This window comes from Augochlora pura, chromosome 10 (genome assembly GCF_028453695.1).
Source record: "Augochlora pura isolate Apur16 chromosome 10, APUR_v2.2.1, whole genome shotgun sequence".
In the NCBI taxonomy this organism is placed as follows: Eukaryota; Metazoa; Arthropoda; class Insecta; order Hymenoptera; family Halictidae; genus Augochlora; species Augochlora pura.
The window spans coordinates 9,902,439-9,972,930 of NC_135781.1; the positions used below are offsets into that span (position 1 = coordinate 9,902,439).

Consider the following 70,492-nt stretch of genomic DNA (forward strand, 5'->3'; position numbering starts at 1 on the left):
ATGATTATTAAAAATCATTGAAAATCACTGAAAAAATCTATACTATTTGCAATTCTTAACATATCAAGTCAGTTTCTGCTAATAATTTTGGATGTTGTTTTCATATATTATAAAAGCATCCGAGTTTTGCATGTCACAGTACTTGCGACGTCCGCGAAAATTATCCATTGCATGAAAGTGTAAATGTCAACTGCTTTCATGTAATTTCGAGTAACGCGCATGTCTATTCAAATAACATGGTAAATTTCAATAATTATAGGGACTCAATCTATTTATTATTTCGAAATGATTACGACGGGTCTTTCGCCAACATTAATCTCCACGGTGTAAAGAAGTTTCGATGCTCGTTCCGCTGTGGCAGAAACAACACTAGCAATTCAATATTTTCTGAACCTCGGAGACATTATAATTTCATACAGCTCGCAGTAGGAATTCTTATTTCCAGATACTTTTTTCTCACGCTTTACGTTAAATCGCCGTGTCTACATTTCTTATTCAAGTCTAAACTGCGATAAGAGCGCACCTACCCACGACTCCCGACAAACCTATAATCAGCGCAGCATTATTTGGAATAGTTATGTAGATCATGCGTGTGCACATGAAATAGTTCGCAGACTGTCTGCAGCGTTTTTTCCGTTCATATAATTTTTGAGAAAGTTTTTATAGTCTATCATAGGGAAACCATGAGACACTACCGAGTGCGAAGGTGACGACCGCGAAGCGTTAAAGATAATGGAATTTTGCGGTCCATAGACAGCGATCATTTCGACGAACAAAATAAATATCGTGCAAAATGACATCGTCCAGTACGGTCAACAAGACCATGAAATTCTGCCTTCATTTTATTGGCATTTGGCCTGGCACACCTCTCCCAGATGTGCACAAATTTATTTGGGTAGTCACCATGATGTTTTTACAAACTTATCAATACAAGTACATAATCTCGCACTATAAAACTGAAAATTTTGCGACGCTCATCGACAGGGTGGCTGTCGCTATACCGTTCACATTAGTGTGCATTGAATTAATTGTGGCTTGGGCGTACCAAGGGTAAGATATACCATAGAGATTACTTCTATTTCGCACAACGTTGCTTTCCTCTACAAGAAATTTTATTTTTTAGAATAATCAAAGATAATCTGTATAGGATCAAGTTTGTTTACAAAGTTCCAACAAAATACGATGTTTCAGATGCGACGCTTATTACCAATTTCTTTATTCTAAATTTAAAATAATTTCTAAATCAATCATCTCTCGCAATAAATAGCTTAATACTTTTATCTAGAACATAATTTATGTGGTTACATTTAAAAAAATGAAATTGCCTTTCATATCTTCTCTTCATATTGAAGTAGAAAAATCTTACCAAGATCAGATTATGTACCTCCTAAAATTATTCAACTTTCATTTGAAACATTTTGCAGTATCATCAACGGTTTGCTAGATATTTTGACTGAATTGTTTAAAATGCTTCATTCCATATTATATACATTTTTGAACATAATACTGACAAAGGAACAGACTCCCACAGCCGAGTGTCAATTAAAGTAACAAATCATATTTATTGCTTGTTATTACTAATAATAAAAAGTCTTTTAATATGATTCAAAGATCTCTTACAATCTGGCAATAAAATTATGGAACTATGCTTAGTTTCTTTTTGCTGACATATGGTTTTCTATACAGTGGCGTTGCAAATGTTTTTAGTGTAGTACAAAAGGTGTTTTCTTTGAGAAAAAATGTTACGTTGCACTCAACATTTTCTTCACGTCAGCCCAACGTTTTAACTCTTAATACCTCGCAGTGTGCTCAACGAAATTTTGACAACCATGGAGAAGGACTGCGAGAAATACGCTGTTATCGATACGGATAATTTGATAAGGAAATCGTCGGTGCTTTCGTTTCGACTATCTACCGCGATCATTGCTGCTCACCTTCTTTGCTCGACTCTTTATGTAACTGGTGTGATTGGGTACCAACCACACGGTAACGATACGACTCGAGTACTGCTTTTTAAAGTGGACTTACCCTTCGACACGACCGCGTCTCCCGCTTACGAGCTGGTGGTAACCGAGCAAATCCTTCATCTGCTATCAACCTCCCTTACATTTGGTTCCTTCGGTTCTCTCCTTTTGATGACGGTAAGTGCAAACTGCTGCACCTATTCACATAGGACCTTTTCCCGTGATATCCTGCAAATAACCTGTTAATTGTCCACATACAAGTTTAATTTCTCTGCGATAGAATCAAATAGTCCGGTGACAAAGTTCACTGAATGGACACTCGAGCTGCATGTTTGTTAAAATAGTTGTTGTTTAATCCTGCAAATGATGTTTTTAAAAGTGAATACATTTCACAATACAACTCCAGTATTTCGTGTTAGTTATACAATTTTTTAAATGTGAAATGTTTAGTGAAAAATTCATAGATATATTAAAATTACGGTGTAAATTTTAATGTTAACAGTTTGCAATTACTTTTACTTTTTCTACGATATAGAAAATGTTCATTCATTGGACAGATCACCGAATGTAAAGTTCTGCAATATTAATCTTTTATGTTTCCTTTACACATACGCAACATTCTTGTGCATTCATACGTTCAGTAGTGTTATTTTTAATATTTACGTTTAGATATAAATGTTTGGATCCTAAAATTGAAAAAAAATACTGTGAAAGTTACGTCAAATGAGATTTTGGTTGATAGAAACGTTTCTCATACTACCTAAGCTAGATAAAATAAATAAGTGGCCTGTTTGCTCATTTCAGCGAAACATTAACCGAAATAATTATTTGTTAGACTCTTCATGTAGGATGTCACGTGGATGTACTATGCAACAGATTCTCGGATCCATTTGTGATAGACAAAGAGTATATACGATTCCTCATTATCAGGCAGCAAGAGATCACCATATTTGTAAAGAAACTTGAGCAATACTTCACGTACATAGCTCTCGCCCAACTTCTATCGAACACATTTGTTACGTGTTGCACGAGCTACCTTATCGTAAGCGTAAGTAATTTAATTTTGTTTCTCTGTGGACAGCGCAATTGAACAAGAAACGCAATTACGAGTATGATAAATAAATGCAGGAAGTATTCAGGAAAGATTCGAACAGTTTCCTTCGTGGCACCAAAAAAAAAACTCGTTTTGGTGAAATTCCAGATTGCTCCAGTTGGATTTCCAAACTACACTTTTTCAAAACCGTGATTCCTTCAAAATAGTTAGAAGACGGTAGTAATTACTGCGATTGTGTTTGCAGAATCATTTACCTCGTTTTCGTTAACAATTAGTGCAACAGTTTGCAGAGATTATTAGATTGCTATTCGATGTCGCTAATGAACTGGCCAAATCTTCTGCCAGGAACTCTAATAATATTAACTGCGATGATCAATTACGTCAAACATACATCTGAATCTCTATGTCAAACGAGCTTTTAGAACATCTCTGAGACAAAACGCTGAGATACTTCAAGGTACATCTGAATTTCAACTGGCTAACATGATAATTTCCAATTAATGGAGGGACGCGACAGTCTTTCCAATAACAAAACGAAATAAAGAGGAAAGAATGCCAAGAGACTACTGACCTTTCTCTTTCATACCTTGAGAAAATAATCAACAGAAGACTAACGTGGTATCTTGAAAACTCAGGATTCTTCTAGAATGAACAAAACAACTTTCTTCGATTCAGATCAATGATGGACCATCTAATGAAATTCGACTCCGATATATTCGACACCTTCGTGAATAAACATTAACACATTCGAGATCGGCAAATGTTTTTCGTTCTTAATACTGAGTACCATTGAAAATAATGAAATTCTGTAGCTGGTTGTCGCAAACTTGTATCATTAAAGCCACGATGAAAATGATAAAATTTGTTTTGAAGTATCAATGTTGCTATTATGCTTGAAATAAAAAGATTTTTATAATTTGTTTACTTGTTATACTTGCTTTAATAGAATCTAAAATGACGCGAATTCGCGTCAGCGGTCGCGAATGTGTTAACAGCTTCCGCGTTAGATATAGAAAAGACATATGGCATGGTTTAGTGACCGAGAATAATAAAAATCCTCTTAGAATATCAAGTAACAACGAGAATGTTAGCTTCCATACACAATTTTTTACATAATAGTTCTATAAAAATACGCTGTTCTCTGTGTATTATTCTTTCTAGTAGCGATTAATGAGTTTCCTAAGAAAGACTAATAGCCGGCAGGCAATGGCAAAACCACGGGTTAAGGGTAAAGCTGCGGGCAAACGTCTTAGCGGAGTGGGGCATATGGTTAGTGCCTATGTCACTAGGATCTATGACGGCCGTCCAATGCTCATTCTATTTCACTGAATCTCGGAGAAATATACAGTCGATCGTTGTCACTGTTTACACCACTAACTAAAGGAAGGGACACCGTAGCTTTCAGAAGTGGGGATGGATCTCGATACATGTCCTATGTCATCTATTATTGATATTAATATAATTAATATTAACGTTATGTACTATGTTACTCGATTCTGCCTATGGATTACGAATAAATTTAAATGAAAATAATACATGTAAATCAATTACTGACTTTATTAATACAAAAATGGTTGAAAATGTTGAGTATTAAAAATCGATTTTCACAACAAAATTTCAACTGAAAATATTTTGTTCTTTATATTTTTCTTTTTATGTAGTATCACCCCTTCTCGGTTGTACCACCGATGCTGGGACATGCTATATAACAGACGAGATTGATCGAAGAATACAAATCTAATGGTTTTTTTGTCTCTGTTTAAAGATGAATTAATATCCCAGGTCATGAACTTTCTATCTATCGATTTTTCTTTCTTTTTTTTTTAATTTTTGCGGGTACATTGATATCTTTGAAAAGTAAAATTAGATTCTTCATGTCATCATTTGAGCTCATCGTGTTATTCATATTATTCTTAACTTTGTGTTTGTTTCTGCTATAGTAATGCGTGCGATTGAGAAAGGAAGAATGGCATGAACCCACTCCGCCATGACGAGTGCCGATAGCTTTGCCATGCTTGCCGCGAGGCTTGTTTAACAGCTCTGATGAAAGTCATAGTTACTTGTATGCGTACTTGCTTATGCGAAGCAACGAACAAAAGAATTGTATTTCTTACCCCTGATTTGTTTTTTCATGTAGAATGAATCCCTTTTCGGTTGCACCACCGATACTGGAACATCCTGTGCATATTTGTAGAAATACTTTCTTGTTACAGGCATTGGGTCTCGAAGATGCAGTTCCCGTCTTACTGAAATGTATAATGTTCTATTATGTAATTTGTCTAGATTTGTACATCTACTGTTTTGTTGGGGAATTTCTCAATACTAAGGTAATTGCATGAAACTACTTATGCGTGCATAACATAAATTAACAATAAATAACGCACACTTAGTACGCTTTGTTTTAGTCGATATCATTCAAATGATAGATAGAGAAATGTTGCATTCGGCAACAGTTTTAAGAATAGTAAATAGTGATGTAATTAAATGTTCAGTCTTAAAAGAATTTGTCTACTTTAGAATTTTGAATATGTTTAAAGACGGGTCAGAGTGAAATTACTTTTTTTCTACCATAATATCCTTTCTTAATAACAACACTCGAATAAAACAGAGATCGAGTATCATTCGATAATATATTTTCAGTTCTGCTAAAACAATTTTCACTTTGTTAAAGTGACGACTATTTCCGCTGCTCGCCAGCAGATAGATTCCTTTTTCGAAAGCTACATCGCACCGTTCCTATATGTACCGAATATATATATACCACCGAAACCATTCTACCAATATCCATAATGATATATCCATAATTTATTGATATTACATATATATATATATCAATAAATAAAGCAGGACCCGTTAGATAGCCGTACTAACGAGTCCTCTAGCGGGCCTTAGGACGAAACGATCCCTTCCCTTTTCTCCCTACTTATCGCACGAGGTCTTGAAAGCCGCCACAAGTTAAAGGCTCTGCAAAGTTATTGCACTTTGTATTTGCGACAGAACTGAAACAATTGTAGTTATTTGGGTATTGTTATTTGCATATGAAAATATTGTTTGAAATTAACTTTAAAAGCACGCGAAGTTGATTATTCTTACGAATTGGCAACATCAAGTCAAATGCATATTTTCTAAGTACATCATGATTGAGTATATAATGCGCACACGTTGTTATTAACATTTTCTGTACTTTTAGAGTGAAATGATCGCTGAGGTAGCATATGGAATGCCATGGTACGACTTAGATCCTAAGGTTACGCGACAATTAGTGCTGTTGATATTAACTGCTCAGGAAGGACTACCTCTAACATTCGGAAAGTTTTCGAAACTCAATCTGGAAAGCTTCACTAGCGTAAGAAATCCTCTATTTTTCACGATGCCATCAACGAATGTATGCGTTGAGAGCATTAGTAATTGAATATTCTTACATTTGTAGATCATGAAAGCTTCAGCATCTTACATGTCGGTGCTTCTAGCAATGTCTTGAAAAAAAAAAGATACTTAGCACCTGTTGTACACATAACACATCCGAAATGAAATATTTAATTGAAATCACGATGTTATTTGAACTGAAATAGATGTATAATTCTGTAATATGCATTTGTTTTCAGTGCATCGATTTCGTTGTCAATTGCTCAGATAGTAAAAACGAAGTATCGTATCGTCGCTTTCATTTCGAAATTTGTCCTGTACCGATTAACCATTTGCATTCGAGTGGTGACTGAGACACCACTATAATTGTTCTGTTACACTCCAAAATAATGTTTATACTAACAAAGTTTAGGTTTCGAAAATTGTCAAAAGTGAAACAGTTGGTACGAGTCACAAAAATTAATTTCATGTGCATAAAAATGCACTTTGTCATGTAAAATGGAAATACTGCAAGCCGGAAAAATTATCTTAAATTTACAATTAGATGGCATCGAGTGCAGAGGGTTAAAATAAAAAATATAAACTACAGTAAGATTTAACTTTAACAATGAACATTGTTAATATCAGTTAAAACTGAGCATTGAAATAATCTCTGCTCTTTCATGCTCGATTGCCTGCGACAGAAATTATATCCATATTTCTGGAAACTCAATGAAATTACGATTTCATTAGTTTTGAAGAAAATATTTTCACTGTGACAAGATATTTTTCTCTACGAAACGAAAATTGCATAGCAACGTCTGATCAGTTTAATTTAATGCTATGTTGCTATTTGAGATATATACGCGGATCATGCTAAATGCGCAACAAATTCTTGCGCACCGCTTTTATTATTATATCATTTCCAAATATATATGTATTTTTCTACATAACCATGGAGGATAGCGAGAAATACGCTGTTATCGATACGGATAGTTTGATAAGGAAATCGTCGATGCTTCGATCTTTACACATTCGGCACTATTGGCTAAAAAACGGCAGTAAGTTATTCTTAAAACGGATTAGCCTTCGACACGACAAGTCCCCCACAAATAAGCTAATGATAACTATGAAATTCCTTCATCCGGTTACATCCTCCCACAACTTTCTTAGTTTCAGTGCTTTCATTTTGATGGCGGTAAGCTCAAATTGCTGTGTCTATCCGCATAGAACTTTTTAGTGCGATCTATTTATTACTTTACCAGGACACTTACTACTTTGTTCTGATTTGCTTTCGTACAATAGAAATACAACGTTTGTTCGCTTAGACGGCTTGTCTGGAACTGATGAGCCTCCGTGGAAAATGTTTTTACTTTTTGGACTGTTTTTGGTGACGACCGATCAAATCAATTTGATATGCTATTGCCACTCGTGCATGTTTCTGCATTATTTACGAAAATCGTTCGTCGCTGGAACGAAATTGCAAATAACAACTCCAACAAATCCTCTCCCGTCCCTTTTCGTTCTCGAAGTACCCGTAATCAGCGAGGTATTGTTTGAAATATTTATGCGTATCATGCGAAAGCGCAACAAATGCTCGTGTATCGCTTTCATTATTATTTCACTTTCTATAGTTCTTGTGGAAGTTCTTGCTCTATCGTAGAAAATTGATGCGAGTTTCTGTCGACCGCAAGAGAAAGAACGAAAGAGAGAGAGAGAGAGAGAGAGAGAGAGAGAGAGAGAGAGAGAGAGAGAGAGAGAGAGAGAGAGAGAGAGATAGAGGGAGAGAGAGATTTACGCAACATGTATTGTAATCATAATGGACGTAGGAGAATCAACAAAGATAGAGTCCTAGCTACCAAACGTGCGGACGTTAGTTTCTGAAAAGATGCTTCGGAGTACAGTGAGTCGGTCCGTAAAGTATGGGCTTCACTTTGTTGGCATCTGGCCGGGTACACCGTTTCCGGGATTACGCAAAATTTTTTGGGTGTTGTCTACCGCTCTGTGCCAGATTTATCAGTATAAGTACGTGATCACACATTTTCAAACTGACGACTTCGCGGATATGGTTGACTGTTTGTGTTTTGCTCTGCCCTATACAATGACGATGGTCAAATTAATTATTGTTTGGACGAATTATGGGTAAGTTAAAAAGTATTGTTCCCTACAGATGAAGCTTTTTGCACAGAATAATGAAGCATCGGTGTGATTTTTATACATCTCTAAATAAACAGCGAATGTAACGAGAAATTGTCTTTATTTAATGCAATCCTACATTCTTAATTTAGGTGACCGATACTATATAACATAACGCAATGGTGCAATGACTTCGTTAATTTAATAGTGCAGACGTATAGATTCGCAAATATGTTTTTGAAACAGTTCTCGCTTTTTTTAAAAGTTCACGCTATATTATTCATTTAAATGGTATTTGAAGCGATCGTGTATGATAGAACCATTATACCAATGGGTTATATTCGCTTCCGGCTTTCTATATCTGTTAATGTAATCGTCAGTTGAAGGCTTAATAACGATGTCTCGTAGTGTGCTTTGTGAAATGTTATCGACCATGGAGGAAGATTGCGCGAAATATGCTGTTGTCGATGCAAATAACTTCATATCGAAAACAGCCGAACTTTCGTACCGATTAACGAGCTCACTCGGTTTACTGTATCTGGGCGCTGTATGTTGCAACTCGGCTACTTCCCTACTATTCTCACAAACCGACGATACGATGCCTCGACAGCTCCTTTTGAATATGGATTTGCCATTTAACACCAACGAATCTCCGGCTTATGAAATCGTGGTCACTGTACAAGTTATCCTTCTGACATCGGGAGCATACACTTTCGGATTATTTAGTGCGCTGCTCTTGATGCTGGTAAGATTGCAAGAAGATGCTCCGATCTATAGAGAATTTATCACATAAGCAAAAGAGTCGAAAGCTGGTAAAACATTTTATTTTGCTGCCATAACTTTCAGATACTCCATGTAGGATGTGTCATTGACATATTGTGCGATGTATTGGCGCAAGTATCTGACAAGGAGTCAGGATCATTACGATTCGTTGCTATGGAGCATCAACAAGTTATCCTGTTTACGGAAAAAATTGAACAACTCTTTACGTACATATCTTTTAGCCAGCTTTTGTCGAACACTGTTGTTACGTGCTGTTTAGGATTTCTTGTTATAACCGTGAGTGGCAATGGTTTTGTAATTTATGCGTTCATTATACTCGAAAGATGTTGCTATGCTTCGAAAAATAATACTGAAGCAGAGAAAAGTTCTCTGATATTGTGTTTGGTTTGCTTGTTCTTTTCAGTATCAGTATCGACGCTTCAAAATAAAAAGTAGTCGTAACTATTAGAGGCCACAAAAGAATGCCGAGGTTTAATGGGTTTTTCTTTTTTTATAAAATATAGAATTTTAATTACGGAAAGACTCGGCTTTTCAAGAAGTTTGGGTAAATGGAAATATTTGGAATTAAAGCTGCTAATTCTATCGAAACGAAGACTCTATCTGTTTGTCGAATTGTAGTCTCTCGTTGCGCGCACTGTTCAGTAGTTTTAGCGTTCAACCGCAAAAAATTTTTCCAGAACCTAATAGGATCTAATAGTTAGACTTTGGCGACACTGCGAGGAAACTCATTTTATAGGATTGTCCTAAAACAGTTCCGGTAGAACTGACAATGAGCTCTCAGTTAATCTTTCAGTATGTACGTACACACGTATATACTAACCCCCTGAAGTATTTCAACGAGTATCTGGAACGGCTAGCACATATGTACTATGTACGCAATACCTGTCTAAATGAAAACCATTTTGTGTTTCAGACATTGGGGACAGAAAATGGACTTCCACAACTGCTAAAATTTTTCTCTGCCTATGCCGCAATTTGTTTAGAGATTTTCATTTACTGCTTCGCTGGAGAGTACCTCAACATTAAAGTAATTAAGTCTCATGAATTACGCGTGTTAAGTTTGGCGCAGAAATCCGAATTCTTTCACTTTGTATTTTACAAATGATCTACCGAATAAATCTTCTATATTATAATGTATCCGATTATACACGTTTTGTGACACAAAATATTGTGGAAATTCAGGAATACATATACATTGTTCTAAACATAGACAAAACTTCTTTACGAAATTTGTTCAGTTCGTATCTTTATGTTAAATTATCAATTATTTGTTAGAGTCAGATGATCGTCGATGCAGCATATCAAATATCCTGGTACGAATTGCATCCTAATATCAGTCGACAGTTAATACTTTTAATTCTAAGATCTCAGAAGGGATTGTCGTTGACTTTCGGGAAGTTTTCAGCCCTTAGTTTGGATAGTTTTACCGAGGTAAAGTTTTCACATATTAATTATAACAATGTTATATGTGCAATATTTGCGGACAAAGTCTGTAATATTTATGAAGTAATCACCAACTGCTTTTAATAATATCATTCTGATTTCTATGTTCGTAGATCATGAAAGCATCAGCGTCATACATGTCAGTCTTGCTTGCGATGTCTTAAAAGTTGCTACATTTTCCATTCGTAGTATACCGTAATTGAGCAATTAGAAGCAAATTACCGAGTTTACAGCGAATATTTAGAACACTGTGTTCAATCCACGTGGTGTGCTCTTCTAAAATATAATTTATAAATATTTTTGATCGAAGTAAATGCCATCTAAGGAAAACCAACCTGGTGATTTTTACACGTCATACACGCCACACTTAGTGCCTCTTTAGTAATAATCTGGTTCCCCGTATTCGTTGCTCACGCAATAATTTTTCGTCTTTAGTCACGCATTAATGTACCAAAACCAACTGTAAGAGTATAATAATCTTTAAAAATTCAACTCGCATTGTGCTCCTTCTAAGCGACGCCATCTGCTTTCTCGCCACATTCATCTTTTTTGCATATAATCATTCTTGTGCACGGCATCCTGCAACAGAAAATAAACTAACGTTTCAGGTTCCCTTTAACCTCCGTGACATTGCAGGTTCATAGACCTTGGAAGCACAGATTTTTATTTTCCGAAGTTCTTCTCTTCGCAAGCGAAACTTCAATTCGATACGACAATTCTGACTACATTAATTCAATATGATGCTGTCTGTCAGCTGTCGGTACCCTGCATTTTTTATGGTAATCGCGTCAGCGCAACGAAACTGAAAAAAAAGGAACTTTAACATATCCTCCCTCGTCCGGGACAAACCCATAATCATCGCGGTATTATTTCGATTTTCAATATTTATGACGATCGTGCGTGTGAGCTTCAGTCTGCTACTCTTACGTTGTTTTCAACAATGTTACCAGTCTATCGTTCGACGTTCGGGAAGCATTACCGAGTGTGCGCCACTGACAATCGTAAAGGCTCCTATCATAATGGACTTTGCTGTCACAGAAAGAAGTGAAATCTAAAAGAACAGAGTCAGACATACAAATTTTACGCGAGATGCTTCGGAGTACGGTTAGTAAATCGATTAAGTACGGACTTCATGTCGTTGCTTTTTGGCCCGGCACACCGTTCGCGGTTGTTCGTCGACTCTGTTTGCTGCTGTCTACGATTCTTTGGCTAATTTGCCAGTGTATGTATGTGGTTACACACTTTTACACCGCCGGCCTATCGAAACTGTTCGATTGTTTGAGCCTTACTGTCACCTACAACTTGCTGGTCATCAAATTAGCTGTCACGTGGATATATCGTGGGTGAGTTGTTTCGTAGCAAGTGCTGTTTTCTATTGATCTGAATCGATGTGTACTATTGACATTAGAGTATAAAGTAGCAAATTTCTCTAGCTCATGGTGACATAGATATTCATTAAGATTTATCACTTCATCTGCATCGAAAGCCTATTATTACTAGACTGCAAACAGCCATTTTTACACGTTATTTCGAGAAATATCCCTTCCTTTAACTAAAATTATTCATCGTAAAAATAAAATAAGAAAGCTTATTTCATTTTATACTACATATTTTAATAATAACTATATCCTACATATTTAAATAATAATTATACACTACATATTTTAAAAACAGAGTTCAGAAGTTTAATTGTACGATGTTGTAACCGTGTTTGCATCTAAAAGAATTGCTTGGAATTTTTCTTATCGACTGTATTATTTATAAACAATGTAATAATTCTCTGTTAAATAACATCGCTGCTTCTATTGAAAAATTTCTGAAAGCCACTGTTGCTCTACCACTTCCAAAAGACTGTTAACTTGCCGTAGGTAGGTAGCGTTAACTTGCTACTTTCGCATTCGTGTATATTCGCAATTTGTACTGCCACTTGTTGTGTTTAACTTCTACGCAGAGTTCAGAATGCAATCATTGGCTTTTGAAGTCAAAATTGCGTTACGTAGCAACATATCAGTTTTCGCCAATAGCGTTCACGTTATTCTGCGCAATTGTTTCTTCGTCGAACTAAAAATTTGACCTGTTCCAATTTCGAGATTCACTCCGTGCATTATCATCCATAGAAGAAACGAAGAACTCGCATCATTGTCACTGTCTCTGGGAAGAAATGCAGAATTCGATGCAGAACAGGGCAATGCATTCCGGTATTGCTAATATCTACTTATATGTTTAATTTCTTCAGATATTTCGTACATATCCAACGCAGTCATTTATGAATGAAACCAGTGAGCCAATTGGTTTCATCTTGGAAGACTGGTGGCATTAATAACGATATCTCGCAGTGTTCTATATGACATTCTAACAACTATGGAGGAAGATTGTGTAAAGTATTCCGGTCTCGATACGCAAAAGATCATACCGAAAGCGGCGGAGAATTCGGAACGTTTGGCGAGCACAATTCTTACATTCTACGTGGTTACAACGTTTCTTTATACGATTGCTACACTATTCGGGCCACGATTCAACGAAACTCGATATTTTGTCTTGAATATGGACCTGCCTTTCGACGCCACCGAATCGCCAAAATACGAGCTCGTGGTAATTGCGCAAATTATTCATTTGATGCTAACTGGATACGCGTATGGTGTTTTCACTGCTCTCCTTTTGGTGGTGGTATGTATACTAGCATTGTGGATTTTTCGTCATTGTTTACACAATGTATTCCTTCTTTACGTTTGAAAGAAGTAATAAAAAATTAGACGTTCCTTAATTTTTCTGTTAAATCAAGATGATTAATATACGAAATGATCTAAATACGATTTTTTGGATATTGTTAAAATTGCAAAGAAACAAATAATATTATATATATATAACCAGACATATATTTTATATATAACCAACGTCTTTTGGCACATTAAAAATAGCTTATTTTAGACATTACTTAGGGATTAAAGATATTTTTCATTTTAGACATTAGTTATACAAAGGAACTGCTTCCTTATTAATAAGCACGCATTATGATAATCAGCACCAGTGTATTCTAACAATGGTTCGATTGTTTTAGATAATACACACCGGATGTCACGTCGATGTGTTGTGCAATATAATAAGGAATATAGCATCTTCTAAAGACGAGGAACAATTCCGATTCGTTGCTGTGAGACATCAAGAAATCATTGACTTCTCAGAACAAATTGAGAAGATTTTCACCTACATATCATTCGCTCAGCTTCTGACGAACACTGCAGTTTCATGCTGTTTAGGATACATCGCTTTAACAGTGAGCAATGCCGATTGATTCTGATCTAAACACACGAAATAACTTTAACATGGGCATAGGACATTATGAACTTATTTTATCTAAGAATAATTTGTTCTTATAGTCATTCCATGAAGAAAATGCATTACCGCAATTGTTTAAGGCTGTTTTCGGCTATGCTGCAATCTGCATAGAAATATTTACATATTGCTTTGCTGGAGAATATCTGAACGTTAAGGTACGTAACTTTTTATCGAGTTTTTTTATTATTAGATAATATTTATTACTATCAGATACGTACTATTAGGAAACAAAATTTTGTATGCAGTGAAATATATCGGACGCCGCTGACATGTCAATTTGGCCTAGAAAATTTTTTATTATAACCCAGATATCTCAAAAACGTATTATACATGTTTTAAAGACATCTTGAATTTCCTATAATGGGCAGAAAATCTTCATTGACCTAAAATGGACGCCTTTAAGACGTCGTGTGCTGTCTGAGAATGTATTTCTTTCGATATAGATGAATTTTTGGATCTGATTGTTGCACACTAATTTTTATAAATTTAGATTGAACCCAGATTTTTTTTTCTTAAAGAGATTTATTCAATAAAGAACAAGTCTCATCATAGTTTGTTATTAAAGTTTTCTTCTTTCTTTAGAGTGACATGATCGTCGATGCAACGTACCAAATGACTTGGTACAACCTGCAGCCTTCTACGAGTCGACAAGTTGTACTTTTACTCATAAGATCTCAGAAAGGTTTGCGGCTGACTTTTGGAAAATTTTCAACCCTCAGTTTAGAGACCTTTACCGGGGTAAGGTTTTTTAATTTCGTCCATAGTGGGTAGAAAGAGTATTCAGGCCCCTTCTAAAACCTGTGTAACATTTTTAAAACTGGTTTAAATCGCATGAGCTTTTTAAAGAGTTAGAGGGACTAGTTTATTGTACAATGGCAGAAATACATTTTCTTTGCTATTACTTCGAATTAAATGATTTTGACATCTTTCAACGCCTGTAGTTTGACTCTGCATTAGTCGATAAAATTTGCAAAATGCACACAAGTCACCGAGAAAAGCATTTGTTAAATTTTCGTTACAAGTTCAGATAAAAAGGTCGAAAAAATGTTGTTTTTTTTACAGTAAACTAGTCTCTGTATGTTCAAAAAATTCAAATTGTCTAATACTTTTTTTATGTCAATATTGTTTGTTGATTTTCTTCGAATATTTTTTAAGCATAAAAAGTTCGTGGTATTTGTAATTAAACAAGTAATGCTGTGATTTGTGATCGTAGATTATGAAGGCGTCGGCGTCGTATATGTCAGTATTTCTTGCGATGTCTTAAATGGCAAAAGTCAAATTGAGAAATTACAAGTTAATCAAGAACGCGGACCACATAAATAGGTGAATAACGCTAACACTACGACAAGGTATATTAGTAAAATACGATATATTTGTACGAACTTATATAATTGTTTGCAGGATATCTGTTCGCTACAGGCGCTTACTTCACATATTACGGTGCTTTATCTTTAGCCAAATGTTAACGCATAAAAATGAAGAACTTAAATATAGCAATATTTGAAAATTCAACTTACATGTTGCTCTGTAGCGACGCAAGCTGTATCCTCGCCAACGCCTCTTTCCACGGAATAAAAGTATCTGCTATGTCAGCACTCGAAGAGGGAAATGAAATCGATATCTAAATTTTTCTCGACTTGCGATATTGTTACAATTTCATGAGACTTCCAAGAAAAAGGAAATGTTTACATTTAGAAGTTTCTTTTCTTGCAATCCAAAACTTCAATTCGAGACAAATTTCTACTAAATCGATTTAACACGATATTGCTCGTAGTCTGTCTGCTGTTGCATTTTTCATGCAAAACTATCGTGCAACCAAGCAGACGCTGCAACCTCAACAAATTGTCCCTCGTCTCTTCCTATTCTCGACAAACCCGTAATCATCCCGGCATTATTTCGAATATTTATGAAGATCGTGCGTGTGCCCTTCAGGTAGCGGTTTTTATATGTTTTCAACAAAGTTACCAGTCCATCGTTCGAACTCCAGGAAGCATTACAGAGTGTGGCACTGACAAAGGCGCACGTTCGGTCATAATGGACTTTACGGAGTCGAAGAAAAGTGGCAATTGAGAAATAGAAACGTGATTGTTTTCGTGCGGGATGACGTTTCGGAGTACGGTTAATCAGTCGATTAAGTATGGACTTCGTATCGTGGGCGCTTTACCTAGTACATCGTTTCTGAATTTACAAAAGTCCTTCTATATCATGTTCACGGCTGTGTCCCTGTTTTACCAATCCATGTACGTGATTACACACTTCCTTTCTGAAGGGCTCCCACAATTGTTCGACTGTTTCACTTTAATTTTTACGTATAATTTGTTGTTTGTTAAATTAACCGTTGCGTCGCTGAATAGTGGGTAAGTTGTTTCGTCGTTGGTATTACTTTCTGCAGACGACGGAAAAGGGTGCAGACATTCGACTGTTAACATAAGCTAGTTGTTGAATCACCACGCAGATTTCTCGTAGAAACGATTTCAAAATTGATCGTATAAAACAGTGAAGCTATTTAAGAAACGAGCATTCGATGGTATCCAAATTGGAAACGTTGTCTGCTCAAATTGCGAGATTCACCCTGTTTATTATCGCCATTGGAAGGAACAAAGAAGTCGCACCATTTTCATTGTCTCGGAAAGAAATATCGAATTCGATGTAGAATGGAGCAATGTATACTGGGATTGCTAGTGCCTGCCTATTTAGGTAGTGCCTTAAGATACTTCGTATCCAAAAGTAGTCATTTATGATTGACGACTGGTGGCTTTAATCACAATATCTCGCAGCGTGATATACAACATTCTAACGTCAATGGAGGAAGATTGTGTAAAATATTCTGTTGCCGATTCAGAGAATCTCATACCAAAAACTGCGGACCTTTCGCAAAATATAACGAAAGCAGTTATTACAATGTACGTGGGATCGACGGCTTTCTACGCAGCCACGACTCTCGCGACCCCGCAGGTGAACGATACGCTACCACGACGTCTTCTTTTGAACATGGATTTGCCATTCAACACCATCGATTCGCCGAATTACGAACTTGTGCTGATTGTACAAATCATGAGCATAGTTATGACAGGATACGCGTACAGTGTTTTCAGCGCTCTTCTTTTGATCACAGTAAGTGTAAATAATCAATTTATTATTTTCAACCGTGTATGATTTCAATTATTTTTTTTTATCTTTCCCATGATTACGACAGAATTTGTCTAAAAACGTGTATTTTTGCGCGCTCACTGTCAGAATTAGAAATGAGAAAATTTCATTATTTATTCGGGATATACCTTAATTCTAAAATGATTTTTGTTTCATTTTTAAAAATATATTTTTGTGTAATGTAACTTACTTTAGGTACTTCACATGGGATGTCAGATAGACATATTGTGCAATGCAATGATGAGCATCGTGTCTTCTAAAGACGAGAAACAATTTCGGATGGTAACCGAGAGGCATAAAGAGCTCATTGCGTTCTCGGAGCAAATTGAACAGATGTTTACGTACATATCTTTCGCCCAACTTATATCGAACACTATATGTTTATGCTGTCTAGGATATCTTATTATAATAGTAAGTAATACTGTTGTATTCTTGTTTTACTTGCATACAAGATGCCCTCGAAGAATATATGTATACAAGCCATGGAAGATATGTCCAGGTGATTTGTCCTGAAAAAATATGAAAAAATGCGAAATAATTTGTTTTCGTCCCGGGCTTAGTTTTCGAGGAAATCGAGTTTGGTTTGTTTTGTACACATATAGATTCTTACAGTCAATGATAAGATACGATTCGTCGTGTGACATATATCGTCTATCATGTTTCTAAACAATGTTTTTAGGACATTACGAGCCGGTGGAATCAAAAAAATACACAGAAAAGTGTTTGATTGTTTTTATTGAATTATTGACATGGTCATAACAGAGAAACTCGAATACACGTGGTTTGCAAACATGATAGGCAATATACAGGGTGTCCCGTTTAGAAGTAAGCGGCGGAACATCTCAGAAATGGTTCAAATTTTGAAGGAAATGTTCATATGCCATGGTGAGGCTATTTTGTTTAATATATCATAAAGTTCGTCTCGAAACTGACTATTATAATATCACAAAAACATATATGATGCTATTTAAAAAAATGAATAGCAGACAATGCGCCCTATTATAGCGAGAAGGTTTTCTAAAAATATTTTTTTCACAACTTGAACACTTTTTGAGATAATCCGACGTTTACACTTAAAAGAGACATCCAATACGTCGCTCGACGAATCGTATCTTGGCTAATTTTCAAAACCGATTTTCACGAAAACCATACCGTAAACAAAAAGAAGTTATTCCGTGTTTTTTTATATTTTTGAACGAGGAGTCACTTGATTCGAGAACACCGTGTATATGTGTACAAACACTTCTAAGAACATTTTTATTTCAGTCGCTAGAAGAAGGAAGTGATTTTGCCCAATTGATTAAGTTTATCGTTTGCTACGTTGCAATTTGTATAGAAATATTCACATATTGCTTCGCTGGGGAATATCTCCGCGTTAAGGTGTATTTCAAATATTTGTTAGATGAACGAAATGTTTAAGCAAAAAAAAAACAAGTGCAGAAATCAACAGAAAACTTTCACGATGCTAAAACATAGTTGTACTTTTTAGAACGAAATGATTACTGACGCAGTGTATCAAATGACTTGGTACAATATGCAGCCTTCTATGAGTCGTCATGTAATACTTCTACTTTTAAGATCTCAGAAAGGACTACAGTTGACGGTCGGCAAATTTTCAAACCTCAGTTTAGAGACCTTCACCTGGGTATGGTGTTTACATTACGTTATGGATATAAAGTTCTGTATGTTTATAAAATAATCTTCAATCAGTTTTGCTTATGATTTTCGATTTTTATGTTCGTAGATTATGAAGTCGTCGGCGTCTTACATGTCAGTATTCCTTGCGATGTCTTGAAAGCAACGTTTCTCAAGTTTTTCATTTTTAACGGTAAATAATTGAGAAAGCACAGGGGAATTCGCAGTTCTGAACGATACCTACAGAATACCGCTGAACACGTAAATAGGTAAGCACTGGTAAAACGCAAAAATAAGTCAACAAGAAGTGTTTCGAAACGAATGTAGAACTTGTTTATATAAACAGATGTAATAATTTTTCGGTCATTTGTTCATTACAGTCACGTACTTCTTTCCTTTAGTCGACCGTTTAATGTATCGAAACGAAATGTTCAAATATAATAATGTTTAAAAGTTCCACTTATGTTATACATTGTAACGAACCGACTGCTTCCTTGCCAACACTACTCTCTTTAGAATAAGACCACTTGCTACGTCGGTTTCTCGGAGAGAAATGAAATCGACATCTCAATTTCCCTTGAAGCATAATAATTCTACAATTTTATGAAACAACGAGAAAAAAAAACATTTATATATCTCATAGCTTTTTCTCTGTACATGAAACTTCCATGCGACAAGGCATCTAACTAAATCAATTTAACATGATCTTCCCCGTATGTGCTGCTGCATTTTTCATGCTAATCGCTAGGTAGAGGCAGGACTGGTAGAAAATCCTCCCTCATCTCTTCTTATTCTCGACAAACTTGTAAACATCACGGAATTATTTGGAATATTTATGAAGATCACGCAGGTAGGCCTCGTGCTGCTCTTTTCGCATTGTTTTCAACAAAGTTTGTAGTCCGTCGTTCGGCGTGCAGAGAGAATTATCGAGTGTGCCGCTGATAAACACGAAACGATCAGTCATAATGCACCTTATGAAACCAAATAAACGTGAAAATTAAGAAATAATAACGTGAATAGAAATCTTATTCGCGATGATATTTCGGAGTACATTTAATCAATGGATCAAGTTGGGACTTCAGGCTGTCGGTGCTTTACCTAACCCGTCATTTATAAATATACAGAAGCCTTTTTGGATCATGTTTACAGCTATATCAATATTTTACCAGACTATGTACGTGATAACTCACTTTCTTACTGAACAGCTCCCAATATTGTTCGATTGTTTCACTTTAGTTTTCACATATGTTCTGCTGTTCGTTAAATTAACTGTTGCGTCGATGAATAGAAGGTAAGTTATTTTGAAAACGGTATTTACCTCTACATATGGCAGGAATGTTGGATGTAGTTGTTTTCATGTTAAAGAAATAAATAAGACAAGTAACACTAAAACTACCAAGTGCTGACTATAGTAGGTTTAGTGTTAAGACGTCATCTATTATAATTGCAAGCTTCATTTCGTTTAATTTTGCTGTTTCAAAGAAATGAACAAGTCGCACCATTTTCATTATCTTAGAAAAATATATCGAATTCAGTACAGAATGTGGCAATGCACATCTTAGCGTTGCTAGTTTCTGCTTGTATACGTACTTTCTTTAGATACCTATTATTCAAAAGCAGTTATTTGTGACTGAAACCAATGATCCAATTGGTTTCATTCTGGACGACTGGTGGCTCTAATTACGATATCTCGCAGTGTGATAAACCGCATTGTAACATCTATGGAAGAAGACTGTGTAAAATATACCGTTGCCGATGCAAAGAATTACATACCGAAAGCTGCGGAACTTTCGCACTCTGTAACGAGAGCAGTTATTGTCTCCTACGTGATAGCCGCAAGTTTAAATGCTGTCTCAACTCTCGCAACCCCACAGCTGAACGATACGCTACCTCGTCAACTTCTCATTAACATGGATTTGCCTTTCAACATGGATGTGTCGCCCACTTATGAACTTGTGATGACTATACAGTTTATGAGCTTAGTGATGACAGGATATGGGTACAGTGTTTTTAGCGCATTTCTATTGGTAACAGTAAGTGTAAATAATTATTTGAAATATCACAGATGTCTGTATTGATCTTGGACCGTCCTCGAGTCAATTCGTTCTCAAATCGTAGATCATTGCTAGAGCATTTTTCCGAACATAAGAATACATTTTTTGAATTAATTGTTGAATGTAAGATTGGAAAGATTTTATTATATTTCGGAGAATATAATTTTGCAAAATACTTCTGTGTGATCCGACTCACTTTAGGTACTTCATATGGGATGCCAGATCGATATACTCTGTCATACAATGACGAGCATGGCAGCTTCTAATGATAAGAAACAGTTTCGCACCATTAGCCAGAGACATCAAGAACTTATCGTATTTTCCGAGCAAATTGAACAGATGTTTACGTTTATTGCGTTTGCTGAACTAATATCAAACACTATATGTTTATGCTGTCTCGGATATCTTATTATAGTAGTAAGTAAAAGTAATACCATTATTTTGTTGTCGTCGTGTATTATGCGTACGAAATACTTCTTCTAAGCACACTTTTCTATTTCAGTCACTAGGGGAAGTAAATCAGGCGGCACAAATGGTTAAGTTCTGTTCTTACTACATTACAATTTGTGTAGAAATATTCACATACTGCTTCGCTGGAGAATACCTCAACATCAAAGTATATTAAAATATTAAATTAGAAATCGTTAATAGTAATGAATCGAAAAATTTTACTATCATAAAATATTTTTTCGCTCTTCCAGAATGACATGATCGTTAATGCTGCGTACGAAATGACTTGGTACAGCATGCAGCCCTCTATGAGTCGACAAGTACTATTCCTACTTTTAAGATCTCAGAAGGGAATGCAGCTGACTGCCGGAAAATTTTCGAGGCTTCGTTTAGAAACCTTTACTTGGGTGTGTGTTCTTTTTACACTTAAGGGATATTCCTATTTCGGACTGTCAATTTTGAAAATAACAGGCAGTTTAAATTTTATGCAATTATTAGTACACACTATCAACGTCCGCGGATTCCACGTTTTCTGACATTTAGTTGTACAAAATAAAACAATAAAATCGAAAGACATTCTGCAGTTAAATCTGCAAATGTCGATTGCATGAAGACGAAATCCGGGAAAAAATTGTACTTTTGTAAACAATAAATAAGAAACATTAGTACACACAGGAGATAATTGTGGTTCACAAGATAAAAGAATGCCTATTTCATACGTGTGATTTTGTTGACGATTGGTTAATTTGTTATTGAAATGTCATTGGCCTTCCTGGTAGGAATACCTCTCTATCAACGTTTTATAAATATAAAATTCTGATTGATAATAAAATGATCTTCACTCAGTTTTGATAAAGGTTACTAATTTTTAATTTGCAGATTATGAAATCATCGGCATCTTATATGTCAGTGTTTCTTGCAATGTCTTGAATGGAACGTATCTCAAGTTTTCCATCTGTAGCGAAAAGTAACTGAAAAAATACAGGGAAACTAGCAGTTCTAAATGACATCTTTAGAATGCCGAATATGTAAGTATATGAGGACGATAAAACTACAAATGTGAAACATGCCTGCAGAAACAGATATAATTTGTTGAGGTCAGCTGTCAATTACAGGTACGTGTATCACAAGCTACTGTGCTTTATCTTAAGACAAACATTAATGTATCAAAATGAAAAGGTCAAATATAATAATGTTTGAAAGTTCAACTTACATTATATTTTGTAACGAATTGAAGTTCTTCCTGGCCAACACTTGTCTCTGTACAGCAAGACCACCTGCCAGCTTGGCTCTCTCAGAGGAAAATGAAACCAATACCTTAACTTAGTTTGAAGTACAGTATTTTCATAATTTCATGAGACTTCGAAAAAAAAACAGGTTTTTATATTTCAAAGCTTTTCCTTCGAATTCGAAACCTCGATGCCACGCGACTCCTGAGTAAATCAGTTTAACGTGACCTTGCCAGTCCCTCTGCTGTTGAATTTTTTATGGAAATCGCTTGTCAATTCAGCCCGGCAGAGACTGCAACCTTAGCAAATCCTCCCCCGTTTCTTCTATTCTCGATAAACCCATAATCATCGCCGTATTATGTAGCATATTTATGAAGAACGTGCGTGTAAGCTTCGCTCTGCACTTTTCACATTGTCTTTTATTCAATCTATTGTCTAACGTGGAGGAAGCATTACCGAGTGGACCGCTGACAAAAGAGGACGTTTGGTCATAATGGACTTTGGAGAATCAAACGAACGCGAAAATTGAAAAACAGTAACGCACATAAAAATCTCGTGCAAAATGACTATTCGGAGTACAGTTAATAAATCGATTAAATATGGACTTTATGTCGTCGGCGCTTTACCTAGTACTTCGTTTCCGAATTTACAAAAGTTCTTTTGGTTCATGGTTACGGCTACATCCCTGTTTTATCAGACCATGTACGTGATTACACACTTTCTTTCTGGCCAGCTGTCACAAATGTTCGACTGTTTCACTTTAGTTTTCACGCATATTTTGCTGCTTGTTAAATTAACTGTTGCATCGCTGAATAGTAGGTAAGTAATTGTGGAAGCGATATTACTGCTATAGATGACAGGGATTTTGCGGGCAGTTGTTTTCATATTAAAGTAACGAATAAGAATTTCTGTAAGTGTGGTCACACATTGGCTGTCAAAATTTTTATAAAATTCGTTTAATGTGAAATTTATAAAAGAAAAGAGTGCATGTTAGTTGTAAAAGGCAATGGTACGATGAGTTTCAAATTTTGGGTGCGGTATTCTTTTCCACCTTAACACCAAAACTAACTAGCTCTAGTAATGTTACATTACAAAAATTACGATCATGAATTTATTTAGATTATTACTATTTCTACTGTAATGCAGGTTCGAATGAAGGAATTCTTGCAATTGTTTCTTGAGTTAGAGCCATCATAATGTCAACAACTTGTGACCGTTCTTTTTGGTCTTCATAGTAGGTTTAGTGTTAAGGCATCATCTATTATAACTGCAAGATTCATTCGGATCAATTTCGTTGTTCCGGAGAAATGAAGAAGTTGCACTGTTTTCATTGTCCCAGAAAAATATATCAAATTCAGTACAGAATGTGGGAATGCACATACTAGCATTGCCAGTTTCTGTTTATATGGGTAATTTCTTCAGATACCTCTCATCCAAAAGCAGTTATTTATGACTGAAACCAATGGTCCAGTTGGTTTCATCCTGGACGACTGGTGGCTTTAATTACGATATCCCGCAGTGTGTTGTATGGCATTGTAACGTCTATGGAGGAAGACTGCATAAAATATACTGCCACTGATTCAAAGAAATTTATACCGAAAGCTGCGGATCTTTCGCAGACTGTAACAAAAGCAGTTATTATCACCTATGTGAGTTCTGCAAGTTTTTATGCTGTCTCAATTGTCGCCGCTCCACAGGCGAACGATACGTTACCACGTCAACTTGTCTTTAACATGGATTTGCCATTCGACACTATCGAATCACCCAATTATGAACTTGTGGTGGCTATGCAATTTGTAAACATAGTGATGACGGGATACGGATACGGTGTTTTTAGTGCTTTTCTTTTGGTAACAGTAAGTGTAAATAATTATTTGACATACCAGATATATTTGTATCGTTTCTGGACCATGGTCGAGTATACTCGTTTTTAATTCGGAGATCATTAAAAGAGTTTTTTTTTTGAACATATGAATATATTTGTGAATTAAATATCTACGTTGGAGTTCTAAAGATTTCATTATATAATATATTGGAGAATAGAATCGTAATGTAAGAAAGATTTTTATGTTATTTTGTAAAATATTTATGTGTGATATGAATCACTTTAGGTAGTTCACATGGGATGTCAGATTGATATTCTATGCCATACAATGACGAGCGTGGCATCTTTTAATGACAGGAAAAAGTTACGTACCATTAACCAGAGACATCAAGAACTTATCGTATTTTCCGAGCAAATTGAACAGATGTTTACGGCCATATCGTTCGCTGAACTTATTGCAAACACTATATGTTTATGCTGTTTAGGATATCTTATTATAATAGTAAATGATACTATTATGTTTTTATCAACAACTTGTATATATGCGTACAAAATATTTCTTCTAAAAACACTTTTCCATTTCAGTCAGTAACGGAAGGAAACCAATTTGTACAACTGATTCGATGTACTTATTATTACATTGCAATTTGCATAGAAATATTCACATATTGCTTTGCTGGAGAATACCTCAATGTCAAAGTATATTTTTTAGATTTGAATTAAATACATGGATGACATAAAATTCGAAATCAGATTAGAAATGAATAGGATAATTTTACCAGTAGGAAACTCTATTTTACTTTTCTAGAACGACATGATTGTTAATGCAGCGTACGAAATGACTTGGTACAGCATGCAGCCCTCTATGAGTCGACAAGTATTATTCCTACTTTTAAGATCTCAGAAGGGAATGCCGCTGACAGCCGGAAAATTTTCGAGGCTTCGTTTAGAAACATTCACTTGGGTGAGTTCTTTACATTAAACGGATATTCCTATATGGGGCTGTCAATTTTGAAAATAGTAGGCACTTTAAATTTGGCGAAATTACTTTTTAACACGGTTAACGTTCACGGATTTCATGTTTTAGAACATTGGTTGGTCGCAATGCACAAAATAAAACAATTAAAATGAAAGAAATTCTGCAGTCACTGAATTAATTAACCAAATTCCGATTGCATGAGGACAAAATTTAAAAAGTACTGAACTTTTATAAACAATAAATAAGAAACATTCGTTTCACACACGAAGATGGTCATAGTTCGCTAGATAAAAGAATAATATTTTATTATTCAAATGTCTTGACTACTCTGATGGGAATGTCTCTGTATCATCGTATTATTAATATAAAATTCTGATTGATAATAAAATAATCTTCACTCAGTTTTTATAAAGCTTTAAAATTTTTAAATCGCAGATTATGAAATCATCGGCATCTTATATGTCAGTGTTTCTTGCGATGTCTTGAATGGAACGTTTCTTAAGTTTTCCATCTGTAGCGAAGAGTAACTAAAAAAAGTACAGGGGAACTGTTCCTTTAGAAATTCCTAAGATTCCTTTAGAATGATGTCAAATGTGTAAGTGTACGAGGACGACAAAAATACAAATGTGAAACATGCCTGTATAAACAGATTTAATTTTTTTTAGGTCAACTGTCAATTACAGGTACGCGTACCACAAGCTGCTGTGCTTTATCTCAAGACAAATATTAATGTATCAAACACAAATGGTCAAATATAATAATGTTTGAAAGTTCAACTTACATTATATTTTGTAACAAATCGAACTACATTCTGGCCAATACTCATCTCTGCGCAATAAGACCACCTGCTACCTGGGATCTGTCAGAGGGAAATGAAACCAATATCTCAACGTCTCTTAAACTATAATAACGTCGTAATTTCATAAGACGACGAAAAAAAAACAGGTTTTTATATTTCAAAGTTTTTTCTTCGGATTCGAAACTTCGGCGCCACGCGACTTCTGAGTAAATCAATTTAACATGACCTTGCCAGTCCGTCTGCTGTTGCATTTTTAATGGAAATCGCTTGTCAATGCAGCCCGGCAGAGACTGCAACCTTAGCAAATCCTCCCTCGTTTCTTCTATTCTCGACAAACCCATAATCATGGCAGAATTATGTGGCATATTTATGAAGATCGTGCATGTAAGCTTCTTTCTGGCCCTTTTCACATTGCTTTCGACGAAGTTTCCAATCTGCCGCCCAACGCGCAGAAAGCATTGCCGAGTGTGCCACTGACGAAAGAGAACGTTCGGTCATAATGGACTTGGCGAATCAAATGAACGTGGAAATTGAGAAAGAATAACGAAAATAAAAACCTTGTGCAAAATGACTTTTCGAAGTACAGTTAATCAATCGATTAAGCATGGGCTTTATATCGTCGGCGCTTTGCCTAGTACGTCGTTTCTGAATTTACAAAAGTCCTGTTGGATCGTAATTACGGTTATATCCCTCTTTTACCAAACCATGTATGTGATTACACACTTCCTTTCCGATCAACTTCCACAACTGTTCGACTGTTTCACTTTAGTTTTCACATATCTTTTGCTGCTCGTTAAATTAACTGTTGCATCGCTGAACAGTAGGTAAGTTATTGTGCAAACGATATTACTGCTACAGATGATAGGGATTTTGGGTGCAGTCGTTTTCGTATTAAAGTAATCAATAAGTATTCCTGTAAGTGTGTTCATACATGTTGACTTTCAAAATATGATTCAGAGTTTTTGTAGAATCCGTTTAAGATAAATGTAACGTAATGTTACGATTAACGTAACTTAATTTGTAAGAATTCCGCGACTGAATTTATTTAGAGTCATTAATATTTTTGCTATACTATAAGCTTGAAGAAAAGAATTGTTGCAACCATTTTTTACGTTAGAACCATCAAAATTTCAATAATTCGGAAACAATCAATTTGTGGTCATTCCTTTGCCATGTATAGTAGGTGTAGTGTTAGGACATCATATAATATAATAGAAGGATTCATTTCGTCTAATTTCACTAAGCAATGAAGAAGGTTCTCAGTGTCCCAGAAAAAATATACCGAATACAGTACAAAATGTGGCAATGCACAAACTAGTATTGCTAGTTTCTGTTTATGTGGGGAATTTCTTCAGATACCTCTTATCCAAAAGCAGTTATTTATGACTGAAACCAATGATCCAATTGGTTTCATCCTGGACGACTGGTGGCTTTAATCACGATATCTCGCAGTGTGCTATACGGCATTGTAACGTCTATGGAGGAAGATTGCGTAAAATATACTGTTGCTGATGCAAAGAATTTTATACCGAAAGCTGCGGACCTTTCGCAGACTGTAACGAGAGCAGTTATTTTGACCTACGTGGGATCCGCAACTTTTTATTCTGTCTCAATTCTCGCCGCTCCACAGGTGAACGATACAGTACCCCGTCAACTTCTCTTGAATATGGATTTGCCGTTCGACACCATCGAAACGCCCAATTATGAACTTGTAGTGGCTATACAATTTATAAACATAGTGATGACGGGATATGGATATGGTGTTTTCAGTGCTTTCCTTCTGGTAACGGTAAGTGTAAACAATTCTTTGATATATCACAGTTATTTATGTCGATTGTGGAGCACGGACGAGTTTATTCGTTCTCGATTCGAAAATCATTGCTAGAGTATTTTTTTATAACGTATAAGAGTATTTCGGAATTAATGATCGACATTGGAGTTGGATAGATTTCATTTTAGTTTGGAGAATAGAATCGTAATGTAAGGAAAAATTTTATGTTATGTTATAAAATATTTTTGTGTGGTATGAATCACTTTAGGTAGTTCACATGGGGTGTCAGATCGATATATTGTGCCATACGATGACGAGCATCGCATTTTCTAAAGACAAGAAAAAGTTTCGTAAAATTACCCAGAGACATCAAGAACTTATCGTGTTTTCAGAGCAGATTGAGCAGATGTTTACATACATATCGTTCGCTCAACTTATATCTAACACTATATGTTTATGCTGTCTAGGATATCTTATTATAATAGTAAGTAATACTATTATGTTTTTATGAACAACTTGTATATGTGCATGCGTACAAAATATTTCTTCTAAAAACAATTTTCCATTTCAGTCAGTGACGGAAGGAAACCAATTTGTACAACTGATTAGGTTTTCTTATTATTATATTGCAATTTGTGTGGAAATATTCACGTATTGCTTCGCTGGAGAATACCTCATTGTCAAAGTATAGTTCTTGGATTTGAATTACATGCATGGATGACATAACATTGGAAATAGCTTTAGAAAGGAATAGAATAATTTTGTCAGTAGGAAACTTTATTTTACTTTTCTAGAACGACATGATTATCGAGGCAGCGTACCGAATGACTTGGTACCGTATGCAGCCTTCTATGAGCCGACAAGTATTATTCCTGCTTTTAAGATCTCAAAAAGGAATGCAGCTGACTGTTGGGAAATTTTCGAAGCTGCGTTTAGAGACGTTCACTTGGGCGAGTTTCTTTTTACATTAAATGGGTATTTCTATTTAGAGCTGTCAATTTTGGGTAACGTTCGAGGCAAAAAGTGCTTACGTTTTTGTGTATCAAATAAATTAAAAGTTTACTTATATCATTGGCTACATTGTTTAGATAACGCAGGACAATTTTTATGTAATTATTTGTTCACATTATCGATTCCCGCGGGTTCCATGTTTTAGGATATTTAGTTGCTCGCAATGTACAAAATAGAGTAATAAAATTGTAATAAATTCTGTAGTTACTAAATTTAGTTAATGAAATGTCGGTCGCATGAAGGCGAAATTCAGAAAAAATTGAAATTTGCATATACAGTAAAAAAAAACGTTTGCCCATATTTCGTACGTGCGTTTGTGTCGACGATTGGTTAATTTGTTATTAAAATGCCATTGACCCCTCTGATAGAAATATCTCTCTATCACTGTTTTATGAATACAAAATTCTGATTGATAGTCAAATAATCTTCACTCAGTTTTGATAAGGGTTTCTAACTCTAAATTCGCAGATTATGAAATCGTCGGCATCTTACATGTCAGTGTTTCTTGCGATGTCTTGATTGCAATATTTCATATACAAGCAATTCGAAATGAAACATTCAAAATGCTGCTGCATGTGTAAGTATACGAGAACAACCAAATTACAAATGCAGAATATGTCTGTATAAACAGATATAATTTTTGTTAGGTCAGCTGTCAATTACAGGTACGTGTATCACAAGCGACTGTGCTTTACCTGAAGACAAATATTAATGTATCAAAAGAAAAAGGTCAAATATAATAATGTTCGAAAGTTCAACTTACATTATGTTTTTTAACGAATCGAACTGCTTCCTGGCCAACGCCTGTCTCTGTACAATAAGACCACCTGTCACCTTAGTTCTCTTAGAAGGAAATAAAACCAACATCTCAATTTCTTTTGAGCTATAATAACGTCGCAATTTCATGAGACGTCGAAAAAGAACACGTTTTCATATTTCAAAGCTTTTCCTTCAGATTCGAAACTTCGATGCCACGCGACTTCTGACTAAATCAATTTAACATGATCTTGCTGTTCCGTCTGGTGTTGCATTTTTTATGGAAATCGCATGTCATCGTAGCCAGGCAAAGACTGCAACGTTAGTAAATCCTCCCTTGTTTCTCCTATTCCAGACAAACCCATAATCATAGCAGTATTATGTGGCATATTTATGATGATCGTGCGTGTAAGCTTCGTTCTGGCCCTTTTCACATTGTTTTCGACGAAGTTTCCAATCTGTCGCCCAACGTACAGGAAGCATTGTCGAGTGTGCCATTGATAATAGAGAACGCTCGGTCATAATGAACTTTGGGGAATCAAACGAACGCGAAAATTGAGACAATAAATAAAACAGTAACGTAATTAAAAATCTCGTGCAAAAATGACCTTACGGAGTACGGTTAATCAATCGATTAAGTATGGACTTTTTATTGTCGGCGCATTGCCTAGTACATCGTTTCTGAATTTACAAAAGTCTTTTTGGATCATATTCACGGCTGTAACCCTGTTTTATCAGTTCATGTACGGAATTACACACTTCCTGTCGGATCAACTTCCAGAAGTGTTCGACTGTTTCTCTTTAGTGTTCACGTATTTTTTGCTGTTCGTTAAATTAATTGTTGTGTCGCTGAATAGTGGGTAAGTCGTTTCGTAAGCAACTCCTACAAGTGACAGCGATTTTGGGTGCAGTCCATTTACTATTTAATGTAATGAATAAGACATTATGAAAATGTGTTCACACATACTGATAAATATTAAATTTATTGAACAAAAGTATGTATGTTACTTGTAGAACACAATGGTTTAATGACATTCAAATTTTAGTCGTGAAATTCTTTTATACTGTAACACTAATACTGCCAAGCTCTACAAGTGGCAAACGTACGTTTCTTTATTAGAATTACAAGACTGAATTTTATTACTATTTTGACTATAATGTAGGCTTAAACAAAGGAATTCTTGCACTCGTTTTTTGAGCTAGAACTATCATAACTCCAACAATTTGTAAACGAACAATTAAAATATCATCTGTTCTAATTGCAAGATTCGTTCCGTTCATTGTCATTGTTTTGAAGAAATGAAGAAGTTGCACCACTTTCATTATTTCAGAAGAACATATCGAATTCAGTGCAGAATGTGGCAATGTGCGCATTGCTAGTTTCTGCTTATACGGATCATTTCTTTAGCTATCTCTCATCCAAAAGCATTAATTTGTTACTGAAACCAATGACGCATTTGGTTTCTTCCTGGACAATCGGTGGCTTTAATCACGATATCTCGCAGTGTGTTATACGGCATTGTAACGTCCATGGAGGACGATTGCGTAAAATATACTGTTGCTGATACAAAGAATTTTATACCGAAAGCTGCGGAGCTTTCGCAGATTGTAACGAAATCGGTTATCATCACCTACGTGGGATTCTCAGCTTTTTATGCAGTCACAACCCTCGCGGCCCCACAGGTGAACGATACGCTACCACGACGACTTGTCTTGAACATGGATCTGCCCTTCAACACCATAGACTCGCCTAATTACGAACTTGTGGTGCTTGCACAAACTATAAGCTTATTGATGACCGGATACGCGTACAGTGTATTTAGCTCTCTTCTCTTGGTCGCAGTAAGTATAAATAACTGTTTGAGATATCGCAGAGATCTGTGTTGATCTTGGGTCGTCCTAGATCCTAGATGTATTCGTCTTTTAGATCATTATTATTGGATTTGTCTGAAAATATATATTTCTGTAAATTAATTATAGAAATTGAAAAGGCAGTAATTTCATTACATTTTGGGGATGGAATCGAAATTTAAAGATTCTGTTAAATGGTTTTCTGTGGTGTGTGGCACTTTAGGTACTTCACATGGGATGTCAGATCGATATATTGTGCCATGTAATGACGAGCATCGCATCTTCTAAAGACGAGAAAACGTTTCGATCCGTTGCGGAGAGACATCAAGAACTCATCGCGTTTTCAGAGGAGATTGAACAGATGTTTACGTACATATCGTTCGCTCAACTTATATCGAACACTATGTGTTTATGCTGTCTGGGATATCTTGTTGTGATAGTAAGTAACGCTTGTCGCATTCTAGTGAATTGTACCCAATATTGCGCGGAATGTTACAACTGATGGATACGCGTAGTATATGTAAAAACACTTTTCTATTACAGTCGGTAAAGGAAGGAAGTGAAGCTGCCCAACTGATTAAGTTTTGTTTGTACTATGTTGGTACTTGTATAGAAATATTCACGTACTGCTTCGCTGGAGAATACCTCAATGTTAAAGTATATTTCTTGAATTTGAATTAAATGTGTGGAAAAGTGAAAAAATTTTACCACTATAAAACTTTCTTTTTTACTCTTCTAGAACGACATGATTGTTGATGCAGCATACCAAATGACTTGGTACCATATGAGGCCTTCTATGAGTCGACAAGTACTGTTCCTACTTTTAAGATCTCAGAAAGGAATGCAGTTGACTATCGGAAAATTTTCAAAGCTTCGTTTAGAGACCTTCTCTTGGGTGAGATTTTTACATTTAGGAGATATTCCTATTTAGAATTGTCAATTTTATGTCTTTTTTATAGGTCAATTACATAAATATTTTGCATTCATGTTCTGCTATTTTTCAAGATAATGCAGTTTGTATTCTATAGAATTATGGGTGTTTTTATTAACATTATTATGTCATTCTTACAACATACACTAGCTTCCTTGGGTTAGGACATTAAATTGTCTCTGGTTTATGAAGTAAAGCAATGCAATTGTAACAAATTAAGCAGAAATTAAATTAATTAGCAAAATAGCAGTCGCATCAAGTCAAAATTCAGTAAAATTGAAGCTTTTTCAAGCAATAAAAAAAGCTTTTGTGCATAGGGAATGATTGTGGTTCGCACGACAAACGGATGTCTATTTTAAAGGCATATGTTTGTTGAAAGTTGGTTAATATATTATTGAAATATTATTAAACTCTTTGATGGAAATACCTCTTTACCACCTTTCTATGAAGACAAGATTTTGTATGATAATGAAACAATCTCCAAGCAGTTTGATAAATGCATTTGACTCTGTCTGCGTAGATTATGAAGTCTTCGGCATCTTACATGTCAGTATTTCTTGCGATGTCTTGAAGATAATATTTTGCATGTTTTCTACTTGTAACGGAAAGTACTTGAGAAAATACAGAAGAATTAGCGGGTGTAAATGACACCTTTAGAATGCCGTCGAACACGTAAGTAAATGAGAGCACAACGAAACTATAAATGTAGAACATGTTTGCATAATCAGGTGTTTTACGTTTATAGGTCACTCTGTCAACTATAGGTACGCCTTTCACTAGCGATTGTGCTTCATCCTTAGACAAATGTTAATGTACCAAAACGAAAAGTTTAAATATAATAATGTTTGTAAGTTCAACTTACATTGCATTTTGCAGCGAACCGAACTACCTTCTAGCCGACACTTATCTGTTGCTATTTCGATTCTTCGCGAGGTTTACGAAACAAATCTCTCAACTTTTCTCCAACCATAATTACGCTACAATTTCACGAGATGTCGAGGAGAAAATAATTTTCTGCATCAAGGCACTTCCTTCGGATTCGAAAGTTCGAGTCGATACGTCTTGTGACTTAATCAATTTAACATCATCTTACCTGTCGTCTTTCTGCGGCTGCATTTTTTATGGAAATCACTGGCAATTGCAGTCAGGCAGTGACTTGATAGCTCAACAAATCCACCCTCGTCTCCTCCTGCTTCCGCGAAACCTGTAATCATCGCGGTATTATTTCGAATATTCATGAAGATCGTGCGTGCAAGCTTTCGTGCTGTTCTTTTCACATTGTTTTCGACAAAGTTTCCAGTCTATCGTTCGATGTTCACGAAGCATTACCGAGTGTGCCACTGACAAACGTGGACGTTCGATCATAATGGACTTTGCGGAATCATAGAAAAGTGGTATCGAAGGTATAAAAACCGAGACATAAATTTCGAGCGAAATGGGATCCCGCAGTACAATTAGTCAATCGATGAAATATGGTCTTTGTGCCGTCGGTTCTTGGCCTGGTACTCATTTCAGTAGTTTGCTTAAATTCTGTTGGCTGTTATTTACGACCTCGTCGGTATTACTGCAAATCATTTACCTGTTTACACACATCCGTTCTGATGGGCTTGCACAACTGTTCGATTGTTGTGGTTTTATCAGCACGTATAGTTTGCTGTGTGTTAAAATTACTGTTTTGTGGTTGAATCAGGGGTAAGTTGCTCCACGCTATTTGTTAACCCTTTGCGCAACAATTTCTTCCACAGCTACGTTCACGAGCACTTCTAAATCTTTAATAATTTCCCTAACGTAACGAGACGATCTTTTTTGTATGTTTCTATTTACTAGCATTCCTACATTTTGATAACAGAAGAATCGAATTTTATTTTAATTTAGAAGAAATGATTAACTTTCATATCTAGTAAATGTTGCACGAGTTTTTATGGTGTAAAGGGTTGAAGGTAAAAGTTTTGATACGTGGAACGTTGTTATTAATATGGTGATTGTATCTGCAAAAGATTCTGATTGTTTGCATGTACGAAACTAAAATTTGAATACGATATAAATTAGTAGCATCTTTAATTTACTTTTATCAGATGAATGCAATTTATATAAAATCATTTATGAAGTTAGAAACTTGCATACAAATCCGTAGTCTAATTATAGAGTTCAAGCGTTTTAGAGGTTTGCTTTTACAAAAACATTTAAAATTTCTAGAAAAACGTGTACTTTCCCTTATGGATTTCTATTATATGAGGCTTAAAGTACCAACAATATTAATTATAAGATTGATTTTGTTCATTTTCGCCCTTAGAAGGAATGAAAAAGTAGAATCATTTTCATTGTCTGGGAAAGAAATATCGAGTTTGATAAAAAATGGAGCATACTGGTATAGCTATCATCATCTACTCATACGGTTAATTCCTTCATACATTTCGTATCTAAAAGTATTAAATTCTGATTGAAACCAATGGATCAGTTGGTTTCTTCCTGGAAGACTTTAATCAGAAATGTCTCACAGTGCGTTAAGTGACATTTTAACGTCAATGGAGGAAGATTGTGTTAAATATTCTGTTATCGATACAAATAATTTGATACCGAAGGCGGCGGACCTTTCGCGCATCGCAACGAAAACAGTTATTGTCATCTACGTGGGATGCTCGACTTTTTTTTCATTCGCTACCATAGCATCTCCACAAAGTGACTTTGTTAACGGAACAATATCTCGACGTCGTCTTATCTTGAATATGAACTTGCCTTTCAATACCAACATATCGCCGACTTACGAGATCGTGATGATCTTGCAATTTACTTCCCTGATTATGTCAACGTACGTGTATAGTATTTGCAGCGGTCTTCTCTTGATGGTGGTAAGCGTAAATGATTGTGCGAGGAATCACATTCCCATTTCAATTACAAGAAGACTGTGTTAAAATAGCTATGGAATCTGGATTGTATTCGAGTCAATTTATTGTTTGTTATTTATTTTTCGAGATAAAATGTTATTACATTTTCGAGATAAAATCGCAATCCTTTCGAGGGAGAAATCTAAGGAATCTACACAGGACATTGCCTATTTTACATTCATATCCTAAGACTCCTTTTTGAGCCATGGTGTGACCATTTTAGATGGTGCACATGGGATGTCAAGTCGATATACTTTGTGAAGAAATATCGAAAATCGCAACCTCTAAGGACCATAAAAAATTTCAATTCGTTGCTAGGAGGCATCAAGAACTCATCGTGTTTTCCGAGCGAATCGAAGAAGTTTTTACTTTCATAGCTGTTGCTCAATTATTAACGAACACTATTGTTACCTGTTGCGTAGGTTATATTGTTATATATGTAAGTAATACCGGGTTTGTTATTCATGTATGCAGGGTACCTCAAGGTGGAAAAAAGTTTCAAAGGAATTGGTTGTTTCAGAGGGATGCTATAGGAATGTCGTTATAAATTTCACGTCAATTGCTTCACTTTCTTGAAGTTTTCGTACTCATGGTCACGCGAAGATCATGGTATTCGAGGATGTTGAATTCGTCTTGCTCCCGCCAACATAGAGTACTTCAAAAGTACAATGAAAAACATAAAAAACAAGCGAGATATTTTAGATGCTCCAGTTAGTTGAGGCACTCTGTATGCACATAAGCAGCGTAATAAATGTTATCTAAAGATATTTAATAAAGATATTTAATAAAGATATTTTCGTGCTGTAGACACTGCAAGAAGGAAATGATCTTCCACAACTGTTGAAGTACGTTTGCAGCTACATCGCAATTTGCTCGGAGATATTCACGTATTGCTTCGCCGGAGAGTATCTCAACATTAAGGTAAACATTGTTGTATCTTCAGATTCTATATGGAACGTATTAACTTCAATTATGCCTCTCTTTAAAAATCGGTAATTAGAAAAGCAATTAAAGCTGCATTTATCGTTTAGAGCGACCTGATCGTCGACACGGCATACCAAATATCCTGGTACAACTTGGAGCCCTCTATGAGTCGACACGTAATACTCTTACTGCTGAGGTCTCAAAAAGGATTGCGGTTGACTTTTGGCAAAATATCCACCCTTAGTTTGCGAACCTTCTCCGGGGTGAGGTTCCATACTTCATTTATAACGATCGTACATTACGAATAAGTATTTTTACTTTCTCTCATCGTAGATTATGAAGTCGTCGGCGTCTTACATGTCAGTATTCCTTGCGAAGTCTTGAAAACAACGTTCCGCAAATTTTCCATTCGTAGCATTCCGTAATGAAGAAAACGACGAAGGAATTAACTGTTCCATATAACACCCTTAGAGTACCGCTGCACACGAAAATATGTGAGCTAAAATACGAAAACAAGGAGACAGTAGCCCAATTTGGTATAGCACCTAAAGTAAATCAGTGTCTGCTATACACAAATTAGTCCCAAAATTGCTATGAAATTTTGTTATATTTAGAAAACTATTAAAACTGTAACTGTTCCGTAAATCTCAAGACACAATTTCGTTTGCATAAAATCTAAATATTGTAAGTCAGAAACCTACTTTGGATTTAGAGTTAAAATGTCTGCAAAGGGTTAATTGGCTATGTTGTTTTGTGCCCTAGTTTTGTATTTTGAAGGAAAGGATGATTGTAGTTTCATTAGTGACGGAAATTGGCTAGTAAATTAGGTCCAATCTCAGTGACACAAATTCGCCTGCTGTCTCCTATTATGAATGGAATTTATAAAAAGCTTATCTAACATGTTTTTAGGTCACCTGTTCGTTACATGCGCGTGCTTTACCCTTACCGTTAATGTATCAATACGAAAAGTCGAAATATATTTGAGAATTCCACTTACGTTCTATTCTATATTGATTCGAATCACTCTCTTGCCGCCAGCCAGCGCTCCGCGGTGATAAACATTCATGGTCCCGGTAATCCGAGGCGAAAGTTCAATCCAGTATCTCAGCTATTCTCGAACGATAATGACGCTACAATTTTACGGAAGGTCGGAGAATTCATTTTTATTTCCAGAAGTTTTCTCTTCGCGGTTGGTCGCGACTTCCGACTAAATCAATTTAACATGATCCTGGCGGTCGTGCGTCGGCTTCTGCATTTTTCATGGGAATCGTCGGCCGTCGCAGAAAAGCGGGGACCACGGCACCAACAAATCCTCTCTGGCCCTCTATTCCTGTTCTCCAGGAAACCTGTAATCACCGTCGGCGTTATTTAGAATATTCATGTAGATCATGCGTGCGCGCATCAAACGGCTGGAGGACTGCTTTCGCGGACCTCTCTTTTCGCGTAGTACTCGCGGAAGTTTTCAGTCTATCGTAGGAAGTTGATGAAGAACCACCGAGCCCGCGGTTGAATGAAGTACCGCCGGCGTCGCGTCGTGAGAGTGACAAACGCGAGGGTTCGAGCATAATGGACTTTGAGAAATCAGTGGCAGCCGGAATCTAAAAAACACAAGGACGAGGATATCGATTTTTCCGGTGAAATGTCATCTCGAAGTACGATTAGTCGGTCTGTCAAGTATGGGCTTCATTTTATTGGTATTTGGCCGGGTACACCGTTCCCGGGGTTGAGGAAAGTTTGTTGGGTGCTGTCCGCTGTTCTTTGCCAAATTGGCCAGTACAAATACATGATCACGCACTTTAAGACAAACGACTTTGTTGAGTTGATAGACAGTTTGAGTTTGACTTTGACGTACACTTTGATGACCATTAAATTAACCATTGCTTGGATGAACCACGGGTGAGTAGGCATATTCTATCGTTTATGTTTACAGAATGTTACTTTGTACTTTCTTTGTATCTTGTACCTATCCATACTTCGTTATAATTTTATTTCATGATTGTGAGCATTGTGTTATTTATTCTAATATACAGGGTAACGATAATAAACGAAGACTTACAGATTCGCGTTCCATTCTTCCTTTTCTTATTAAGAAAAAAGCGGCCCTCTTGAAAACTATCTTATTATAAAGCAAATAAGATAGAGTGAATTTACGTTCGCTCGCCATGAATTTTCAAAGTAGATTTGAAGGTGTACAAATTTAATGGTTTTTCAACTGGAAAATAAATAGGGGATGCTATCCTACCTATACAAATGCTATGTGTTTAATTAAACTATCTATAGAATTTAGGACTATAACGACAATTAATACTCTCAGACTATTCCAAAAACACTTAGTACAAAGGCTTATGTTTTGTTTTCAAATAATTAGTCAAGAAAGCTTTTTTGGTTTAATAAACTCGCAAAATTGGAGGATACTATTCAAGCTTTAATTTAAAAAATGAATACTTCATTCCTGTGAAAGTTCGCTCAAAGAGAAGTAATGCAGATTTGGGTAAAAGAATACGTTCGGGGGGTGTAAAAGGAACGAGCATGTTAATGACTCTGTCTGTTAGCGTGCTGCGTGAAATCATATCGACCATGGAGGTTGATTGCGCCAAGTATGCAGTTGTCGACACGAATAACGTGATATCGAAAACAGCGGATCTTTCATTTCGTCTAACGAGCATAATTCCGGTGCTCTATATGATGTCCGTGAGCTGTCACGCAGTTGGCACACTAACAAACCCACGATACAATGATTCCGTGGATCCGCAGCTTCTCATAAACATGGATTTGCCGTTCGACATTAATCAATCGATGACTTACGAACTCGTGCTAGCCGTGCAGATAATTTACCAAATTATATCAGCGTATACGTTCAGCCTTTTCACTGCTTTCCTTTTGATGACGGTAAGTGGATCAGAATGAACGCTCTGCGATCGTAATGGTTTACGCTCCGACAGATTCCTAATAATCGTTCGTAAGTATTCGTAAGAATTTCTTAACCCCTTCCCGTGCCATTTAGCTCGACGAAACTCGGGCCCGAGCGGTCCGCATCAACGCGCGCTAAACAGACCAGACCGATGTTTGTAAACAGTCGCAATACGATCCGAAATTGGTAGATGCCCGCAATGCCTGTGATATAGTCAATTTTACGCGATACTGGAGTTGAGGATGTAAACTCTAATGCTTTTACGTTTATAGATATTATAAATTTATTATATTTTGTATAGAATAATGTAGTATATAATAGCTGTTTATATATTATTGTAGAAAATGTATAGCAGTTTTCGAATGTAGTCAAAAAATCAGTCCGCGAGCTCGGCTTGTTATGTTTACGTTTGGCCCAAGTATCTTTTCGCGACTCAGACTCGCGATATTTATGTTTGGCCCAAGTATCTGTTCGCGAGTCTGACTCGCGATGTTTATGTTTGGCCCAAGTAACTGTTCGCGACTCAGACTCGCGATATTTATGTTTGGGCAAAAATCTTCATCGCGAGTCTGACTCGCTAAAGTACGGGAAGGGGTTAAAAATTTGTTCAAAAGCGTTAGCAATTTTAGCCGCGTAATCTCTGCAGTTATCAATCAATTGCTGCTGCCGTTAGATCTTCTTTTATTTGACTTAAAATTCTTGTATTGTTTTGTGTGCAAAGAAAATGTAGTCGTTGGATTCTGGATTCTTATACATTTATGGAATCTTATGGAAAAATATGCATGTTAATCAAAATTAATGTGGTTTCGTTGTTTTTAGATACTTCACGCAGGTTGTCTCATCGACATATTGTGCTGTATAGTAAGACGCGCATCTGCTCAGGATCATGGACAGTTTCGATTTGTTGCAATGAGACATCAAGAAATCATTTTGTTCACACAACGAATTGAACGACTATTTACGTACATAGCTCTTTTCCAACTTCTATCGAATACTCTAATTATATGCTGTCTAGGATTCCTTTTCATAACAGTAATTAGTTTCTGGCCTCCAGTATTTAAGACTACTTGCACGCGCTTTCGTGCAAATGATTCCTAAAATAAAAATGATTCCTTGTTTCAGGCATTACAAATTGAAAATGGACTTCCCTTGATTTTAAAGTCTTCTCTTTTCTATATGGTAATTTGTTTAGAAATATTCTTGTACTGCTTTGCGGGGGAGTACCTTGACATTAAGGTAAACTAAGCTTTATATCGTACAATCAAGATATGCAATTATTATATCAGAATATACAATTATCGCATGCGATTATGGATTTATATTTTACAGAAATTTTTTAGCGTTTAAAGTATATAAGAAAATTTTCTATTATTCTCCAGAGCAACATAATGGTCGATGCATTATACCAAATGTCCTGGTATGATTTTCGACCGGCTACCAGTCGGCAATTAGTGCTTTTAATTCAAAAATCTCAGAAGGGATTGCCGCTCACTTTCGGAAAGTTTTCATCCCTCAGTTTGCAAAGCTTCGCAAACGTAAGGTTCTCAAATGTGACTTATAGACACCGTTAGTTCCAAACAAATTCAAGTAATTATATATAATGTTGGTACCTTTGATTTTCGTGTTCGTAGATTATGAAAGCGTCGGCGTCTTACATGTCGGTACTTCTCGCGATGTCCTGACCATCTCATGTTATCCATTCGTAGTGGGGTTTTAGAATTTAGAAGAGGATTAGCTTGTTATACGAAATAAACTGTTTGCACGTACATCGTTTATATCTTTGTTCTGTTGTTTTCTTTCTGGACATTAACAATAACCGTACCACCATTGGTCAAACGACCGGTTCAACAATTTTTATTCTACAATACAATTATTGAAATTACAAAGACACATCCACCGGAAACCATTCAATTTTATGCATCCAAAAATATATTAATATAAATATTGGACAACCTATAAATATTAACAACCTGGTACGGTTAGTGTTAAAATAAACAGATATAAAAAGTAAAATGATAATAACTGTGCTTTAATGTGCTCTATTTGAGTTGTTTTTACAGGAGTAAGAAGATATTTAATGATTTTTAAAATACGAAATAAAAGACTATATTATTATACGAAAACAATGGAAAATTTCGTACGAACATGATACAAATTTTATTATGATCATGATCTGCAACCAATTTTGTGCACCAATAATTTCGTAATAATTTCAACTCGCTTGACTGAATATGTTATTCTTTTGCAGACAATTTCGAACAACTTTAATTTGGATACAGTTTTGGAGAATCGATGACTACTAGTCTTCCTGAATACTGATGATGGCCGTTTAGAGTATTCAGTGTGAAGGTAAAATATATAAACTACTTTACACGATACGAAAAGGTAAATTATAAAACCAGCATAACAATATACAATTACGAATGAAAATATATGTATACACACACAGTATGTATCAGCTTATTTTTGCTTATGTTTAAAATACACGGGATATTTTAATTTTAATAATATAAAATAATATAAAATTTAATTGTTAATATGTCACGCAGACTAGAAGTGTTAAAGAAAGTACAAGAAAACGGACAAAATATTCATTTAAGGGTATTATAGTTTTTATTGTTCTAAAATATTCTACATATCTTTATTTTCAAGAGAATACTTTTGTTCGTCACTGTGCGTACAAAATAAATCGAAATAACTGTTGTACGTCGGAAATAAGTATTAATCAAAATAGAAAATTTGGTGGAAACCCCAAGTCAGCAATAAGAGACAGAAACAGAAAACCGAGTTCCCCCAACGAAATTGTTCATCGTGCAAAAGAAATCTGAAGTTAATCCGCGACTAACACGTGACTTGACGTTAGAAAATTAGGCGAAAATTGTGCGTTGACTCAGATGTCCTAATAGGTTGAACGACCAGGGGCTGGTTTTCGCTTCGTTCGCAATTTCAACCCTCGTTTGTTCTCACCCGTCGCATGATCGAGCCAGATGGCCCGAAAGAGATCAAGTTGGCACGGATCTGGGATTGCTTATCAAGATAATTTTCGTATCTCAGCCTTCCATGAAACTAAGAGTCGATACTTGGAAGGGCTGTTCCGGTAGGCATCGTCTGGGGAATTAAAGGTCTGTCGAACTCGAGTATCATTAAATTTCAAACACATTTCCCTCGATATCCGATTACGTACAGTCGCGGACAAAAGCATTTGCGCAACTGGCTTTTAATTGGATGGCTTATAACTTTAATATCTCCTGCTTGTTCCAGTTCTGGCGATGCGTACGATCGCATTGCAGGCTAAGAGCTATTTTGCAGTTTTTGCCGCGTAACCACAATAGGTAAACCTGTATTTGCCAAGAATAAATTTTGTATTCAAGCGATGTCGTTTGCATCGTTATAACTTTGAAGAAAATTGTTGAGGAAAAACTTAGATGGTGTATCCACCAAATATTTAACCAGTTTACGAAGTATGCTCAAACTAAATTGTTTTTCCGTTTAAACGAATATTTAACGTTATTATTGAAATATATGTACAGGCCACATTTACGCATTTCTGCCAATCAGTTTAAATTAATTGGCGAGTGATAAAAGATACATGTTCGCAAAAATTTTCAAAACATCGTCCGATAATCATAGTTTGATACTATAGGGGTCTGTTTCCCGTTACGCGAAAAGAACTACGTCGTCGTCATCATAATGTAAGAATCGTCGCGGTTCGTTTCACGTGGCATTAATTCAATGCATAGGGGATCAGTTGACATTGGCGCGAGCATGGTCCGATAATCAATTTCCCGGCGCTTGTTTTTCCTATGTTTACTGTTTACCGGCTAGTCTCGCCGAACGCTCGTCTGGTACGTAGAATAGAGAGACGATGAACGAGGACCGGTGGTAGGAGGATGTTTCGGGGTGTCTGGTAGGGGCAGAGGGACGAAATTAGGCAAATACCACGCGCCGAATGGCTGGCAGAAAGTTTTTGAAGTTTCGGACGCGGTCCGCTTTTCTAGGAAAGCCGGTGCATCGGCGGCGTTGGCGTTGGCGTTGTCGGCGTTGGTGTTGGTATTGGTGTTGGCGTTGGCGTTGGCGTTGGCGGCGTTGGCGGCGTTGGCAGCGGTGGCAGCGGTGGCAGCGGCGGCGACGACTTCCCCGGGCCGAGCGAATTGGTCTCCATGGAAACCACCCCAAAGCCAATCTGGGGTGCATTCGTACGTACATTTACCCTTGTCGAGGCGCGTCTGCAGCACCCTCCTCGGCCCCTGCCCCCACCATAAACTCGCTGCCCCTCGTCGTCGTCCCCCTATTGTCCCTGCCCCTCTCTTTCGGCCTGTCTCGGGCTATCTATCTCTCTTTGACCTCCACCATCTTGCCTCTCCGCCCTTTTACGTGTTCCTTCGCGCCTTTCCATCCCGCCATAATCTTCGTAGCCGCTTCATTCCTGCTTTATCTCCATAACCTTCGCTTCCTTCTTCCCGTTCGCTTTATTTCACTTCGCCGTCGGCCGACCTTAATAAGCTGCCAGCTTTCGGATTTTCTGCCATGACCGTTTCTAGTTTACTCGCGATCATTTCGCTGCTCGCTGCTCCGCTTGATTTCACGGGATTCGGTTCTCCTTGTTTCTCGCCGTGTCGAGCCGTGCACGCTGGAATTACTGCGAGCCGGGTATATGCGCGGATTCGTGCATCGTGGTTCTGTTGGTTTCTTTGTTCATTATGTGCTAGCCACCGGTTTCTGTTACGCTGATCCGTAAGTTTCTTCTGTTTTAATTGTTGCGACGACTGGCGACCACTGATAAATGGATTTCAACGCTTTTTCGTGGTGATGGTTATCTTGTTTGCGGATCGAAATTCCTGTAGCGAAATGCAATTGTCAAAAATGTTTTGGCTGCGGATGCGTGCGCGAAAATCTGCCGAAAATCGATAATAGAGGCATGCCTGCATAGATATTTTCCTCGTATTCGGGAACTTCGTTCGTCTGCTACATTGTGTATACTTTGCATGTTTCATATGTTTCGCGTACGTTTCCTTGGGAAATTATGTAAAAATATACTTTATATTTCGAACTATTATTATCTATTGTACATATTTTATGAAAGCTTTGCTGCAGAGTTTCAAAAACATACTAATATTTTACTTGTCAATGGACTTGTTTAAAAGAACCATACCGTATGCTAATTTGAAAAGAAATTTGTAAAACAGTCGATATTTTGCACGAAAACTCTCGATTCAGCGCTATACACGTGCGCAGACTGATAGCTATAGTATGCACAGCGAACGACTCGGCAGAGAAGGGAAGCAATTTCTGTGCCTTTTAATTATCTTTCACTTGGCCAGCTTTCTCGTGTCAATGAGCGGACGGGCAATTGCTCGGAGCATTTCCTATTCCGCGAGAATTTGAATCTTGTTACTCAACAACCTTTGGCAAAGTTGTACTCTTTTGCCACGCTCCGAAGTGCTTTTAAGTTCTGACGTTTTCATAGTTGAACGAGTGTGTATGTTGTTTCCAATTTTATTGGTAGCGAGTTTGTAAAGCTGCCAAATCGAAAGCTTTCAATGGAGGACAGTTTCAAAGCAGTATTGTCCGGATTGGATTTCCGAAATTTGTAAACATTTGCCGATGGAAATAACAATACATTTTTGTACAATTCAACATTTTCTCTCTGAAGCGTACTAAATGTTTTAGAAACACACGGTAGTTGTTTAAAACGTTGTAGCGCCGAATTTAGGAAACGAGAAAATGCGGATGTGCAAAAATGTAGAAAACACTGTTAGCTTTCCTAAAACTATACATGTATTATGCTTCTTTCGGATCATGACAATAAAAATAACTCGCACGTAGGTGTTTTTCAATTTCAAATAAAAACGATATCACAGGCGTATGCATGGACGTGTAAAACATTTAAACTTTATTAAAATTATGTGAAAGCCCTTTTATGAGAAAGTAGAATAATAAAAGCACTTCGTATGAGACTGTCTACCAGTTTTAGTAAAACAGAGGATAATACGCTCCCTTGGACATGTTCAGAAAGTTTTAATTTCAACCGAATTGTAATAATTGCTTCTTCTTAACAGAGTGAAACGTTAGTCAAAATATGTCGCGTGTGTCTGCAAATTCTTTGGAAAATTTCTAAATTGGAACGCGTTTGAACGACACCCATTTATTAAGGACGTTATCTTTTGTCTTTAAACACGAGCGAAATAGTTTCTGTTTCATTCGCTACCACTTGCTCGCTGGTATTAAAACATATTATCGTTTCAAATTTTACTCATTTTACTCATTTCGAAATTACAGTAAGTTTTTTAATATTCTCTGCACGATGTATTTCATTTAGAAGCAACCTGTGTCTAGTAAACGCACCACAAAGCAAAACACACCGAGCAGAAGGGATTCTGTTACTTCTGACAAGTGAAAAACTGTACGGTGCATATTGAACGCACACACGACAATAATTAAAACGAAATGCAGTTACGCTTTTCTCAATCAAAAATTTGCTCCGTCGGTTCAGTCGAATATCTGAATATTTTGTTATTTTAATTCAGTTTAAGGATTTGCAAATCATTTGCTTTATAATTAATCTTTCGCTCTAATATATTCAGTGTACCTTCAGTTAGGATTTACGAAATAGAAGAGAATTGAAACAGTACATTGCAAAATTTTTATTAACTCTCGTGCACTGTTGCGAAAATTTGAAAATTTCGGAAAGTAAATTACAAAAATCTCATTTTCATGTCGAGTACAATGCGTGCACTCTGTTGATGTCGATTTATTGGAAGAACTGTTCTCGTGCACGTGGATGAAATAAATTGATTTTACGAAGCTTTGAGATCCCGGGAACGACAGATAAAGTGTTAAACAATGATCAAACAGAAGAGACACTCAAACGCTCCAATTTTGGCGACTGTTCGCTAGACTTCTCTTTCGGGAAGTACAAATATACTATGTTGCGCGACGGCATTGGAGAGCGCACGGTGTTCGCGTTGTTTGTTTTCTGGCGCAACTGCGTTTGCGTGGACCAATCTGCATCTCGATCTTGCTACAATGCCCCAATCGTCTCGGCAACTAACCGGCGAAGAGACTGTAGCCCAAGATTAGGCGCTCTATTTCACCCTTGCAATTTCGGCAGTATTTACATACGAATTGCGGCAGCGCGTCGCAAAACGAGACTGTGGTGGTTGTCGATCGTTGTGTGCACGAAAGGCGACTGTCGATCGAAGGGCAGTCATCATGGATTCATGACTAATGAGCTGCGAATTTCTCGCTGGTTGCTACGCGTTCAGCCGCTAGGTAATGAACGTTGGCAGTCCGTGTGACAAACGTTAAATGGAGGACAAATTATTTTGCGAATTTTCAGCAATGCATCTGGGAGAATATCATCAGTCGACGATGCTTTGAGATGTCGTACAATGTAGCTCCATTATTATGTTTGAATTTTATGATTAATTTGTTTTTTTGCTGTTGTATTGAAAATTTATCGAAGTGCTATATTGTTTTATTTCAAAGGAAAAAACGACATACGACAAGACAAAAGTGAAATTGAAGAAGTGGAAAAGCTAAGCAATGAATAGATACGTATTTGATTATGTTTGCATGTGTGAAAAACATCAACGGTTTTTTAAGATTTCAGTATATTAACCAAAATTTATGGAGCTTGTCAAATTTTGTTTTCGTCCAAACATTTAAATCATTTGTAGCTTTTTTGTAAAAGTTTGATTTTTTAAATATTTTTATTAAATATATAAGCTATAAAAGCTTAGCTTTTTGTAACTATATGTTCACAAGAACACAATTGTTTTTATTTAACTGACTTTATAATGCCGTCATGGTTTAGCAAATATTATGCCAAATCTTTTCCAGTTTATAGATTATTGATTAAAGCGGTCTTAAAAGACCTCTATGCAATGCTTAACGAACTAAAAATATCTTTGGAATTTAAAGTTCACAACGAAATGTCGTGCACATTTCTCTTTAGTAAGTAGAATGTATTCTGTATCACTGAATCACCGTAATTTCATGCTTGTAAGTTTCCATTCATTTTCACAATCTTTCCATCTAGTATCTCGTTGTTCCTGTTTTGTCTCTCGCGCTTTGTTTCTTTCAGTATGCATAGACTAGAAAACAGAACGAAAAAAGAACGTAACAAACACTCGCACCTTCCTGTACTATACATATAGAGCACGGAAGAAAATGCTAAACATCTACCCTGATATGTACCTCTCGTTATATGCATGCCAGCAGTAGTCGTTCGACGAGCAGTACGAACGTCGGGTCAGTTTGACCCATAAAACCTTATTCCATACGCGCTGCCAAGTTTTAAGAAATCGCGAGTTCTGCAAAAGCATGCCGGCAATATTCCTTATGAAATCGTGAACGATATTTATGTAGACACAAGCTTGTGAATTAATTAGCAAAATCTGAGGATACTGTATTTGAAATGTATTGTTCTGTTCCTTATTGTTCAAAATCGTATCTGTTATTCATACGCTCGGGAATTCTATGAACGCATACCTATATGCAGTTCATTATAGTTTGCTGAAATTTAAACATAAGAATGTTTGAATTCACCAATTTATTGTCAATTGTGTTTCCACAAGTCTGTTCGTAATTTCTTTCGATTCATTACATCCAATTATGCTTCGACGCTATCATTATCAATATCATCGACGAAGTTAACGAATTCGTCACCGCCACCGCGACGGTTCAGAATAAATGGGACAACCTGAATTGCAAAAGTCGACTACATCGAAAGTATCTACTATGTATGCAAATACACATGGATACACATTCGCGATCTCGAAGAAAATATAGTTTAAACAGTGGGGGACGCCACCAGTTTCGATCTTCAATGCGACAGCATAAAGTCTGTATTGTAATTTTATTCAGCCCCATTTTGCAATTCCGGAATTCCTGGATTTATGAAATATAAAAGTATTGACTCCCGCAGGAGGTGCTGCAACTCCCCTACTGTTTCCCACCGTCACCTTCGAAAACGACAGGATAATACTATTATATTATATGATCTTCGCGACATAAGTTACTTTTATGGAACAGCATTTTGCCCATTATGCTTTTTCACATCATATTGTGCAGAATGGACGAATAAAAATTATGTGCTTGAGCACATGGATCGCATAGGAATATAACGTGTTAGAGTTGACTTTGCTGTGGCCTTTTTCAACCGAATCGCTGTTTCATTCATTCGCTTTTTATACACTTAGTTATTGTTTCTTATATAATTTTCTATCCATTGCTTTACTTTCACAACCATTAATACTTGATAATTGACTGTGGTCATCGGCTATTTTGAAATCGGTGTATTTTTAATCGCCACCTAATTGCTCATCATTCGGCGATTTAGTTTAGAAAGATTAATAAATCTGCAAGAAGTATCTTCAGAAATGTATTTTGAAAAGTTGATAAATATAGCTAAGAATAAGCACAGTCATCGTCAATAATAAATACATTAACACCAATCGATAACTGAAAAATTAAATTCAGAATTGCTTTAACCAAGATGCACAATATTCTGCTGCAAATCTTTTTGAGCCAATCTATTTTGATATTACAGAACAAGATGATTAAAATAAATGAAAACAATTTTCATTTTACCATCCAATTTTACCGGGATTGTCCGTGGCGCCACGATGAAATTTCCATTTAGCGATACATATAATGTTGAAATATGATATACAATAGATCATTTTGCAACGTATAAACATGTTTCAAATGTTTTATACTGCATCCATTTCTTCACACCACTACATCAACGATGATAATAATAAGAAATTATAAATGTTGTCTTTTGTCTAACTTTCTTAAGGTTTTTTTGAATCGGGGCACGCCGATCACCGGTGGCCCCCATGGCGTCACAGCCAAGTTAGGTGCCGATCACCGGTAACCTCCGTGGCATTCAACCTGTTAAATATTTCGATCAAGTAAAAAATTTTCTACATGGAGTTACGTATAATAGTTGTCGCGCGAAAAGATCGTCATCGAAAACGAAGAACACAAGGGTCCAGAGACCCGACAATGAAAATTCGATTTCCATTTCGGAACATGGACACAGAAACGACTGAATAAGTTGGAGTGTAAATGCGAAGCCGTTGATAGAAGCGCTAGGTGTAAATCAAGGGACAGGTTTTCCACGAAAATGCGAACCGCAGAGAAAAACTGTTCAGCCACGGACGAAGACAATAAACTCGCGGAACGAGGAACGTGTGGCGGCGGTTTGTTGCCGGGAATAATAAGTGTTTGCCTCCCACGCGTCGCATTTTTGTTGGCGGCGCCCGTGCATTCATTTCCTGGTGAAGCACCACTAACGAACAGGAGGTGATGTCCCGGGGGCGTTTAACTCTTAATTTTTCAAAACATTGCCGAACCTCTTTGGGGAATCGAATGAGTGAAGCCCTGCGGAACTGCGTTCACGATCGTCTTTCACGGACCATTTTCTGCCGATCTATGGCAGTTCGATCAATATCGGCCTTTTATTAAAGCTTAACCAAACTCCGGGTTTATACAAGTGTGCACAATTCGTTGAATATCTCGAGGCTTTAATTTTCCTTTTCAAAACAGCAAACTGCGTACGCTTTTCAACTAAATTATCGATTGCAGTTTTGTTTATTTCATACCGTTTATTTTGTTCGTTTCAAATTGTTTATTTCGTCAATTAATCGATTAACATATTAAGGGCCGCGATCATCAAATACTATTAATATAAAATCTAAACTATGATCAAATAGAATGAAAAAATGTTAAAATACTATCGATATGATCAATTGTAACTTTCTAGTGATATTCGACACCTAACCCGTTAACACGTCCGGATCATTTGCAAATCGGATTCTTATTGAAGCTTATCGTAATATTTAGTTTATACAACTCTATGTAGTTTGTTTAATTTCTCGAGGTATACGCAAAATGGAATATGAGACAAATATCTGTAGTTTATTCATGATTCTCTGGAGTCCTTTTGATATTTTCAACTAACTTATTAATCGTAGTTCAGTCTGTTTCAGACCACGCCCTTGACGATGCTCTTTGGAACAAGATGTTAGAGCGTATTTCCTTTGATACGACTATCAAATATTTGCGATCCCTCGAAACGTGCATGTTCGCGGATTTCGGATGTCTTAAAATAATATTATTGCAAAATGCGGGAGTAGAAACGATTTAATGTCATTAAATGGAAGGGGAAAAGTTCGAAATAAATACGTTTTAAATAAATACGGTTTATGGGAATTGAAAGATGGGTGATATGATATTTCGATAAATAATCGGAAAATTCAAGGCTTGATTGCTAATAAATGTTCGTTAGCGTTCGAAGCTAGTCTCGATTGGCCATCGCTCGCCTCTCACGGCCTTATTTTAATGAAGTTACCACCGCTGCTCAACCCCCGTCACCGCGATAAATATTCTGGAGCAGATAATACAGCGCTGTTATCAAGTGATATTGAATTATTCGAAAATCATAGTGGAACGATAATGGTAGGTAGACGGCTAACCTATTGCTGGCGCGCTCGCGGGAAATTGTTAGGACGACGCTGAGAATATTAACTGAATACGGTATGGCAACCGCAACTTCAATTACAACCTTGGCAAAATACGAAAGAACATATTTCTCCAGAACGGGGGTAGCTCGAAAATTTTCGATCACTTTGGAAACAATTTAATTGAAGGCATTACATTTATTATGGAAAAATGAGGAAATGTGGTTACGTACAAAAATTTCTCGAAAAAATTCAAGGAAAATCAAGTTTCGAAACAAATATGACACTGATAGAATTATTTGGGTGTTTATTGAAAATAAAGGCTATTTACTCTCGCTTCTTTCTTAAACATTGATAATTTTATGCAACAATTTTGCTATAGACATTAATGATCACTATATTCATATTTGTGTTCCAGGTACAGTTGGAAAACATCGTTTTGTAATATTTTTCTGTCATTACAATCAATTGCAATTTTCTCAAGAAATTCTTTACAAATTGTCTAGCAAAGAATTCAAATCATTTGATAAAATTTTGAAAGAGTTATTTGCCGTATTTTGAGAAGCATGCGAATATTTTTGTTACTCACTGCATATACGTTCACCGTTTTCGAGAATTTTCCAATAAAATATTTATGCGAAAGTATTCGAGACTTGCAGATTCACGGAGACACGTACCTGAAAAATTGCAGGCATAGTCTGTGATCCTAGACACCACATATCCGGCAGCAAGATAACAAACACCAGCGTCCGCTGTGTCAGTGTTTTCCATCCATTACCGACCGCGATAACCCGGGCGCGCGCGATCGGCACTGCAAAATGCAAGGTTGCATTTGCAAATAAACAGATACATATTTAATCATCCGAGGAGTCGCAGCCTGCGAAACTCGGCCACGTGGGGTCGAGCTGAATAATTTTTTCGAAAAACGTCCGCAGCCAGCTCTATAATCCTCGGACGGGGATCAGTGATTTAGCTATTGTTACAACCCCGTTGTCGCGTGCCGGTTGCGTGTACCGGCCCCCACGCCTTCGGTGGCTGTTATGGTAATTTCTGTGCAGCTCCCCGTGCCGCAAAGACTGTAACTGAAGCACGTTGCGCAAGAATGACGCGATGAATACGATTTCCAGCTCCCATTGTTGCAGCCCGAGCTGTCGTGAAAACATTAGGGCTCCCGGATATGAATTTAGTTGTTACGCCGGCTCCAGATACAAAGAAAGGATTTCTATTCGACCGTTTTCCGACAGATTGATACGATGAAAACCGTGAAAGAATATTCTTATTCGGTTATTATTATTAGAGTTTAATAATACACGAGTATGGTAATTCTCGGCTTTATGCCAAACTGGAACTTTTTACCTGAACTGTTACATTTTGGATTTCGGCTTAAAAATTGAACGGAACGCCTAAGAAATGACGTTTCTCATGTCTCATGAAAAATTAACAATTATCAGACAAGATAATTCGATTACCAAATTCTTTCCAATTTCCTCTCAGCTTGTAAACAAACATGGACAATTTGTGCAGCGGATATACGATTACTCGTTTTTGTAGTGGTTGACCATCGGCGACTATAAAAACGAGGCTCGAATAATCGTATCTCTGTTTCTCAAATTGTCCATTTTTGTTTATGAGCAGAGAGACGATTGCAGAGAATTTACCACATCTTTTCTTCGGTATAGCTACTTGAACGGACGAGCTGATATAACGTCGAAAACAAACGGCGCAGTTTCTATCCTCAGAGGTACGATTTGTCACGTAACATGGCGATAATGCACGTGGAACATTATCGAAAGTGCCGTGGCAAATGCGAGGAAATGCCGTACGCAAATATTATGCGAATTTGCATAGTTTTCGAACCGTCACAAATAGTACGGCGGGGATCAATATGTAAATTTTCATAAATTTTTTTCATTTACCCGTGAGCGCCAATAAAATTCGAATGTATCTTTTACAAAAAAAAGAACATTCAGCAACTGGTCTATAATTAATTAATCGATAAAATAAGAAAAATAGAAATAATAATTTCAGCCAGCATTCATCGGTAAACAGATCATAATAATTGAGTTTGGTGCTAAGAAAGTATAATTTCGATGTAAATGTTTATAGCCGTGGATTAAAATGTATCACCTACCATTAGAGGGATGAGCAGTCGAAATCGTCCGAGTGGGCGTAGATGTTAGGCGCGTACTCGAACTGATTTACATCTACAGTCAATGTACTGGGTTCGGTTAAAGCAGATTTTGGTTTAGCATAGCTCCGAGTAAATCTGTATCAACAATCTCAACGTAATCCGTCACGAAGGGTCTGCCGGATCCGAAATTTTCTGCGGCGCTTTTCGGTAATGTTTCGATTCGATCCGAGGATCTCTGTGACCCGCCGCTCCGGAAGTGGCAATAGAAAGCAACGACAGGATTAAGCGTTTAACGCGATCGCATCGAAACTTCGACACACCTGGTATTATCACAGAACCACTACAGATCTTGGGGAGTCGTCTGGAAGCGCGTGTGCATGTGTAACCTCTAATGGCAGATGGCATGGGGTCCGTGTGACGAGCAGCTGCAGCCGACAAAGCGAGTCGACGCTCGAGGGAGAAGAAAGATGGCGACAGAGGAGGGGGAAGGGTGGGGTGAAAAGGGAGCCCGAAACTCGTACTACGAGTCCTCGTACTCGTGTCCTCGCGAGGACCAGTCAACCCCTCTGATCCGGTCGACAAAAAAAAAACCCTTGATGCGTGACCTTTCTGTCCAAAAAACGACACTGCGAAGAAAGAATCTGAGGGAAGCTGAACGCGTCATCACCTTAATGATGACCCAGCCTGCGCGGAGGTCACCGGAAATGAGCAGTCGTGCTGTATGGTGGATACGGGGAAAGATTTGTCGGTTTTGTACCTGGCTTTCAGCTAAGTTGGGTCAATCTGTGACCTTATTATTGGGATCTCCGTGCTGGCGTATTTTACTAAGATTTTGTGGTTTATTTGTTGTCATTAATTAGAGGAATTGTGTTTTATTTGGAGACTAGAGTAATTAGGAGATGAATTGAAAACGGGTGGATTGAGGATTTCGTGTGTTTATGGTAAAATTGAATTTTGTGTATTTATGAGAAAATTCCTTATGAGTAGATTTTTAATTTGATCCAATGACGATAAAATGGCTCATACCTTACGCTCTCCTATCTTATTTCATTTGGTAAATTTATTTTATGAAGAATGTAGCCGATTTTTAATATTAATTGACGAAGATATGGTTATTTATATTTTAAGTTTATTATCATTGTGATTTGCGTTATATGTAATATACATCAAATACATTAGACCTATAACATGGATTGGTTAACATTTATCCAGTCATGGTCGTCGTATAAACCTTGCGGTTACGGGCGACCGCATTTACTAATATATTATGCTATGATTAGATTAATTGCAAATTATTAATTACCATCAATATTGACCTTAACGCGTAATTTCCTATTCCTATTTGCCATTGATAAGTGATTTTATAACTTACTACAATTACATTAATATATCGTTTTTCACACACAATTATACAAAATTATACTTATCTTTGACATAGTCTCTGCTTTTTTCATCTTTGCTTTTTGCTTTGATTCAAAGAATACATTCTTTAGATTGTATACTATACATTCCTTGATCTATTAAAATAACATATAACCGGTATAGTAGTAGTTATTATGAGTATATTTGGAATAAACATCATTACACTTACTATAATTATATTTATAACAATTATCGTTACGCTTATTATGACTATATTTGCTATTACCTGAATCATAGTTTGCAAAGTTTTAGTTATTACGATATTATTACTGCAGCGGTTCAACTGAATCGTAACGTTTACTAATTTACATTTCAATTTCTCGTAACGAATATGCATACTACGGCCACGCTATCCCGAATATAATGTACACTGTTCGCATAAATAATTATGATTAGACTGCGGATTTTATGTATTAACTGGAACAATTAATAGATGAAAAACAGCCGAACAATTGAAGAAAAGTAACGTTTTATATGGATTCTTTACAACTCAATTACAAAACTTTATTCTGCTTAAAGATCCACTGTCTAAGTATAATTTATATCGAGTTGATTAAATGCAATGTGTCGTCCTTATGAAACAATATAAATATAAAGATTTTCCAAAATTAATTTTCCGTTTCAAAAATGAACTGTTGAATTAGCATATTCTTCATCATTTGCTAAACACTAAGAGGAAACATAGATTATTTTACTGAAATTATACCAACGAAGGATTTATGATTCTTAACTCTAAATTTAGCGATCTCTAAAAGCAACTACAGATGTGTATTGCTTCATAAGATCAACAAAATTGAATTTGTTTAAACATTTCGCCATTTTTATTATAACTTAAGCTTGAGTAAAGAATCTTTTTCAATCAATTCTAAAGGAAGATTCTTCATAATTGCAACAGTTTAAAACTAAAAAATAGGAGACCACTTTGATCACCACAGCAGGACTAGTATCATTCATAAAGGTAATTATAAAGTATCTTATCGTTGCAGGTTCATCAGAAGAAGTTTAATCAACATCAATGATCCAACGACTAAGACTTGTTTTAAACTAACTTTAATTACAATTAATCTCTAATTAACCTTTACAACAATTCAATTGTGTCATTTACTGTATTCCGTTGTAAATGTAAAAAATGAGTAAATATTAATATAACAACGTTCGTTGTTGCGCTGCCGCAGGAAATACGGAAATGATATATACGACTCCGAGGTATCTGTTACCCAAAGGAACTAAATGGTCCAGCCATTACCGTAAATCGCGTGCCTTTTGATCCGGGCCCACACAGCTGATACAACACACTTTTATGATAGAAACCGAGCTCGCTGACATCTACAGTTACGATCGGCCGATCATCCGCGTCATTTAGTCTTCAAAGTCTGAAGTGGCTGGAACGGTAGCAGTCGTGGCAATGGCAACACTATGTATACATATACATACATAGTGACAGCAGCTGCAGGGTCCTCTTGTCAGAGCAGCTGTTCTGTCTTGCCGCTCTCGAATCAGGATTCGAGTTCTAGTTTCGGTTCTGCTCTTTCGTCGCGACTCACGCCATACGAACGCGTTCATTTCAAGTGGGCCCGAAAAACTCCACGGAGTGGCTTCTTCAAAATCAAATTACCGTTCCAACCATCCGTTTTCGACTTTCCGGGCATTGGTGCACCTTCGAGTGCCTGCTCGCGCTTCGATTTTATCGATTCTAACGTGTTCTTTTTCTCTAGTAATTCGTAGTATTTAAAGAATAATTAAACAAAGAAAGGAGAATCTGTTGTCCAAGGTAAACTGTCCGCATTATTAATTAAAGAGACACTGTTACGTCAGCGCTGTAGAATTACCGGGAAGTCGTCGTTTGCGGAGTTAATCTTATCGACTATAAAATTTTTAGTGAAGTAATTAACTACATTATGGTGTATCATAAAAATTTCACTGCCGAGTAACCAGTAATTAGATTGCGAATTTATGCTGTTGTAACAAAAATGATTGGCAGGAATTTACAACAGTAGGGAGATAAAAGGAATTTAAAAACATCGGTTTCCAAGTTATTAAAAGCATTTTAACAAAGTTCCGTGATTCTTATTCCTCGCTCGGATTGGTCGTTACCGGTGAACAAAATTGGAATTTCTTTCAGCAACTAAATGATGTATTATGACGTTGAGATTCGTTAGTTTCGATTTTTCCCGAATAAAAGAACGCAAGCAGTCGGTGAATAAAGTATTCGTACACATATATCATTTGGCATGATAAAAGAATTAGAAAATGAAGTTCCTTCAACTTTTTTATCTGAATCTATAACAAAAGATTTAAGAAATACATTTTGCAGATCTTTTGTACTTAGCGCAGATAATTTTCATTCTGCAATTAAAGCTATTTCACCTCCTTCACGTAGATATTCCTTCCGATCTAATATTTTCTTTCAATATCCATTGCCTTTATTTGATTTTTATCGAACTTTATTTTTACTCATACTGTACTGAAGTTTTCATCAACTCATTAAATACAAACAAATTTAAGAATGTAAACATTGTTACGAATTATATTAGGGTAATTCTTAACGGTGCCTCAGAGTCGGCACTCAACTGCACGAAGGATTAATTCCACATAAATATCCGCAGTGTGATCACAGTAAATATGATTCGGTGATTCTCAGAAAAAATCAGTTCGTCGAGCAAATCGCAATAAAGATGCAGTAATCCGCAGATTACCGAGCATGCGAAATCCGCAACGGGACCAAACCGTTCCGGCGTTAATCAATAAAAAAAATTTCGAATTTGCATAAATCATCGCATCGGTCTCCTGCAATAATACCTCCCGACGGAATAATTATGTCCGTAGGCCTAGGAGTGCGCTGCCTGGGTTTCGTCGGAAATGAAGTGTCATTAACGATATTCCTCCCCTCGGGTGCAAGTGGTCCACGATTATATCAGTATAATGCAGGAGGATGATCGCGAAGCGTGCGCGTGCACGTCGTGTGCTGATTGGAACGCGTCAGAACGGTCATTTGCGGGGAAAGGAGGGAGACTTGGAGGAACGGTTTGGGGGGCGAGGGGTGATTTGGCCCCCGCCAAGAGCTCTCATTGTGTTCGCCGCCGATTCTCGTCCCGGTGCCAGCTGTTGCTATTTTTTTTTCGTTCTTCTCTGTTGCTCGGGTGCCGAGAGGACACGCCCTGTCGGAGCTTTCCCAGAGCTTTTCTTTGTCGAGCATCATCCACGTTCGTGCCAGTCGATCCGTACCGAAATTAATCAAAAGGGAACGATCGCGAGCACGTGGGCAACCCCGGACAGGCTCCCGAACGCAACGCAGACGCGTCTCTACGATCAAAATATTAAATAGCGCGACAAACCCTCGGGGGCCACCGGCTCCCCAACAATAAGAGGTGGCGGGGCTCCCTGGGTTTTTCAGAGGGATATATAGAGGGTACCGGCCACGTGCCATCCATAGGGATATTATGCTGCAACGGCCACGTGCCCATCACCTAACGGGTGTGCGATCAAGAAACGGCCACCGGTTGCTCCCTGTACGATACCCACGATTGCAAGCGCAGCTCGAGGATTCGGTACTGTACGGAACTTTGTCGCGGTTATAGAGGAAGTCGTCCAACGCCGCACGTTAACTCTTTAAGTATGGAACGAGAAAGTATAGTAGAAGAAATGAATATCTTCTATTTTCGATTCCAAATGTTTTCATTGAAAGTAATCATACATGTTTAAAAACTCAAATATGTATTCTTTTGCAATCTATTGGAAGATATGAGAAAAGATGTTCTGCTTTCGATCATCTTGCTTTTTTTTCTACGTTCAGCATATTTTGTTTCTCCAATGCGCTCACCATTTTTAAGATATTTGTAATATAATCGATCCCCTTTAAAATGTTTTCGCAATATATTTTATAAATACGATTTAATAGAATTTGATGTGTTCGGTCAATAAAAATATAAATTCAGGAAAAATATATTATTCAAGAGCTAGACGATACAGCGTGGTACATAAATCACACCGAACTTTTTCATTTCAGATGAATCGCAACGTCAGCAGCAATGGTTGCTATATCTTTCTCGTCAGAACTTTGGCACTGCTGGTATATCCCAGAGTATTTTATAAAATATATCGCTTTTAGGTTATTGAGAAAAATTCCCGGGAACTAGTTTCGTTTCGAATTCCTACGTGACGCGTGAAGTGTCCAATCATTTTGTCCCGCAGTACAGAAACGGTAGCGATCAGATACCTCGGCCGAGCACGCTGGAAACTCTGCTATTACGAATCACAGTGAATTTCTCGGTTGCTAATTTCAAGCAATCAGCAGTTACCCTACATGCACACGTTGGCGGGATTACGCGTGGAGAGCCCATTAAATTCTGATTTGGAATGCGTTTTGTCAAATGCAGGACATTTCGGTCAGAATAACTTATCGATTGAAAGCAGTGGACAGATTTCAATCCGAAGAATTTCCACCGAAACGAATACCTTAGATAGAGTTAATAAAGTGAACGATCTCGCCGAGACAATTTCAAGAATCTAAATCAACATAATAATTGTTCCATTAACTTTTCTTGCACTCAGATGAATACCAGAGTTCGCCTATCAGCAAGATATTCATTCACGAAGCACTAACTAACGTTTTGAATAAAATATCAAATGATATAACGTTGGAAATAATGGCTTTATTTAAATAGAAATTAGCATTCAATTTATGCAGATTTCAGGAAACAAAAGTTTGTGATCTTTGAACTGGTAATAATAATTACCAGCAGTTTTATTATGTCTCTTAATTTTCAGGTGGCTGTCACAATTGGAAAACTAAACAAGATTAAACATGTTTGCAATATGGTTGGTATTCTTGAAAGATTAATAAATACAGTTATAAAATTTTGAAGTGGCAAATGTGTTGGTTTAATTTGTTAAGTTTCCATGGAAAGGTAGAAAGAAAGAGAGTGAATGAGAGAGAGAAAGAGAGAGAGAGAGGGAGAGAGGGACCTCTTATGAAAACGGATTATAGTCGGACAGGTTGAGCAGGTAAAAAGAGGTGCCGCGTTAGTTATCGGGCGTTCGTTTCAAAACCGCTTTGACCAACGATTCTATTTATACTCAGTCGGAATTAATTACATAATCCGCTGCGCGTTCGCAGATGATGTTACGGAATAATTTCATTCGGTTCATGGTTTTAGTAATTGATACAATTAACGAGATGACCGGCATTCCATGTACTCGAAAGCTGCAAAAGAAATAGCGCTACATCGTCACAGATCTAGTTTTCTATGCATCGGCACTTTCAAAAACAATCGGGTTTTAGTTACATTAATTTTATCAGCTTTTCGGTGTTGGTTTGGCGATGGATGCTATATATTTCTAAAACACACGATAACTTTCTGCACTGCGCAACTGTTCAATGTAACTTAACACTAGGTTCACGGAGTAATAAAAGCAGCCGTTTTATATTTGTTTATGAAAGTAACGATTTATTCTAATTGTTAATGTAATCGATAAATAAATAAATATAAATAATTATAGTAAATATAATCGATAAATAAGCAATAAATTTATCTTTAAAATCTGAATAATAGTACGTTAACAAATCAGTGGCCCGTCATTTTGACGGATTCCGTAAATCTAGTGTTAAGGTATCCACTAGATAATAACGCAACGAAGTAATTATACCATTATATAGTACACCAAACATTAATCACTGTTACTGATTTTTATTTCGTAAATAGGCTCGCAAATTATTTTTAGTTTCCCAATTAATGACGCCGTCGACTCACCGCGATAATGTGCTAAACGCCTTTCGCCTACCACCTTCGAGAATTCTGATATCTCGTCAAACATGCGAGACGATTATCTTTCCTGGAAGGTGTTTACTCCTCGCCGTGCTTGATGGAACTCGACACGGCATTGCCGATTGAATCGATCGAGCGTGTCCCGTAATTGATTAGCTTTCATGCGGCGATACTTGAGATCGATGGACGAAACGGCGAAAATTCAGGCCAGCCTCTCGAGTCGCTGCACCGAACAAATGTCTAAACGGTTGAATTCTGCTCGCAATTTATATTGTTGGTGAATCATATTTTTTTGAAGGTCGTCGCCATCTGACCTTTTTTTATTTTCCCTGTCGAATATGCGTAAAAAAAAGTGATTAAAAGAAATCCCGTTAAAATCTGAAGATAGGAGTTTTTTTATGCAGGGTTATCTAAGTATTCTGTCACTCGCGCATTTTTCGAATCTTTATTCGATCATAAAGGAATAATAACAATAGTATTCAATGCGGTTCGAAAAAGTCGATACTACTCATCTACATGGAAACTGTGGATTATTTTCTCACATGAACATCGTTAAATGCAGTAGGTATTCATTATAGCTTGGCCTTCATTTCAAGATTGTCTTTGGAATTTTGGGTATTGGAATTTCGTTTGATTATTATCTTTGCAATTTTCGGCACTCGAGGTATGCTTTTTCAAAATTGTGTGACGTCATGTTTGGAATTTACAGTTGCACATTTAGTAAGAAGGTATACAACATTGTACATGTACAATAAATAAAGTTTACAATTAACTTATAATTTCAGATAAAAAAAAGAAAGGATTTCAGTCGTTAATTATTCGGAAACGACGGCGCCGATTCCGTTTTAGTTTGGCATGTAGAATTACCCACCTAAAATGTTTGTTAGATGTAATTGAACACCCCGTGTACAGACCATCTGTCCCAAAGGGTAGATTTAAGCTCGGCCAAAGTGCTTTCATGGGTTGGCTACGCTGAATTATATGCGACGGAATATGGCGTGCCCCTTGCGCGATTTCTGCGCTATCGTTGAACGTTGCTCCCTTTTCTCTTTTAATTTCGTCTTCCTAATCTGATTGCGGTTCGCTAGTACCGCAATGATATACACTGCCGGCGGAAACTTTCTGGCCAGTTTTCCTTTTTTTCAGGACCGCAGTTTAATTTAGCAGAATAAATCGTGTATTCCTTGTCGGTTTCTTCTGTGCACTACTTCCTTTGCGGCTTTCAATTTCGTTCCTGCTACTTGTAAAGTGTTAATTGTACGGTTTCTCTGGAATCGTCTCCACGGAATTGTTGAAAAGCGTCGATCGATTTTTCTTTGTTAAGTAGACGAGGTTTGGTAGAAAAATGTAGTGTCAAAAAGATTTCGTATATTTTTCTATGTTGACAATTGTATTTAAGCAGATAATTGAAAAGCTTTATGTGCTCGTGAACATTTTCCTGGTGTAACTATATGTAAAACAAAAATTGTCTGCATCAGTTGCAGATAATGGTGATTGAATAAAAATGCTTGTCATAAATGCATAACCATCTTGACATTATCGATAAAATGTGTAAGAGGGAAGGACGAAAATGGATCGATCGGAAAATGGTAAAATGAGAAAATATGTGGTGAAATGCAATTATAAAGGAAAAATCGAAGCAGAATTTATAGTAAGAGCTTGTACAAAGTGTAGGAATAAGTATCAAAGAGCGGCATAGTAAGATGCGATTGATTGTGAAACAATAGACAATGAAGCGCCCTGAAACGCACAAAATATAGCGAGCGCTGTACTAATTGTAAGCTGATAAAACAATTCTGACTGCATAATGGCGGTTGGTAAACGCATTACCGGTAGTCAATGCCACAAAAAGGATTCATTTGTATTGTTCAACAAAGCGTCGGCTTGACTCTGCGAACCTCGACATCCTTTCAAATTGCATCCGTGCCTACCTAACGAGTAATTCGTACGTTTATCTTCTATTTTGAAATATCTTTTTAATTGTCTTCCGATGAAGACTCAAATAAGTTTATCCAAATTTTTTAAAAATTCTGAGAATATTGTTTTCATTGGAGTAGCTATTGGATCTGCGATAGTTGTATCTTCACCTGAAATTATCAATACAGAACGGCTATCTTCCTTTAGCTTTATCTTTCATTAGCGGATTCTCAGTTTTCCATTCTCTATTTTCTGTCTTGTTCTTGCTTTCACTTTATATGATATACCATATTTATCGTGGTTTTCATTTCTTTGATTACAGTTTCCCTCATTTTATTGTCTCAATTTAGGAAATTGCTCGGAGAGAACAGAACTTTGGTAATGGATAATAAATTAACGTGTGTAATAAAATATTTGTTGACATTCTGTAAGGCTGACAGTGACAAACAATTTTCCTTGGAAATAGAATGTTTAGTTTGCAATTTTATTATAGCAGACAAAAATATATTGTCTGTTATACACTTAACTACATCTGATCTACATTTATTTTGTACGGCGGTTAAGCGAAATCATTCTACATTCACTCTAAAGATTTTCATCAAGATACAATCGAATTCCCAAAATCCATAAAACATGACCAACTGCACGAACCAATCAAAAACTCCGAAATTGATAAACAAAAATCTTGCCGCCGCAAAACTCTGTGCGCAATCCGTATACATTTTCCAATTCCGACCCCTCTGGACGGCTCAAACATATTAAATCCGCGACAATCCCTTCGCCCCTCGATCCATCCACTCGTAAACCATATCCCACGATCGCGTGCAGTTGTCTGAAATCTGATTAAGCTCAACAAGTCAGAAAAGTCCGCGACACGTCGTAGCAGCCCATGATTCATCACTCTTCTGCCCGCAGTTCTTCGAACGCCAAGAAGGGATGCTCGGCCGAGCATCACGGAAAGACAAACGTGACATCTTCGTCTCACGGGGCAAAGACGGAAGGTCAGAAGGAGGGATAGATGAGAGAGAGAGAGAGAGAGAGAGGCCAGCAGAAAGAGGGCAGCCGTGTTCGTGGCGAAACAAAGCGAGAAATAGCTGAAGATTCGGTGCGTTTCCTTTGTTCGTTTTCAGCCGGTAGCCGCCGCGGCGCGTCCCGAACTTTCCAGCACGTTGGAGGGGCTCGATTCCGGCATGGCGATGGATCGATACAGCACCAAGGGATAGTGTTATGGGGGTGGCTCGCGCTCGTAATACACGGGGTTGCTAGCATTGCCGATGGTGGAGAGAACGCGCGTATACTCCGCACCACCCCAATGGTAGAGCAGCCAGCGCTAGCACCCCATTCGTCAAACCTTTTCCCTCGTTCTGGAGGCTCCTGCTCTCTTTGTCCGAGTTCGTTAAACTTCCAGTCGGTCCACGAAACCCTCCAGACTTTCCCGACCGCTTTTTATTACCGCGACACGCATCGATTTTCATTATTTTCCGAACTAAGATCAATATTCCTCGGAATCTTGTAAACAAAATTCATTTCTTCCCTAGCAGGAAACATACACTGTCGGCCAAAAGTTTCCGACAACCCCTCACAAATAGTGATTTCCGATATTACACAATTATCTGTTGAAGAATACTGATAGACAGTTGACTTGTTTTTATCATTTCGGAAATTCAACTTCATTTCGACAAGGTAAATTTTTTTGGTTTTTAAGTTCAAATAGAATTCTTTACTTCCGTTACCGATGCTAATCCCAAACTGAATAGAAGACTGTATTAAATATTTACACCATAAATATACTGCTGAATTGTTGCTAGAATTACAAACACTAAAAGAAGAACGGAAACAAATCATTTATACTGGATGTATGTCGCATTTCTTGATTTTTCATAACGACATTTTTTGTCATTCATTGTACTCATTGTATAGTAAACTAGTTCCTCTAACATCTTAAAAAATTATATTTGTTTATAAATTTTTAGGAAGTTATTCCATTTAAAAAAAATGTCCGAATAATTTCGCGTTAGTATTTAAAATTCCTTTGCATAAATCTTTTTCTTGAATATTTAAAAGAACAGAGAGCTAAATACAGTAATGATATCCAACGTTGTACTGTACACTTATGTGCTACTATATTGTAATACATTATACATGTACAGGTTTTAATCATTTTTTATTGATTACAGAGACTGTCATTGTTTTATTGTGATGGCACGCTTAAGAAAAAAATTTACATAAATATTGTACATCTAAAATATTCCAAGCGCAAGCGGCATTACGCGGTTACGTGTTTGGCACAATGTCTGACCATATTAAGCGTCTCGCTACTTGAACTGCCGGATTATGCGATTATTTACCACTAAATTGTTCTAATCTTATGGTCGAGTTTCTTTCACATAATTAAACGATAACAGAATATTACAAAAAGTAAGAGTAACTATAATGTTTATTTACAGATTAAAGTATTGAAAATAAATCTAATTTCAAAATAATTACAGAAAGTGTTACTTTTTATGTCACTTTCAAACTAAAATGTTATTTATCTATATCAGATATATATTTATTTACAAATTTTTGTTAAGATCAATAAAATATCAAATGTACTTTCGTTCACATATTTCGTACTTGTATTCGTTTAAAACATTTTTAAAATATCGATACTAAACATCGATTTCTGTGATTGCATACGAACGTCTATAAACGTACATTTAATAATACATATACGAGTACATAATATAGTATATAAAATGAATGTCTATCAAATGTACCCTTTCGATCATAATATATTTCATGCGTGACGTAGACATATTGATAATTCGATCTCGAGAGAAATTGTTCCGTTTATTCAAACAAACGGGAGCTTACGACCTATAATTTTTAGGCAATATTTCATTGCAGTTTGGGACATGCTTAATCGTTTAACATATTTGTCACCAGCGTGCAGGACATTTTGCATGAAGGAAGTGAAAAAAGTTTATGCACGTAGCTCTCCAATCTGGAGTGTAAATTTTTAGGAAATATCAAGCTCTTTCTTTCTCTCTTTCTCTCTCTCTCACACACACGCGCACACGCATACACACCACGTTTGCAATTGCTCTAATTGATTTTGATATGCTCCTCGTATTCGTATAAACCGCTCGCATTAATTTTATAACGAGCCACTGTGAATTTCATGAAGTCGTGCATATATTATACACATGTATTATATAAAAGTTATGTATTAAGAGAAATACCCTGTACAAAATTAAATCGAATACAAAATTTATGCATTACATAAAATTCTTGACATTATTTCGATTTTATGCAACGTTGAATTTACGTAGTATTTACATTATCGAATTTTTGCAACCGGGTTAACAACATGTTTAATCTTCCAAAAGCAACAAGTAAGTGAAACACATTTTATCATATAATTTCTACAATGCTTAATTAATTAGATTTTTACAGCGGGATTATCAACATTCCTCGTGTTTCGAAAGCAACGAGTAATCTTGCAATTACAGAACTCGGAGTAAAGTAAAAGCTGTTACCAGGCCGTCACACTATTAAGAGACACAGCATTTGCATTTTTACCATGAAATTCTCCAGGACTTTTCTGGTTCTCTCTCGTTCGCGATGCGAATTCTAACGCTGCTGACAAAGTCCTCGCAATTATCACGGAACGGGCAACATCGTAGTCTTATTGCGAGAAAAGTAATAGCGTGACGCCATTGTGCTCCACCTAAACCGTTATCAGTTTTACTGCTTACGGAATATGGGAAGTATAAAATATGGGAACATCTTTAGAAATCCGCCGGCGTATTCCTAGATTTTGTATGGTCCACTCTGATATGCACTTGAACGGGATTATTCCGGTCGTTTAGCCAGAGATACTGTTTCCTCCTTATTTTTCACCGTGGAAAATCCTATGCAGCCTCTGCGAAATCCGAACACCATAGACACTATCGTCGAGCAATAAATACATTTACGACACCTATAACAAACTACATTTTCTACGTTACACCGGCTGAAAAATGTTGGCTATTTTACTGGAATTTATTACCCGGCTTATATAATCTGATTCTTCTCTGCATAAATATCGAAAATTGATGGACAATAGAAAAACAGGATGTTTCGATATAATCAAATTAATTAGAAGCGTTTAAAAGTTTGATAATTATATTCACCGGACCCAATAAATGGATAAAGTTGTATATTATTATCTGAAATTCTCCCATCTTCTATTTTATAGTCTGTTAATAATTAAATGGCAAATTGCTTCGGAAGCATAATTGACATTAATAGCTGCTCGTTAAGGTGCAATCTGGTCTAGGCGTATGTATATCAAAAGGACTGAGTGCTCCTCATTTTCTCTAATCATTTTACAAAACACTGAAGGCCGTAGACGTGTTTTTCACGAGTCAGACTTCACGTAATATCGTTACGTGATTATAATGTTACGTAGTGCTATGCGAATTGAAAGATTCGAGCAAACGATAAATCGGATACGGCTTAAAATCAATTAAACGCTTAATCAGGGTAGTTTCGAGATAGTTAGGCTCGGTATTATAATATCCGTCTAAAAATAGCGACCTGAAACGCGGCGACGTTGCTTCTGCATGCTACCGAGATAACGATGGCGCATTGCATCTCGCGAAATTTCAGCGGAGCTCAGTAAATGAGAAACTTTCGGTTAATCGTATCAACGATTATCATCGGTTGTGGAAAACTTTCCGAGCTGGTTTCGAATCGACAGCGCTGAAATATCACATCTTAAACCTTTCCCGGCTATTCCGCGGAACACGATACGATCTGCGACAGAGTTTTATCTTTTCAAGTTCTCCTCTGAACTCCTAAAGTTCACGTTGCTTGAATTAACATTCGCGGGCGAATGGTTCGAAGCGTCAGCGTTCCCGGTTAAGTTCTACGTTGTTGCGTAAGAAATTTAATGTTTCTAATTACGAGCTATCCGATGGTGTAACTCGTTGATCGAGATAGCTGAACGTTAAGTGCGATACTTTAGCATCCAGATACTTTCGAGACAGCGTTGCAAATCGTGTCTCGTACCGGAGCGAAGCCTTTCGATTAATTAAATGCGAAGATAAATTACTTCGGGTCGGGGAAATTAGCAATTTCTAACGCGCCGTTAATAATTTGTCTATCGTCGCTGCCACGAATTTCAACCGAAGTCGAGAATACGCTCGAAAATATTAATACGATCAATCATATAAATTCACATTTACTGCTTAAAATCTCCTCTCATTTTAATGGCTTGGATTCGATAATATCGACGCAAATGTAATAATGAATTCTTAGTACGTATTAATTTTTGCATTTTTGGAATTAGAAAATCACAATTACTTCTAGTTTAACAGAAATTGTACTGAAAACAAGAGACGGAGTTCTAGCAAAGCTCATAAAAATAATTAAATCGAATCGATTAGTTGCTTTGCATTTTGTGCTGACACATTTTGCATTGTTTGGAAAGCAATTTCGGTTTTTTTTTTCATGGAACAACTTCATTAGTTCTTTTATTATAAATTATTTTTCTCATAGAAAAAATGGTCTCGTAAAAATATGGTGTAATTGCATTTGTACGTAGAATGGTTCGTCTCTCCGTTCTTTTATCTCGAAATCTCGCTTTGATATGGCAAGATATCAGCGAAAGGAAATTTCGCCTTTATATTTACGTGTATCCCGGTTTCCATTCTTTTATTACGCCCCATTCGTCCGGCATCTCTGACACTGATCCGTTACTTTAAAAAAAAAAAGAGATCTCCGCGGACGGATTTCAAGGACGGCTTAAGTTTGCAAATAAAAGATCCCGGCTGGAAGGGAAAAGTAGTCTTAGGTCCCGCGAGCATTCCCTTTGAAGCGAGGCGGACGTTTATTGAGCCATGCTTCTTTTTAATTAGATAGAGCCAACATCGGTGCTTTCATCTTCGAAACAACCAATATTTTCGTTTACCGTGGCTTGCTGCCACGTCGCCGTCGTTTACGAATTCGCATTCAACTAAAATATATTTACCTAGGAATTATTGAAACTCAATCTAGCATTTAATCGCGGAATAAAATACATAGCAAATAATTTTCTTCTGACAACTTGCGAAATCGTATGCTAATTCTGTAGAAGTAGCTTATAATTACTGGAAGCCTTTCGTCGCGAAACGACTGGAGTAGTTAAGCAAGATTATTACAATTGCCGACCTGTAAACTTTCGATATCTATACTACTAGTTACGTTATTAAAATTCTGCGGTTTATTATAGAAATTTATTTGACGATAAAAATCTGATTTATGTTTCTAACAGTCGACTTTAATATGAATTGATTCAGTTGTAATTGTATTATATTTAATTGTTATTTACTATTATTAATAATTACTACGTTTTATTATTATTTAATTTTAGTACATATACGTATATAAATATTATCATGTCTAATTTCTATTCTATTTAAATTCATTTATTCTACGATAAAACGTAGTATTTCAAATACAAAATTGTAAAGGCATTGTGGAAAGAACACATTTTAATCTTGACCGCAATTGTAAAAAGACATCGGTCTTCGAGGTTAAATCGGCAGGGCATCCGTAGAAGCAATTTAAAGGAGGGGTTGATAGAAAAAGTTTAATTAAATTCAATATAACAGTTCTCTCGTTTCGTGGCAATCGAACAACTGTTTTGAACAGAGGACTAAATATCTCACGAATCGCTCTGTTAACACGGAATCCAACGTCTACCGATTAAACTGACCTTGCTTCTGACACTGTCTAAAACGTGCACCGTTCGTTAGAGTCGCGTTTGCCGAATATCTGCATTCGGCTCAATAGTAGTTTATTCGATAAAAAGCCGAAAGAACCGGGCGCGATACGGAAGAGAGATAAATAGGCAAACGCGATGTTTCCCAGAAAAACTTTCCATTAGTCGGGAGAAGATTTTATTGACTGTAACAGTCTCTGTGTGCGCGTAGCCAGGCCAGCCCCGAGGGCGTCTGCAAAGTAGTTAAGAAGAGGAGGAAGAGCCGAGAAGAATAATTCTGGTGAACGCCCTCACTGCCTTGACCTCCGCGACCTCTGCTTCCACTCACAGGTTTGAGACCAGATTCCTTCGATGCGCCGCGAAGGTGTAGGTATCCTTAGGCGCATCCAGTTTACTCCACATAACGTGCAATTTATAGTTTGTTCGCGCTCGGTAATCGTTTTATCCGTTACGATCGCTTTTCATTGTTCGAGAACTTTTCAGAAATAACCGTCGATCATTAACAATCGCGTACAGCCGTCTTTTCAATTAATTCATTACTTACAGCAACCTGGAAAATTTTAACAAATTAAAATCACTTTATCTGACGAAGATGGAAGTAGACACTTCAGGGAAATGTTGGACTAATCATGGTGAAACCAATAACAGCTTCTTTAACACATTGACTGTAATTTATTACCTTTATACGAATTTGTTTTTTCTCGCCTTGTTCGTGACACGTAGCCGATCAAATCCGTGAGCGTTTGACAGTGGAATTATTTCTGTAAATAACATTCTTTGCGGAATTCATAGTGGAAGAGTTAAGGAACACAATGGTCGACTATAATTCAATAAACGATAACATTCGAGTTCCTGCTCGACGCATGCGATACTGATTTATGCGTATCTCAGGTGGTTCGTGTGGAGTTTAATTAGATCGTTCAATGTAGCATGACGTAGTGACCGCGATTGAATCATATCTCTCGGGATGTCCTCTAATCCTATGAAACTGCCTATTCTAGAACAAGACGTCTAGCTGGCCGCAATTGAATTCTTCTCCATTGATTGGGGCAAGCAGAACCCGATACCGACATCAATTTCCCCGCGAACGCCATTTTTATTACATCACCGAGGAGGGGAATCTGATAAGAACCCTCGGTAATGAACGAATTTTTATGAATGTTTTGTTACTAATGGGTTGAATCAACTATCTTGATATGTTTGGTGATATTTAACCATATTTTGTAACTGAAAATTACATTTCTTTTTAGTCAGAAGGAGCTATGCACAAAAACAGTTATTGTACAGCCTATGTACAATCTAACGCGAAGAATGGTGTTTTATCTTAACATTTTATCTATTGGAAAACGATTAACAAGGTTATCATGTATTGTGTACAATAATTACAAAATGATTAGATTATGAAGCCGAGGATGTCTTGTTGGAACACGATTGAAATAGCTGTTCCCATTGATATATTATGTATTCAGTTATTAATTGCAGTTATTAATTGTAGATTCGTAAAAATTACAGGTTGACAGTGTGTGTTAACACATTCGCGACCGGCTAATTTTTTCCGCTTCTAATACCGAATACCGGCGAAAATAATGAAATTCTGAAGCTGGTTGCCGCAAACGTGTATAGTTAAAGCAAGGATAAAAAATGTGCTGTTTAAAATAAAATGATTTTTATAAGTTGTATTCTTGGTATATTTGTTTTAATAAGATTTAAAGCGACGCGAATCCACGATAACGGCAACCATAAAATTCAATTAAAAATCAAATTTAAATAAAATTCTCAATTTAAAATCAAATAAACCTAAAATAATTTAAACAAAATTATTTAACCCAAATTT

General features: G+C 36.7%; 7 protein-coding genes across 13 annotated transcripts; all 7 read left to right on the forward strand.

Moving 5' to 3' along the window:
• Window positions 1-606: 606 nt before the first annotated feature.
• Window positions 607-7,091, forward strand: LOC144475510 (odorant receptor 10-like). Its single transcript, XM_078191478.1, has 6 exons — window positions 607-1,050; window positions 1,805-2,141; window positions 2,800-3,012; window positions 5,232-5,345; window positions 6,209-6,364; window positions 6,449-7,091. Exons 1-6 carry the CDS (start codon window positions 794-796, stop codon window positions 6,497-6,499), a joined length of 1,128 nt encoding a protein of 375 aa, XP_078047604.1. The 5' UTR covers window positions 607-793; the 3' UTR covers window positions 6,500-7,091.
• A 564-nt stretch (window positions 7,092-7,655) lies between these two features.
• Window positions 7,656-15,785, forward strand: LOC144476575 (uncharacterized). The gene is made up of 14 exons (XM_078193684.1): window positions 7,656-8,505; window positions 8,908-9,244; window positions 9,346-9,558; window positions 10,196-10,309; window positions 10,558-10,713; window positions 10,839-10,882; window positions 11,745-12,068; window positions 12,816-12,923; window positions 13,062-13,392; window positions 13,784-13,999; window positions 14,103-14,216; window positions 14,644-14,799; window positions 15,275-15,384; window positions 15,463-15,785. The coding sequence occupies exons 1-13, from the start codon at window positions 8,252-8,254 to the stop codon at window positions 15,323-15,325; spliced, it is 2,418 nt and encodes an 805-aa protein (XP_078049810.1). The 5' UTR covers window positions 7,656-8,251; the 3' UTR covers window positions 15,326-15,384; window positions 15,463-15,785.
• Window positions 15,786-16,019: 234 nt separating this feature from the next.
• LOC144475503 (odorant receptor 4-like) lies at window positions 16,020-19,296 on the forward strand. 2 transcript variants are annotated; one of them, XM_078191466.1, is made up of 6 exons: window positions 16,023-16,418; window positions 16,839-17,175; window positions 17,407-17,622; window positions 18,478-18,591; window positions 18,701-18,856; window positions 18,956-19,294. In XM_078191466.1, exons 1-6 carry the CDS (start codon window positions 16,162-16,164, stop codon window positions 19,004-19,006), a joined length of 1,131 nt encoding a protein of 376 aa, XP_078047592.1. In that variant the 5' UTR covers window positions 16,023-16,161; the 3' UTR covers window positions 19,007-19,294. The 2 variants fall into 2 exon arrangements, with proteins under 2 accessions (XP_078047593.1, XP_078047592.1); XM_078191467.1 differs by lacking the exon at window positions 18,478-18,591 and having other exon boundaries at window positions 16,020-16,418; window positions 18,956-19,296.
• Window positions 19,297-19,753: 457 nt separating this feature from the next.
• LOC144475504 (odorant receptor 4-like) lies at window positions 19,754-22,565 on the forward strand. 3 transcript variants are annotated; one of them, XR_013494878.1, is made up of 7 exons: window positions 19,754-20,137; window positions 20,543-20,879; window positions 21,102-21,317; window positions 21,403-21,516; window positions 21,602-21,757; window positions 22,230-22,378; window positions 22,453-22,544. XR_013494878.1 is itself a non-coding variant. In XM_078191469.1 (6 exons), the coding sequence occupies exons 1-6, from the start codon at window positions 19,881-19,883 to the stop codon at window positions 22,278-22,280; spliced, it is 1,131 nt and encodes a 376-aa protein (XP_078047595.1). In that variant the 5' UTR covers window positions 19,754-19,880; the 3' UTR covers window positions 22,281-22,565. The 3 variants fall into 3 exon arrangements, 1 of the variants encoding a protein (XP_078047595.1); XR_013494879.1 differs by having other exon boundaries at window positions 22,466-22,541; XM_078191469.1 differs by having other exon boundaries at window positions 22,230-22,565.
• Window positions 22,566-23,025: 460 nt separating this feature from the next.
• LOC144475505 (odorant receptor 4-like) lies at window positions 23,026-26,201 on the forward strand. The gene is made up of 7 exons (XM_078191470.1): window positions 23,026-23,398; window positions 24,099-24,435; window positions 24,691-24,906; window positions 24,990-25,103; window positions 25,213-25,368; window positions 25,819-25,978; window positions 26,049-26,201. Exons 1-6 carry the CDS (start codon window positions 23,142-23,144, stop codon window positions 25,867-25,869), a joined length of 1,131 nt encoding a protein of 376 aa, XP_078047596.1. The 5' UTR covers window positions 23,026-23,141; the 3' UTR covers window positions 25,870-25,978; window positions 26,049-26,201.
• A 391-nt stretch (window positions 26,202-26,592) lies between these two features.
• LOC144476576 (uncharacterized) lies at window positions 26,593-37,303 on the forward strand. Its single transcript, XM_078193686.1, has 18 exons — window positions 26,593-27,006; window positions 27,635-27,971; window positions 28,222-28,437; window positions 28,525-28,638; window positions 28,748-28,903; window positions 29,612-29,629; window positions 30,309-30,580; window positions 31,226-31,562; window positions 31,795-32,010; window positions 32,115-32,228; window positions 32,311-32,466; window positions 33,023-33,066; window positions 33,934-34,194; window positions 35,003-35,351; window positions 35,611-35,826; window positions 36,195-36,308; window positions 36,419-36,574; window positions 36,645-37,303. Exons 1-18 carry the CDS (start codon window positions 26,750-26,752, stop codon window positions 36,693-36,695), a joined length of 3,384 nt encoding a protein of 1,127 aa, XP_078049812.1. The 5' UTR covers window positions 26,593-26,749; the 3' UTR covers window positions 36,696-37,303.
• A 37-nt stretch (window positions 37,304-37,340) lies between these two features.
• Window positions 37,341-41,706, forward strand: LOC144475507 (odorant receptor 10-like). 4 transcript variants are annotated; one of them, XR_013494880.1, is made up of 7 exons: window positions 37,341-38,207; window positions 38,864-39,200; window positions 40,042-40,254; window positions 40,345-40,458; window positions 40,602-40,757; window positions 40,854-40,985; window positions 41,471-41,706. XR_013494880.1 is itself a non-coding variant. In XM_078191473.1 (6 exons), the coding sequence occupies exons 1-6, from the start codon at window positions 37,951-37,953 to the stop codon at window positions 40,902-40,904; spliced, it is 1,128 nt and encodes a 375-aa protein (XP_078047599.1). In that variant the 5' UTR covers window positions 37,341-37,950; the 3' UTR covers window positions 40,905-41,706. The 4 variants fall into 4 exon arrangements, 3 of the variants coding, with proteins under 3 accessions (XP_078047599.1, XP_078047600.1, XP_078047601.1); XM_078191473.1 differs by having other exon boundaries at window positions 40,854-41,706; XM_078191474.1 differs by having other exon boundaries at window positions 40,345-40,401; window positions 40,854-41,706.
• The last annotated feature ends 28,786 nt before the right edge of the window (window positions 41,707-70,492 follow it).

Excerpts from the sequence above, each read along its gene's own strand:
- LOC144475510 (XM_078191478.1), top strand. The coding sequence starts at position 794 with ATGACATCGTCCAGTACGGTCAACAAGACCATGAAATTCTGCCTTCAT. Across the intron at positions 3,013-5,231 it reads CGAGCTACCTTATCGTAAGC|GCATTGGGTCTCGAAGATGC; the intron begins GTAAGTAATTTA and ends TTCTTGTTACAG. Across the intron at positions 5,346-6,208 it reads GGGAATTTCTCAATACTAAG|AGTGAAATGATCGCTGAGGT; the intron begins GTAATTGCATGA and ends CTGTACTTTTAG.
- LOC144476575 (XM_078193684.1), top strand. The coding sequence starts at position 8,252 with ATGCTTCGGAGTACAGTGAGTCGGTCCGTAAAGTATGGGCTTCACTTT. Across the intron at positions 8,506-8,907 it reads ATTGTTTGGACGAATTATGG|TGTGCTTTGTGAAATGTTAT; the intron begins GTAAGTTAAAAA and ends GATGTCTCGTAG. Across the intron at positions 10,883-11,744 it reads ATGTCAGTCTTGCTTGCGAT|ATGGACTTTGCTGTCACAGA; the intron begins GTCTTAAAAGTT and ends GCTCCTATCATA.
- LOC144475503 (XM_078191466.1), top strand. The coding sequence starts at position 16,162 with ATGACGTTTCGGAGTACGGTTAATCAGTCGATTAAGTATGGACTTCGT. Across the intron at positions 16,419-16,838 it reads GTTGCGTCGCTGAATAGTGG|CGTGATATACAACATTCTAA; the intron begins GTAAGTTGTTTC and ends AATATCTCGCAG. Across the intron at positions 17,176-17,406 it reads GCGCTCTTCTTTTGATCACA|GTACTTCACATGGGATGTCA; the intron begins GTAAGTGTAAAT and ends AACTTACTTTAG.
- LOC144475504 (XM_078191469.1), top strand. The coding sequence starts at position 19,881 with ATGATATTTCGGAGTACATTTAATCAATGGATCAAGTTGGGACTTCAG. Across the intron at positions 21,517-21,601 it reads GAGAATACCTCAACATCAAA|AATGACATGATCGTTAATGC; the intron begins GTATATTAAAAT and ends TCGCTCTTCCAG. Across the intron at positions 21,758-22,229 it reads GTTTAGAAACCTTTACTTGG|ATTATGAAATCATCGGCATC; the intron begins GTGTGTGTTCTT and ends TTTAATTTGCAG.
- LOC144475505 (XM_078191470.1), top strand. The coding sequence starts at position 23,142 with ATGACTATTCGGAGTACAGTTAATAAATCGATTAAATATGGACTTTAT. Across the intron at positions 24,436-24,690 it reads GTGCTTTTCTTTTGGTAACA|GTAGTTCACATGGGATGTCA; the intron begins GTAAGTGTAAAT and ends GAATCACTTTAG. Across the intron at positions 25,104-25,212 it reads GAGAATACCTCAATGTCAAA|AACGACATGATTGTTAATGC; the intron begins GTATATTTTTTA and ends TTACTTTTCTAG.
- LOC144476576 (XM_078193686.1), top strand. The coding sequence starts at position 26,750 with ATGACTTTTCGAAGTACAGTTAATCAATCGATTAAGCATGGGCTTTAT. Across the intron at positions 27,972-28,221 it reads GTGCTTTCCTTCTGGTAACG|GTAGTTCACATGGGGTGTCA; the intron begins GTAAGTGTAAAC and ends GAATCACTTTAG. Across the intron at positions 34,195-35,002 it reads GTTTTGTGGTTGAATCAGGG|TGCGTTAAGTGACATTTTAA; the intron begins GTAAGTTGCTCC and ends AATGTCTCACAG.
- LOC144475507 (XM_078191473.1), top strand. The coding sequence starts at position 37,951 with ATGTCATCTCGAAGTACGATTAGTCGGTCTGTCAAGTATGGGCTTCAT. Across the intron at positions 39,201-40,041 it reads CTGCTTTCCTTTTGATGACG|ATACTTCACGCAGGTTGTCT; the intron begins GTAAGTGGATCA and ends CGTTGTTTTTAG. Across the intron at positions 40,255-40,344 it reads TAGGATTCCTTTTCATAACA|GCATTACAAATTGAAAATGG; the intron begins GTAATTAGTTTC and ends TCCTTGTTTCAG.